Here is a 72,089-nt window from a genome sequence, read left to right on the forward strand (position 1 = left end):
AAATCAGTGTTGCTTTCGATCAATCTCAATTACTCCCTTGTACTAGGCCGCTTACCACTCTCGTTACTGTGTTGCCTCACACGAAAAAGCGCATTTGTTTTACGCCAACTCCAACCCAAACCCATCACAGGCCCCATCATCTGAAATATTTACCAGCCTATCAATCCGCCCTGATGAGATTCGGCTGCATATTCCGGGGAATACATATCGGCATGCTGGCAGGATGGTGTCTTGCTACCACTTCCCGCTCGTCAGCGTTGAAACGTTTTGTTTTGCCATTATTTGAACACTCACTCTAGAACCCCTATCCGTACGTACCTAGTCAAAGTGTAGCGACGAATAGTTGCCACTGTTGGTGTGGCAATGATGGACATAAATGAGAAATATGCTGGAGGGATAAATTCAACTTCAAATCAAACCCGAAACCTTTAGAATTTTCCTACATATTCATCGAAAAAAAAGGAAATATTGTCGCAGATGTAAACAATGCACGTTAGAAGCGATTCTTGGAAAATATTCCCACTAGCCAACCGTGATTTGCTGTTCATGATTTGCACCGTTCAGATAAGCTAGAAATGTAGAATTTGTAGTCGGGATAAGCACTTTTTGTTTTTCATAGCTCGTTGTCTCGTTGTTTTTTGTTCTCCCATCAGTGGAACGTCCGCAAAATTGTGACCGGCAACAAATAGCTAACTTATACGATACGTCTCCAAGTATCAGCTTACCATTTTGCGAGTATCTGGGTGTATGTGTGTATTATGTGTTTGTGCAGCAAAGAATCCCGTGACGTTTATCCCGCTAGCCTCCAGCCACCATTTCCCGTTCGATCAACAATGTCACGGGATGCTCACGAAACGCTCAAGGCATCATCGTCACCTCTTACGTTCACCCGAAACCCCCAACGAAGCCCACCTTTTTATTTAGCCCATATTCCGTTGACGTTCAATATTCATGAACCAACACGGGCGAAGAAGTAAACGAGACGGGAGAGTACGCCGGGCCCGAAACAGTGGACAGCAACAAATTGGTATGCTTTTTATTCGCGACCAGTCGGGAGCTTTCCGGTGAAGAATAGTGGCATGACACACGAACACAACAAACACAACATACCCATCCACCATCTAACCAGGCTTCAGCGAATTCTCCACAAGAATGTGAAGTTCATTGTGTCTCTGCACCGAAAATTCTTCTTCTCCATCCAAACCACCCCTCCTCCCCCCCCCCCCCTCCCTCAAAATCTCCACCGACACACTCATTTGCACACAAAAGCTTCCGGACCGGGAGCTGGTGGATGGTTCATTCATCGGCCAAGAATGTCAGGCGCAAAGTAAGAAAAATGCGTCAAAATATGCGCTGCCCCATGGGTGTGAAATGGAGTCATGAGAATTCATTATTTCTCCCCGTAGCACACAATGGTGGCAGCACGGTGGCATCGCGTGGTCCAGTTTATCCTAGCTGTCCCGACGAAGAGCTTTTGCACTCCTCGGTTCGTTGTCCCAAAAAACGAGTGGGTATATAATTTGGAGTGGCTTTTCTTTAGCTGTCATGATGGGGCTGTACGTTGAGCAGTGGTACTGGGCGGCTGGTAGGTTCATCGAGGTTCAGAAGAGTATACCGATCCAATCCAGTTTTTCTCTCGCTCTCTCTCTCTCTCTCTCTCTCTCTCTCTCTCTCTCTCGGTCTTTCCTGTTCATCAGGCTCATTTTAAGCAATGCCCATAAAGCCCTAGCTTAAGGGCGTTTGGAGCAAACGCGTTATTATTGATTGGGAAACAGGTTCTCACCTTGTACCTGGTTGGATATTCACCTTGATTACCTCGTTGGCTGCCTTTATCCGGGATCGTGTCGGTAAAACTACTACCGGCTTGGCAAATGGGTCCGAACCGAAACTGTTCAGAAATCAAAGCATCCTCATTATTTAAACAAACCGCTTCTCGGGACGCACGGACGAAAAGTTGATCGAAAGGATATCCTATCCGCCGTCTCCCACAGCACAGCGATCACCCAAAAATTGAACCAATCCCAAGTTGCTAGACCCTCATTTGCACGTGTTAGTGTGCGAGCATGTATCTGTCTATATGGTTAGTTCGTTTGCCTCCGTTTGCTCAACATAAACATATTTTACTACGTTTTTTTTTTTTCTCTTCATCTACTTCCTCTGTCGAACCATCAAAACGAACCCTCTTCGATGTCAATGGCGAACGAGGTCCCAAACAAATACGCGCACGGCGAGTGACAATTCGGTGTCAAGCTTCCCACGCCACACATGTACGAAACCGATCAAACAATATCGTCCGGCCCGGCCATGGACAGAAAAGAAGAAGTGAGCATTACTCCCCCATCACCTACCCCTCCTTCTTGTTCACCCCCTCCCCCCCCCCCTCAAGCCTATTCTGGGAAGGATAATGTTCACCCACTTGTTTGTCGATGTGTCCTGGTGTGTGTGTGTGTGTGTGTGTGTGTGTGTGTGTGTGTGTGTGTGTGTGTGTGTCGGTCCAAGTTCGTCCATCCTAACCCGATCGGTGCGTGGTTTCCCTTTAACAATGTATGAGGTTTGAGGCTAACGACTCATTTCGTCCTGCAGCACTCGCCAAACACCCACCTAGGGGGAAAGGGATGGAAGGGTACCACCACCACCACCGGGTTCTGGCGGAAATCCTAGGGGATAAAGTAAAATTTATTAACTTCAGTGTAAGTTTCCAGCGGGAGGCAAAGTTTGGGAGTTTGGGTTTTCCTCGTTATTGCCGGCCCTATCCAGTGCCACCGTGGCCGCTGTAATAGGAAGGGGCAGGGTAAGGGAGAACGCGTACGCGAGCACGAGAGGGGACGAAAAGTTTTACCACTGGAAGAGGGTTCTGTTCCGGTTGCTCTATTATTATTGCTGTTTGTATACGGACCCGGCCGATCTTGGCTCTCCTTCCTATCGCTTTGTTTTAGATTCGTTCACACTCTCACCCCCTCTCACTCTCCCCCCGCCCTCCCACTCATTGTCCCCATTTCCTGGGCTGGCTCGTTCCCTGGCGCACAGGGAAAAAGCTAACCACAGCCCGGTTGAGTGAGATTATGCGAGTCATGTGCTTGGTGTGCACAGGGCCCCAACAAGTAAAGCATACGATGTGCTTTTCTTTAACCCTGTACACCCGGAACCGATGGCACTGGGACGTGAGCACTGCGGCACTGGTGGGGGTAGTGCGGGACCGACAAACTTGCACCCATTTGTTAATTGATAAACAGCTGAACCCTTGCTAATTGATAAACAGTTTAAACCATAACGATTGTTTACCTGCATGATTTATTTCCCTCGCCGAGCAGTACTGACTGCACTGTGAGTGTGTGCCTACTGTTTGCTTTTGCATTCGAGAATGGTTGATATGTTGCCGCTTACACGCATCAATTACTGGCAGACAAAAGGGACATCGCTTGTCAGTGGACATCGATCCTGGTGTTTGCTTGTGATGAGTGACACCGGACACGGAGGGCTGCCTAACCTTTGCGTCATGGAAAAATTATGATTTAAGGGCGGGAAGAATTATTGCCTTTCGAAACAAACTGGTTTTGGGTGAGTTTTTCTTATTTCGTTTGTCTTTAAATTAAAACGATTTTACTTCGCTTTGTGTCTTCTGTTCTAGTATCTGGCTTAAAGCCTTGTTTAAACGAGTTCAAAAAATATTTTTGGAACAAATCAACATTTGGTGCTCCAAACATGTGAATGTTTAGGATAATCCCATAGTGTTGTATCTCGATGGAGGGTTTACTTCACTGAAGGTTGTAGAAATTCATGTAGATGTGGTCTTGTTTAATAACAGGAATAATAATTGAGCTGTGTACCAAATAGAGTTTGAAGTGTAAATCGGTAAATCAAAGAGTGATTTGAAGATGTTCAAAAATGTTACCTTCACAAAAAAAAATCCATTTGAAAAAGGAAAGTCAATGCTCTGGGCTGCGTCCAACACGGTGGACAACGGACTTTACACAAACCATGGGAGATTAAATATGTTGTAATATTCGAGTCCGCTGCCGTTTGCTTATAAGATGATCAATTCTATGCAAAACGATTAGACCTAAGCTTATAGATCATGCAAATGAACGAACAATTCTGTGAAATAATCAAGACTTCAAGGAAGCTTGGGGAATCATCCCAAAAACCTCCCGAGTTCTGTCGGGAAGAGATGGTATAAGACTATGGCCCAAATACCCTTTGGACCCTTTGGAAATGGAAAGTTAAACCCATTGCCCCCATTATTATTCAATCGGTCCGGTCCGGCCGGTGGTAGAAGCGACAACGGCGCTCTCAACAGCGCAGGACCCATTAGGACCGATCCCCCGTAGTTAGGGCTTACTATCCAACTACTAAGCCATTCGATACGGTGCTTGGACGCGTCAACTCATTCCGCGGGTGTCCTGTTCGGTTGCACGTCGTTTTAGGGAGGTGGTGTTCCACATCACCCAAATGCTAACGGGACACGGATTCTTCCAAGGCCATCTTGAGAAGCTGAAGCTGATAGAAGAGCCACACTGCCCGGAATGCACGGATGTCAGAGAGACACCTAAACATGTCTTGATATGCCCGAGGTTTGCTGCCGCCCGCCACCGCATGAACAGCGAAGTCGGCAATGGAGTGACCGTGGAAAACGTCACTGCATTAATGTGCTCCAGCCGCAGGAATTGGGTCGTCATTGTCGAAACGATAATATTGGAACCGTCTCATTAGCGGTAACTCCGGCTTTATACTGTAACGGTAGCTAGAACTTCTATGGAGGAGCGTGCAATCGCCACTGGCAGTTGATCACCATTAAGTAATAGAAGGGTCTCATTAGATCCTTCAGTTACCAGCGGTGATTGTATACCTATGACGCCAGACTACCCTAACCAAGTAGTCATAGCGCGGCGCCGAGACGCTTCCTTCATAAGGTACCTCACATTCGACTACACCTTCTTACATGTCTGATAACCTGGAAATGACCTTCCCTAGGCCTGGATAACCTGGAAATGTTCGGTGAAGGCTCATGGATGATTTAGTCAATAAAAACCTGGCAGTACCTGGGGGATGGTCCTCAGGCCAAGTGGGTCTTTGTTTTCAAATTTACTCCATGATAAAAATGCCATTCGATGTCTGACGTGATCTACTCGTTAAGACGGCAAAGAAGATTATGTTTTTAGATAAAATTTATAATTTTTTATTTACTCTTTCAATCTCATATCATCCTAATATCTGAAAACAAATTGAGAAAACATTAAAAAAACAATCATCATCATCAGTATATGTCTTCTGTTAAAAAAATTAAAAAAGATATAACAAGGATTAAATTTCATATTCTCAAGCCCTAATAACAGAATCGTGCAATGAGCAAAATAGCCACCTTATTGTAATTCATATACACATTCAATGATTTTTATTATCTTCTATTGCCCCGTGAGCTCAGATTGAAATTGGAAGCTACTTCAAGTAACTATTTTGTAGTAAGATTTCATTTTCCGATCATTTGTGCATGAATGAATACAACATTTATCATAATAATGGTACAGGATCAAGTTCAACTCTTTTATCTTCACTCACAGGATTGAACGATCTCGTATTACGATTCTTAAAGAGATGTATTCTCTTTATTTGCCCGAAAGGTGATTTGAATCATATTTTATGTTTATTCGGCTTGTGTTCTTCCTCCTTACGAATCCAGGCGTCAATTGCTAAGCTTACGATCTCTGCAAGATCATCGTTTCCTAGCCAAATCCGCCCTCATCGCTTCCCTTTTTCTGCTCTACTATCGTCAACCCATTTCTATGTCCCTTCTCGTTCTCTGCACCCTCGCCCTCCTATATTTGTTTGAACGTTGTACCAAAGCCTTTACTTTTCCAATCAAGAAGTTTAACCTTCGTATAACGGGAAATTGAAGTGTCATTTCACTTAATAATTGTCCTGAATTTTGTTTACATGTTGATTTATGTAAAGTATCTAACAGTTTGTAATATTAATTACTTTTTCAAAGGTCGGACATACGTCTTTTGAAATTATCTCAGATACTAAGAATAAGCAAATGATCACGAAATGCGCACTTTTATGCATTCAAACAGTTCGGACACATCGTTAAACGCCACACACGTAACATATATAGTATCACTATGGCCGAAATTATTTGGGTGTCAAATATTTAGGCGATTTTTTTTTAAATTAGAAGAATCAATCAAGCTGTCAGTTGAGGCATGTAACAACGAACAGACAGCGGACCTAAACTAACAACACCTAGCTTTATAGGATGAGCGAATGTCGCCGTCCATGGAGCAAGGATGCATGGTACCAAGATGAAATATTAAGAATTGTTTATAGAATGCACAGGAATTACATGGTAATATGGAAAACATGGAAATATAACACCGCACATGCTGGTGAGTCCTGGGTTCGATCGATATTTACAATGTTAGTTAGAAGCTGCAGCTCGGATCGTTGAAAAAGGACTCGACGTAACTGCACTCATCACCAGAGCAAAAGCAGAACTACAGACACTCACCAACCAACAACTACCCCCGATCATCCAATCCACCTGCCGGGGAATCCGTCCCTGGTATCTCCGTACCCCTGCCATAGACTGGGAACTTTAAAGCTCTCTCCTTGGAACCAAAAAGCAGCCACATCGCCAATAGTACCTTTACTCACTTAATACAGACTAAATACAAACATTTTCATCATATCTTTACAGACGGCTCCGTTCATCTGGACTCAGCCGGCTGTGAGATCCACTTCACCACAGACAACTGCGCCACCAAACTTCCTAATCACACCTCCATCTTTTCCGCCGAAGTAATAGCAATTCAACTAGCCGCCGACGAAGGACTACAAACTGACCGACCGAACGTAATCTTCAGTGACAGTGCCAGTGTTCTGGCCACCCTGGTACACGGCACCTCCAAAGACCCCCACATCCAGCTCCTAGACTCCATACCTGCATCCCCGACAGCCGTTTTCTGTTGGATTCCGGGTCATTCCGGAATCAACGGAAACGAGAAAGCCGACCATCTTGCCAACGATGGTCGGCTGCGTCACCTAGACCTAGACCTCAGCAACAAACTCCGTCCTATCAAGCACAACACCTCTTCATGGGGGTCATACCCGCCTTACACACTCCTACCTCCTAGAAAAATCCAGTCCCCCACTCTGTAGCTTCTGTGGTGTTTACATCACCGTCCGCCACATCCTCACCGATTGTCATGGATACACGACACAACGAGCCACCTGCCAACTAGAAACTGATTTCACGACAATCCTATCATCCGACAAACTTCAGCAGAACCACCTCATTAGATTTTTACTCATCAGTAATTTATACAAAGAAATTTATGTAATAGTTTAAACTTATCCATATATTCATATGCCATAATCGCAATAATTTTCCATAATATTTAAACCATATATAAGATAGTTTTTTATCAGATTAAATCATCCTTTTTAATACAGTAGAGAGGCGAATGTAGTCTCTAAGACTCAAAGCCTCTATAAGTAAACGAAAAAAATTACAATGTTAGTCGTTAAGCAATTTGATGTTCAACTAGCTAATTTAAAGATTCAAAATGTATTACTCTGATGATTAGATTTCATTTTATGAAGCATTCTTGCTACACTCAAACTAATGGATTAATGCAGAAAACCTTTTGGGAGAGAAATTGGAAACATCACGTTAGTTCAGAATTGCTGTTAAAATAAATTACCAGTAGAATCCGTCCAGAGTTAAAAGTAACCTTTTTCATGGCAAGCTTTTGATCAACATCCTCCTTAATCGGAATTAATCAAAAGCGATGAATCAATACAATTGTAATGCACTACCGTACCGGTCGGTCAAATGCAGACTTCACCAACTGCCACGCTTTAAAATGATTTGCTTAGCTGCAGCTTGATTTGCCGTTTTAAATTAAATAGAAATAAAATAAAGCATACATTTAACATCCTACAGTCGGTGCGCAGAAACACCCATCGACGAGGGCAAGAATTTCATTATGCCAAATGATTGAAAATCAACCATGTAATCCATCCGGCAGCATAAAGGCAGCAGACACACAATTTGCTACCGTCTGAAATTGAATCGCCAAGGGAAATAGATATTAGAAGCTGAGAAGTTTCGCATAGAAATGCAAATCACTGCAGCCGGCGCTCTTTCTTTTCATTTTGATTCTTTCGTTTCGTTCACCGTCAATGTTCTGCATCTAAATGGGGTTTTGCACTGCAGTAATCGGTTGAAATCGAGTGCCACGGGTGCAGAAGTAATATGCCGGGGTGGGAAGATTTCGTTTTTTTTCTTGGTCGCCTTTTTTCTTCATTGTGAGAATTTTTCTACAAACGGTAGACTCTTACGCAAACTCGACTCGACCGGGTGGTCTTGCCTCTTAGCCGATTTGTTTAGCTATGGCCAGATCCACTCAAGCTCAGCAAGATTTTTACGTTTCGAAGTTTACCAAGGCAAGTAGCTGAACTGAACGAGGTTCCGCTCATAAATTTACTTTCACCAGCACTGGATCTGCATGACATGGTACGACAACGATCCAAACCATCGAAACATTCAATTTCCGACAGAAGCAGCGACGTAAAGCTCTAACTGGTTTTGTTGTATCGGTGTTTACTTTTATGTCTGCAATGATCCTGCAGCTTACACATATCGGCAACATTCGTTTGCAACGTTCGAAGAGAGATTTTTGCGTAAAGAAAATGTTAAAAATATAATGATAATGGAAAAAATTAGAGCTTTTGAGCCATTGCAGTTTTAAATTTAACCTACATTCTGTCCTTGAAATTGCATTACAAACGATAAAGATGAATTTGTGAATGAAAAAATACCTCAACAGCGGCGACTTATTCTCCACGTACGTTGAAATGAATTCATAAATATGCCTATTGAAACGACGGAATTACCCCACTTGAGAGAAGCGCGGTTCGCTTCGATTCGAGCTTAAATGTCGACGGTTTGCTTCAGTAGAAATACCCACATTTATTCAAGTCTTCATAACTTTATTTACTAATATTTTTCCAATATGACGGCTCATTACTGAAAGCTAAAGATTTTATAATATTTTTTGTTTCCCATAATTGTTAACCATAAACATCTTAATCAATAACATTCGATCACGACAACAAGCATTGTCACGGAATGCCCTCGCCTGGTAGTTCTCGTTATCGGAACTGGAACAAGGCGCACGACGTCTAGAGGTTCCTGTTACCGGGATTGACGAGATTACCAAAGCTTCATCTAAATTATGAAAGGCGAAGCAATGATATGGATATTGAGAAAAATTCATTACGGACTACAATGCAAAATGATAAGTATTTTAACGACTCCATATGCCCAAAAACCCTATTTTGCGCCTTGATCAGATCACTGTTGGAGTACGAGTATCTGTATCCAATGAAGTTGGAGTAACAGTCCCCAACCGCCAGGACCCACGTTCATCGTATCGAGCAAATCCGGCGGTCCTTCAACAGACCAGACCTTGAACCAGCGCAATCCGATCGTTTAATTCCTCGTCTCATTCTTTTGATTACCACCACTCGTCATCTTCCTTTCGGTCTCGCCTATTTTCCTTTTTATCATCTCCTCCCCCCCCCCCCCGTGTTGTCAAAATGGTTAAAAGATCAAGTTTATTTAACATTTTCAAAGAATTATAGAATAGAATTGGATTGAGGATCGTATTGACGAACACAAAATACCTGCTTGCCGGAAACTCTGACCGTGATGGAGCCCGACACGGAAGCATAGTATCAGTTGATGGCGACGATCTTGAGGTGGAACAGGAGTTTGCTACCTTGGTACGATCGTAACTTTGGACAACAACGTAAGCCGCGGAATCCCTGTTGCGGACTCCACAAACTCCTGCGATCCAGAAGACTCCAACAACACACGAAATGCACGATTTACCGCACCTTCATACGTCCGGTGGTCGCCTCGAATGCCATGTACTAAGGACTAGTTAGAACGCAACATAACCACGCTAGCAATCCGAAAGATGACACCGGCCACGAGCAGCCACGCCAGCAAGCAGACAGAAGATGACACCGGCCACGCGAAAACACGCCACCGTGGTAACTGCATCGCGCACCTGACGATGCAGCAACTGGACACCCGCGCACGTGGAACTACATCGTGACCAACCGGCCCACCAGAAACTATAAGTAGGGACAGATCAGGGCAGTCGCAGTGATAGACGCAGTTGTAGTTGCAGTTGCAGTTGCAGTTGTAGATATAGTTGTAGTTGTAGTTGCAGTTATAGTTAGAGTAGTTACGATAAAGCTTAGAATTAAGGAAGTCTAACTTTAGCGTTAGACTTGACGGTAAATAAAAAACCTTTTTTTAGCCATTCGGCTAGAGAAATGATTTAACTGACTATCTTTGGCGGTCTGTGCAAGCAGGGCGTGTAGTGAAGGAGAATGAACCACGAGCTAGCTGAGCTGTTTGGCGGTGCTGTTATCCTGACGGTAGCAAAGACCGGCAGGATATGATGGCTGGGGCATGTTATGAGGATGCCGGACTCATGCCCCATCAAGAAGGTATTCGTCAGTGACCCCCAGTTCGACACGAGGCGTAGAGGAGCACAGCGATCTCATTGGCTGGATCAAGTGGAGTCAAACCTGCCGGAGATCGGATGCAGCTATGGATGGAGGACTGCAACCCTAGAACGAGTTTCCTGGAAACGGATTGGCAACCTTGTCATGTCTACGCAACGTGCTCAAACCTGAGCAGGCCTAAAAAAGGAAGAAAATGTAACTTTTTATCGCAAATTATACTGAAGTGGTTGGTCCAGTGGTATGAGCGAAAGCGGCGCCGATCTTTACACGGCAGGAATTTATAATGTTTGACTGTGACAAAGAAATATGATAAACAAAACGATGAGACATTGTACAAACGGTCATAAAATTGATTATTATGAAAATTACAATTGATTATGACAGTCCTGTGCCGTATTGTCAGATTATTATGAAATGTAATTTAAATTTTTGGAGCAATCGACTTAAATAAAGCTAACGTTTCCAGAATTATTGTTACATATTACTTTCTGTTACGTAATACAAAGTAAAACCCACCATCCACTCCCCCTTTTAAAACAAATCGTATCGCTAGAGGGCAAATTTGAATCTTGAATCCCGGTCTTGCTGTTTGAAGACCGGCGCCGCTGTCGCCTACATCACCGGGGCACCTCTTAAAAGCTTAAGGTAGGAAAAGTAAATAACTGTAATATTTATAAATCCTCGAAAAAGGTAAATTTTAAAGTTAACGTACTGTAACAAGACCGTCGGCCTGTAACAAGACTGTAGCGTAAAAATGAGCAGATCATCTTATTTTATATAATAATCACACTCTCTTAATGTGATAAATATTTATATTGCTTACATTTCACAACTAAGCATCCATTAGATCGCAATCACAACACACTCACAAACAACGACGACACATAACGTTTGAATGTTCTCAACACAAAACTTTTCCAACTTATTTTTACCGAGTTGAGGAAAAAACTTTTGATACCATCGCTCCAGCGCGCCCGATGCCATACTCCAGCAACAATTAAAGTGCCATATTTCATGCCTCACCACAAATTATACAAATCAAAAGCTCATCGACAAACGGTTGGCGAAACAGGCATCCATAATGCGTCCCCGAGCAGCCATATGCGAAAGATTGCCAATGTGGCCTCCCCGGGACTCAATCAGAACAACCATAACGATCTTTGCCTTCGGTTAACTTTCCAAGTAGTACGACTCCCTCGAGTGAAAGGAAGGCTTCGTGTGTGCGGCTGCGTACCTATGGGGTTGTGTGTGCGACCCCAAGCGATACAACAACTTCAACGGCTATTTCGGTAAATATTCGCCGCTAAGAGCGTGTGCATATTGCTCCATTCCGCATTCCGTACTGTGGCTAGGTGTGCTCCGGTATGCCAAGCCCGTCTGAAGCAAACTGTCACCGGCGTCACACGGGAAAGAGCAGAAGCACATAAATTCGTTATCAAATTTATATGCTAATGCCCGGTACCTCACAATTTCAAAGCAGAAGTTCCCGCTCATCAGGTCCGCGGGTGAGTATAATTGCATAAATGTGTAACACTGGTATTTTATGCTTAACGTTTCACCTTCACCAGTTACCAAGCCACAGCACCACGGCTAGCACGGTACAACACGGTACGCTTGTGTACAGTAACCGTTTTTCAGCCGAAAAGGTCTTCCAGATGTCTAGCAATTATGGTGCAATCTCAAGCAAACAATCGCACAACTCGCCGTGCCCATCCTCGGTCGCGTATCGTTTGCAAATGTGAACGATAAAACATGATGTCAACGTGAACCGGCTTAATAAATGCGAAGAATTCTCATTTCGAACCGGTGTTTTTGGGATGACATTCCAGCAGGCATCGACTCTAGAAATAGCACCAGAATTGGAGGAAAACGTCACGAAGTACCATGATTTCCACACTCTCGTCTCGCTTTTGAAAAGGATGAATTTCTACAGGCAAGCTTAACGTTAAATGCTGAAAGCTTATGAAAACTGTATGCACATGACGTTGTCTACGGCATAGTGTGTCATCATACTGTTTGATGCATATTATAAAGTTGTCTGTCTGCAGCTGCATCAAAGTCGTAATGTACGCGTAATGGTTCTCTTGTCGCTGATTGATTCATGCATTGATTACCGTCAGCTTGATGTTTCTTGCCATCACAAGCTACAGTACGCTTTAGGAAAAAAAAACACGTTCATCGAGTTTGCCCCTATTCCTGGGGTTAGAGCGCATTAGCGCAGACCTGATTAAACTTCAGCTTTATCGCATTGCAATTCACGCTCATTTGCCAATAATTAGCAAACGATAGTTGCCGGTAATTGTTAACTAATTGCCACCATTTGTCGGCGGTTGTTTAACACCTTCTCAATGCTGTCAATCAGCAAACTGTTTACGAAGGATGCATTAGAATGATGGACTCGTAAGTCGTATGTTGTCAGTTGTTAACTTTCCACCAGTACTGACTCACGCTACGAAAACTCATCGAGGCAATTATTGGCTCTGGGTACGGTGATTATATTCAGAGAGCATCAAAGCCTTCGCTCAGAAAAACGATCGTCTAGTACCCAACATATGCTATGCATATTTCTTGCAAACTGGCTGAAACTGCGGTATCTTTTCTTGCATAAATTGCTAATTGTTCAAAGTTCAATTTTCGGAAAATTTAATTCTAATTATTCTACGTTATTATTATTCATTAACAAAGGTTTCAACAATCTGCACACAACAGTGCGAGAAAACGTTCACATGGTGCGTTTCGACGAAAACCACACCCCACCATCCTGTCAATTATAAAAGGTGCAAATTCTGTACACACCTTCACAACACACCAAACCAAACATGTACTGCTTCGGCAAACAGTTTTGCGTGCCCGGGATGCTTCGGCACTTTTTCCAATCCCGAACCATCTCGTACATGTTTGATACAGAGACGGTCACCGCTCGCCGGCTCGAACATTCTCACGATCGGTGCTCTCGCTGTCGCGGTTTGCGAAATAGGCGCAAAACGGTCACTATTCGTTTGATCACCCGATAAACAAATTTTTGGGAATGAGTCACGGCCGTAACAAACTGCTCCGGCACCAGCGAGTGTGTTTGGGATCAGTTTTGGTTGGCGTGAAACGCACTCAGCCCATCCCACCGTAGGGTTGTCTTCATTGCCGTAAAACCGCATACTGATCAGGGGCCCGTCAGCGGCCACAACGAAACGTTCCAAGCGCTGACCAAAAATATACAAACAAACAAACAAAGCACCGATCAGGCATCACCCTTGGGGCCTGAACTGTAGCACCGAACGTTTGCCGAACCGTCCATTTTACGGCACATGACAGAACGGTTATCGGTGGGCTTTTCTCCCAGCGGTTATTGGCTTTCACCCGAAAGGATTGTTTTCGTTTTGGTTTTTTTTTTTTCAAAACTTTCAACCGGAATCTGCTCACTCTCTAGCTGGCACAGCGAAGCGACAGTGGAAGCGGAAAACATTGGCACGATATTTATCGGTTTTCACCATATGGTGTTTGGAGCGTGTAGAAAAGCCAGGAAAAAAAGAATTGTGATCGAACATTTCAACCCCCAACGATAATCCGAAAGCCTAAGGTAAACGGTCACCCCAATAGGGGCTACCCAACCACTCTGTACCATACCACCGAACAAACGCTCACAGCTTACAATCTCAATGATTTATTTATTTCGATTGGAATCATATTAACACCTTACACACCATTTGTGTCTCAATTGACATGTAACTTAACCTCCTTGTTTTTTTTATTAGCAGAATTGCTTCATTTGTTCATTTTGTAACGCGGTCAGGATGGGGCTACATTAAGTGAACATATATTTTTCTTATTGCTTTTTATGCACGATAACCGCAGAAACATTTATTTTATAATAACGAGCTGCTGCTGCTGTTTTATATACCATGATACACCAGGCGTCTCCATCGATGGTCGGGATAATCCACCAGGCGTCTCCATCGATGAGAAAGACCATGCGTATAATGTATGTATTTGTTGCCAAATCGTTCTTTATGAAAAAAGACAATAACTGTATATACAAAGATAAGTTTATAAATGCTATTACTAGTTTAAAAATTTATTTCTTCCTTATATCAAATAATGGCTTCAAACTGCTTGTCGGGGGCTTTACGCATGATCAATCATGTCATAGCTAAAAAAACAGAGCATCAGCTACAGAACGATGAGAATAGAGGACACATACTTCTCCAAAAAGTAGCTATTCTGCGACCCGTCCGGCTCAAAGCGTAAAGGTGTACAATGATTCGGATTATAGAACTGATCATGTCTCATCCATAAAACAGTTAAAAAAAAGAAGACTATAATTAATCAAAAGCCATAAAATAAGTACCAGTCATATTGTATGTTTTTGTTACACTCATCTACTTTATTCAGGATAATCAAAAACGATGATCGCGTCACGCCGAAATTAACAAAAAGAGAGATAGTTTGTCGATCGGACACCTATTTATACCTTACGACCTCCTTATCACATGTTGAATCCTTTTTTTTTCAAGTAATGGATAAGCAGCAGTGTTTTTATTTTATTGTACAGGCGAACATCAGCAACATCATCAACATTTTCCTAGAACATTTTTCTGAAAGAATAAAACAATTTTAAAACATAATAGAAAACAAGGTTGGTCATATGCTTGTGAAAACCAACAAAACAAATAAACAGAAACAATAAATAATTGCATTGAATCATCAAAATATGACTCAGCAGTTTAGTTATATTACACATGTACTTTCATATCAAAGCTCAATTCTATTCTCCTCCTAAGTAACGGTAACAAGCTAAAATCCTTACACCAATCACCGCCAAAAACCAACAACAAAGTAGCGAGCCCATTTAGCGAACGACAAAATTAATCTTTTCCTCAACTACTTCGGTGCGAGCGGAAGGATTTAACACACGAAACAGATTTATGTCAACTTCCAGCACGAATCTGACTACACATGGATGCACCTATCATTTTTAGACACGAGCTAAGCTTCCACAGGATATATCAGAATGAGCAAGTTTGAAGGAAGCACAGCCAACAGGAACGTAGCTGGGACAGCTACGTACCGCTGCTACGAGCGACAAGCTCGCGATTCGTGCGCTTAAGGATACGAATGTACGTACGAAATCACGGCAAAACTTTTCAATTAATCCATCTTCTTCAACCTGTCTCATATATCGCACGTGCATCGTGTTGCTGGAGCGTTTGTGCTTCAGTTGCTTAGGTAGTATGGCAGTATCTTCCCGTTTTGTTGCGCCAATTTATCTCCCAGGAAAGCGCATAAGAGTTTGCGGCACTTTCTTCCGCATACACGGGCAAACGCTGCCATTAAAAGTTTCGTCTCATCCAGCAAGTAGGATTAGTTTACCGAACACGGTTAGTTGGCAGTTAACTGGACGCGACAGTGAAACCATAAAGCCTCGCAGCGATTGCGCTAAACTCTTTCGGATGGATTCTTTCATTTCGATGGATTATCGTGCGGATTTCTTCCCTTAGAAGTATGGAGATTTAGATAATGGGTTTGATATTTAGCTCTTTTGCATACAGTGAGCAGTGCACACAGTTATCTGTGTAATATTGCACAGCTTGGATTAATATTATGTGCATACAACATTTTAGCAATGGCTGTCGAGAAAAAAAGCTACGGAGATGCATTGAAATTTTCTGAATTCCTGCAAGCAAGGTTCACAAGGAAGCTCTTCTTTTTTATCCAGAATAATGACGGTACAGTGAATTTATCTGCACAAGACTATAGCAGAAACCTTCGACGCCATGTTTGTTCTAAATCGATCGTTAAAAGGCAGGCATTTACTTAGAGCAGACTTCAGAAATAGAACATTTTGTGCTAGCGACCCTATCTTGCAAATGGTGGACGAATATAACAATTTAGGATTCGAAGCTGATTTTCGGATGACCTATTCTGTATATTGCCAATCGCAGGCTTCAAAACAAGACCCTTGACGATTAGTAGCTGTTCCGTTGTTGCGAGGGGAAGGACGGTGAACCCTGCAACCGGGCGAAACGGTTGTCCACATCCGACAGCGCGCAACTTGCCACACTGCTACTAAATCGGGATAGTAGCGTGTGGGAGTGTGTGGTTAATTCGGGATCGATCGGGTCATTGCGACTCCAAAGGCCAGAGGCGACGGAGAGAAGGTTGACCTTTTTTGATAATTTTTTCTTTTTATTGTTGCATTTTATCCCGGATACACTCTAATAAAGAGTTACTCTCAAAAGCCCGAAACGCACCTTAACATTCTTTACAGTCGTTTGATTTCAAAAAAGGGCCTTAAGTGCGTGTTTAAAGTGTATTTGTGTGCTTGAAGTGTAGAACAATGGGCCCGAAAACAGCACGTGGTTGCAAGGCATGTGGAGATAAAACAGAGGACGATACATATGTGCAGTGTGATGAGTGCGACGAGTGGTGGCACTTTTCGTGCGCCGGTGTAACCAAGCCTATCGAATCCATGCAGGACTGTCCGTGTTTTTGTAAAAGGCGCGTTTCTAAGCCGCCCAAGGAGTACTCATCACTACGAAAAGCCAACGAAGAGTCCCATCCATTGAAGCTCTTGCATCATAACCTCAAACTGGTTACTGCGGGGGAAGGCGTGGAATACAGGAATACAGCCACCAAGAGCGTTCGATTGGTTGCTGGGACGAACAAGGGCACGCCATCTCTTACAAGGGAACACGTGGGAGGACCATCGCCTAACCTCAATCAGGACACCGCGGGTGGTGACGTGGCACGTCAGCTCGCAGTGCTGAAACGACGTCAGGAGGTGGAGCGGAAGCGCCTGGAACTGGAAATGCATCTAAGATTTGTACAGGAAGAGGAAACTCTTCTTGGGTTGGGTCGGGATGATTTTTCTTCAAATTCACCTCAAGTTAACTCTTTTCAGCCGGGAAAGAGAGCGGTGAAATGCGGCGAAGAAGAAGAACCTGATTTAACTCCTCGATAGGCGGCTGCGCGGCAAAACGTGTCCAAGGAGCTCCCTATTTTCTCCGGTGATCCTGCTGAGTGGCCGATCTTCATATCGAATTATGAAAACTCCACGAGACGATGCGGCTACAGCAACTGGGAGAACATGCTGCGCCTACAGAAGTGTCTGAAGGGGACCCTTCAGACGCTGGAAGCTGTACGGAGTCGGTTGGTATTGCCGGAGGCCGTACCACAGGTGATTGAAAAGCTTCGGAGGCGACGACGAAAAGCGTATGGGCGACCGGTGCACCTGTTGAGAACCATGATCGATAGGGTGCATAGGATTCCGGCTCCGAGAATGGACAAGCTGGAAAGCATCATCGAGTATGGAGAGGCGGTGCAATGTATGGTGGATCACATGGTGGCAGCGGGTGAACGGGCGCTCATAACCAACTCACTTCAGCTGGAAGAGATGGTCAACAAGCTGCCGGTAGATCAACAGATGAGTTGGTCGCGACACATTCGGGAAATGGTATCGGTAGACCTGACCACTTTTAACGACTATATGGAAGATCTGGCGGAAGATGCTGCGAGGCTGACTGTAGTGGATTCTCCATCCGTGGGTGGTACCAGTAATTCTCCCTTTACGAAGGGGTATGTTCACGCACACGCAAAACCTCCGGCGGCCACAACTTCAACAACGGCGGAAAACAGTTGCTTGTTGTGCAACGGTAGGGGCCATGCGATGGGAACGTGTTTCAGGTTTCAGGAACTTCCGCTGACGGAGCGATGGCAAAGGGCACGAGAGCTTTCGGTGTGCTTCGGGTGCCTGGAGAAGCACAACTGGCGTTGGTGTAAAAATCGACAGCGATGTGGCATCAACGGTTGTGCATAGCGACATCATGCGCTTCTTCATGACCCAAACGAACCGGCAGGGCCATCTTCAGTTGTTCGGCGGGAACAACTGAAACATTATGTGACTGGCTGTGCCGCTGAAGACAAGGGAAGGGTTTCCTGGAAAGGCTTCAAAGCCGCTGTTCATCCTCATGTGAAAGACCTGTTGGAAAAGGGTTATGTTCACAAGGATACGGCTGCTGTACTCTCCGAGGCAGATCCGAAACGCGTCTGGGAGTGGTCACGAACCCGAAAAAAACCTGTAATGGTGCGCATCATCTGGGACGCGGCTACGAAGGTACAAGGAACCTCTCTAAATGACATGCTGTTAAAAGGATCTGACGCTGACGTGCGCTGATGTGCGCTGACGTCAAGGAGATGTTCCTGCAAATACGCATGCGAAAGGAGGATACCCATGTGCAACGATTCCTGTGGCGAGACAACCGAAGTGAAGCCATGGAGGTCTATCTGGTGGACGTCGTTACGTTTGGGTAAGCATGCTCTCCGGCCACCGCACAATTCGTTAAGAATCGGAACGCAAAAAAGCACGCGGAGAAGTATCCCCGGACGGTCAGGGGGATCTTGTCTAGCACGTACGTCAACGACTACCTCGACAGCTTCGGCACAAGGCAGGAGGCGAGCCGAGTTACTAAAGAGGTTCACAGAATCTTCCAGAATGGAGGGTTCTTACTGCGAAGCTGGACGTAAAATGAACCAAATGTACTGCAACAACTTGGCCACGAAAACGCCTCCTCGAATGCCAAGAGCTTGACGTCGGCCACGGACGAAGGAGAGCGCGTGCTGGGGCTACGGTGGAACCCGATGTCAGATGAGCTGGCATTCTACACTCAGACGTACACGGAAATCGCGAAGGTCTTCGACGCGGAACACACGCCAACTAAAAGAGAAGTGCTGAAATGCGTGATGTCGCTCTTTGATCCTTTGGGGCTCCCGAAAATTACACTATCCACGGTAGGATATTGATCCAGGATCTTCGGCGAGCGAGAACCGCATGGGACGATGCAAAAAAATCAAAATGGACTGCTTGATCCCTGCTGTCAACACAGCAGTTATTTTCTAATAAATATTTAAGACAATTGCCATCATCCATCCATTGTAAGAGACTGTCATACCGAGAACTGTGAAGCTGACATAGACGGGTTTGTATGCTCTAGATGTAAGACTCCTTCTTGGCTTAACAACCTTGCAGGCCACGCCGGTCATGTAATGGCTGTTACCTAGTGGTTGGATAGTTATTCCTCACTACATGAGAACGATCTCGGTCCTGCTATGTGAAGACTGGTGCTGTTGTCGCCTCTGCCACTGAGCCGTCCCTACTCTAGATGTAAGAGGATATTGTAAAATTCGAAACGGTAATACATATGGTTCTTTCGTTGCAATGATATTGCGGGTGGCTTACAAGGCCTCTCCCCTAACACCCTGCCTCGTCGGACGTGCAACCGCCCGTAAAATGGAATCCCCCCCCCCCCCCCCCCTTATTGAGTCGGAGTAGAGTATGAAGAGCCTATGTTGTCCTATCTGGCCATATCTACGCGAGGTGCTCAACCCTGATCAGGCCACGGGTGTGAGTTATACCATATTGTTTGCGATTAAACTTCAATAGCAGTTCCTCGACCATGATGATTTCAATTGCTCGAATCAATTGCTTATAAGCAGTTCATAAAGGTCATTATGAGAAAATTATAAAATTTGCTGAATTTTTAAAACCAAATCAAATTACGACGGCAATAATACAAAAAATTCAAAATATCATTATCCATCATTTGTGCCAAAAATTTAATATATTCTAGTAGTAATTACTATTCAATTATATTGGTTGTATGCAATTATCGTTAAATTGATCATATTAATTTGTATCCGTGCATAATACGCCATGCGATTAAAACCAATTTTCACCATTCGAATTCACCATCACCAATTCAACCTATGCGCCATTAATATTAGTGCGCATTTCAAAACCAGAACGAACCACTTAGTCAAACTTACACACACACATACCCACCCTTCAGTGCGCCATAAAAACCGAAAACAAAAACATTGCGATAAAAACTCGACAATTCGCACCGCAAAAGTGCGTGTATTACATGCCAAATTAAATTTGAATACGGCGCATCCATTAGATCGCGCCCAGTGCGGGTACGTCGGCAAAGGCATCCGCAGACCTACCCAAAATCACGCCATTAAGTACTAAACATGCACTTTATGGCATTCGCACAGTCCATCCGACATCATCAGGTTGATGGAATGCCGCCGGCAGTGTACAATAAATTTGAAATTCAATTACTCGCCCCCACCTCTCCCCTCCCACTCCCAGCATCCCCCCGTCCGGAGCATCCCAGAAAAGCTCCCCCCCCCCATCCCCACTCCCCCCATCCACAAACGATCGGCGCGATTCAAGGCGCCATGATTTATCCCACTTCACCCGGCCCCGAATGCGCGAACCGGAAACGAGCGCTTTACAGTTTCTAATAACGAGCCACCATTTATCCGGTTTTGGGACCGTGGCCGCTTTTGGTGGCGGAAGCGCACACAGCCCACTTTTACAACTCTATCACTTGCACACTTTTCTAAAGTCACCGCTTGGACGCCCTTGGTACGGAAAGCGTATCAGAAAATGGTACGCCACAAAAATGATTTCACCACTCGTAATCAGCCAGCGGAACGAAATAAGCATGCCACGATGATAAAGTACTGCATAAATCTTTAACGCGGCCTTTGTTTGCGAATGTCGCTCCGCTTGCTCCCGAAGGTTGGCGGTGGCCCTCCACCAAACCCGAACGCCACGCGTCAACGGCATTCTATTTGTGCACGAGGCGTGTGCGGTTAGCTCAATTGCCCAAATTGCTCGAGACAAATATTATCGACTTGGGCGCCAAGCACCAGCCGCAAACGCAACGTGTACGTCCGGTTTCCGGCAAGCTTGTTGTCGCGTGCTTTTCTTGGTACGCTCGGTCTAATAAATAGCGGTTTCCACCCACCCCGGCCTGCCAGCCGGTCCGGTCGGCTTTTGTAAATAGCGTTGAGCCACAGTAACATCAACAATAACAAGCACGACAGCCAGTATCACATTTCTTCGGGATAACGTAGCAAACCCTGCAGGAGCTGCCGAAATCGTGCCGGTATCGATGGGGTTTGGTGGCATCATTACTCAAGCTCCACCAGTAAATCCCCTCCAAAAACACGCAGCCAGCAATCAAAGACCGACCCCATTGGATGGGCAGTTTTGGCGGAAAGGCGAGAGGATGCTGGTGTAGTGCGCGGCATGCGTCTCCCAGCGCATTAAATACGGTCCCGCCGTTCAAACTAATGGTTTTCTATTCGACGCCACGCCTAACATTGTTAGTGGCCGCGCTCACGAAAGACAACCGAACGAAAGAGATGAGTTGAGGGAAAAAAGTGCGTGTGGGGAGAGGCGGGAAAGGAGGGGGCAATAAATAATTTAAATCGGAATTTATGCCAATACAACCTAGTAAATTCGAGCTACTCAGCCACCATCAACACCCGCCGGCGCCGACCACGAATCTGCACAAACGTCGCTTTTCGCACGACAAGGAATCAATTCGCTCCGAAAGTCCACCGCCCCCGCACAGCATCAAAGACAAAAAGACCACCTTCCGGCTCCTCGAAACCTCGCGCACACTACGTAGAGATTTATCCCGTCAGATTATGGCACGGAATTAAAAGAGAATTGGTCCTGTCCTTTGGCGAAAAATGTGTGCGCAAAACCCGGTGCGAGGACACGAGAAGGATTAGCTTTCGCAAGTAAAACATTGGACCGTACATTATTCTCGCCTGGTCGCCACAAACAGTGTAAATGCCATCATACCGGGCCAATGGAAGGATGAATGAATGGCTGCAAATGAATTGAGTTCCCGCGCTCTGTGGCTCAATGTACGTCCGTCCGTTGTTTGTTCACGGGTTTTTGGATGCAAAATTGTCCGGTTTTCAGTCTCTGGTCTCCGTCTCCGCCGATGGGCAAAGCTAAGCGACCGAATGTGCAACAAAACACCGTGTCACGTTTGCTGTGTTGTTCGAGGCTTTTGCTGTGCGTCCGGGATGGCACTTGGCGGTGAGAGTCCGCGTTGCAAACCGAGGACGGATGGCCGCAGTTACTGCTAATTTTCCAGCCATCCAGTTTTACGCGCTCGGGCATTATTGTTGACGACAGGAGCACCGGAAGCACCCGGGAATCCCGGGTGCTTCAGGTCGGCGGCACCGGACCAACCAATCTCCCTATCGTCAACGGTCGGCGGTCATTAATTATTCTTTAGTATTCACGGAGCGTAAAATTTAATCCCTTCGCAACATAAATTCTCCACCACCAAGTCAAACAGTCGCTCCATTTCATGGTAGCCCATTTCACCATGGCCAACCACACCGTACCACCTGTGCGGGGAAAGGGAACAGGAACGGCGGGGAAAGGTTCGACAAAAGTTTTACAGTTACCTTGTTTGTTGATATTCCCTAGGACTACACCTGCCACCTGGTTAGTGGCTTCACCCGAATCCTAGCTTTCAGTCAGTCCGTCAGACCCCGCTTCTCCCACCGAACGACGGAGCCACCCCGGGTGCATGTGAAATTATATTTTATCTGTTATTAAAATTATTACTACCCCACCGAGGACGACAGTGTTTCATTGCAATGCGAGGTAATAAATATAATATTTAAAGTACACATTAGACCCACACCAGCTGAGACGACGATGATCAGAGGTGACTGCATTAGCTCTGGCTCTGGATGAGTCGCACCGTAAGATGCCGTTTCGACACTTGCCGAAGCCGGGCCGCAAGCAGCACGGTCAAACACCGTTTAGACAGACTTTCGCTCATACTTTATCCTGAAGCACGATGGAAGAAGATAACAAAGTCTTATGATAATTTCGTTTTATTAACTAGGATGACTGGTACTGGTGTGAGAGGTGGTAAATTTTAGGAAAGGGTTAGGTGATGGCTGTCCTACTCTGTTCAAACAATTAGCAAAGTGATACGTATGATAAATGTCCTTTAATTGGTTTAAAACAGCAGTTTACTTGCAAACGTACATACATTAGACATAACTCTAAGTGGCAAATGGAAGTATTCAATATTCTTTCTTTCCCTAATTCAGGTTGTGCATCTATTGAGCAGAACAGCTGGAAACAATGACAGATCAAAATTGCGCTGAGGGTCCATAAGGCATCTCATCCGCTGTATGAACATTTGAACGCATCGAATCGAAAGTCCTTCTTCTTGGCTTAACACGCCTATGAAGACTAAATATAAACTACGAGGGCTGACAATAAAGTAAGGTCTCCAATTTTTTTTTTTCATAGAAAATGACATTTATTTACAAAAAGCGATACACAGTTGGAAAGGTCAAGGTCTTGGCTACTTTTCTACATAATCGCCATTTTTTCCAACACATTGCGCATCCGCACGATGAACTTGTCTATGCCGGCAGAATACTACTCTCCGTCCGCCTCGCGCAGCCAGGTGTTGACCTCTTTCTGAACCTCCGCGTCACTTTCAAACTTCTTCCCTCCGAGATGTTTTTTCAGGGCAGGGAACATGTGGTAGTCACTTGAGGCCACGTTGGGACTATAGGAAGGGTGATCATGAAAAATCATCGCCTTCCTCTTCAAAACGGGCCACAACTTTGGTCGCACATTCCACGCGCCGCTTCATGTGGTCTTCGGTCAGCTGTTTCGGCACCCATCGTGCAGAAACTTTGTGATACTGCAAGTTGTTCACAAGGATATGACGGATTGTTTCGCTGCTACACACTCCTCCAAGCTTCTCTTCCAAGTCCCTAATTGTCGCACGGCGGTTTTTGAGCATTTCTGCCTCCACTGCTTGAACAATCGCATCCGAGACCGACGGTCGGCCACTTCTCTCCTCGTCGTGAACATTAGTGCGCCCGGAATTGAACTCGCGGCTCCACTTGCGCACGTTTTTTATGTCCATACACTTTTCCCCGTAAACTTCAACTAGTTGACGATGGATTTCAATAGCAATTCGCACTTGGACGTTGACGCGAGAGGTACCTCCATCGTTGACGGCTGATCAGCCAAGACTGAGCAGTCGGGGAAGCCTCTCCCAGCAGCAAAGTGGTAGTGGGGGAACCAAGGAACACGGCGGTGTTGCCAGATTTCGCCTAGCGCGTGATCCGGCGAAGTTGCAGCGTTGGAGACCTTACTTTATTGTCAGCCCTCATACTAACTAATATATACGTTACAGCTACTGCAAGAGCTAGGACTAGTATTCCGTAAGTCAGGAATGTAAATTTAATTTTATTTTCAGCGAGAGCGATTTTCAGTGAGGTCTCTCTCATATGCAGCCGAGGTGTGTAGGGCAAGACGTATTTGTTGGTCGGAATCTCTGGATCTCTGCATTATACAAACCAGGTTGACTGATAAGTCCCCGGTCTGACACATAGATGGCGCCGCTAGTATTAAATGCATATAATTTTTATATAGCACCAACCTTCAAATGATTCGTGTCAAAATTTGACGTCTGTATGTCAATTTGTTTGTGAGACAGAGCGTCTTTTGTCAAGCAACTTTTGGTTGCTTGACGAACGAAAAAAGAACGAAGAAGAAAAAAGTGTTGTTCCACCAAAACAACGCACCGTGCCACAAGTCATTGAGAACGATGGCAAAAATTCATGAATTGGGCTTCGAATTGCTTCCCCACCCACCGTATTCTCCAGATCTGGCCCCCAGCGACTTTTTCTTGTTCTCAGACCTCAAAAGGATGCTCGCAGGGAAAAAAATTGGCTGCAATGAAGAGGTGGTCGCCGAAACTGAGGCCTATTTTGAGACAAAACCGAAGAAGTACTACCAAAATGGTACCAAACAATTGGAAGGTCGTTATAATCGTTGTATCGCTCTTGAAGGGAACTATGTTGAATAATAAAAACGAATTTTGACAAAAAAATGTGTTTTTCTTTGTTAGACCAGGGACTTATCAGCCAACCTGTTACACACTCCCACAGCGTATCTACACCGAGGAGCGAACTGAGACCGTTGTAATCTACGGAAGTCCACCAGAAACGTAGATCTAATTTTGTGAATTTTCGCGCCACGACTAATCAGACTAGAAAGCAGTAGAGTGAATCCGGACCGAAGTAGAATCACCTAGATAAGCTGGTTACCCCAGATGATGATTTGCTTCAGACAGTCACGAAAGCTCAACTTATCTTCAAGGAACACTCCAATGTCCCTGACACAATCGTCATCCAATTCTATAAATACATAAGGTTTTCAATCGCAACTTCTCAAGCTATCCATACTCGTCAAGCCATCTGCTTAGTATGCGATTAAAACGATCTAATTGAAATCGATCCTTCTCGAAGGACACGAAGTTACCCTCATTATTCGAATCCGGGCGCTCGTTCTCTGCTACGTTGAACGATCATTGTTGGTGCCACTCTCCGTGCTGATAAATTTTGGACCGCTTCTCGCCGCGCTGACGTCGTTGTAAGCTGCGGTGGGGTTGGTGGTCGACTCTAATGACGTTCTTCCCAAAAGTGTGCCGTGCGTACTCCTATTACAATATTCACGCACAGTTTGTTGCTCTGTTGGACCGTCAGTTGGAGGCTGGTTCGCGCGTTCTTCGCTCCGGGTCATTTTGCAGCGCAGAAGAAACAACGCGTACGGCCTCGGCGATCCTACTCCACTCTAGCGGACACGAAAGAAGATGAGCCAGGAGGATGTCCGAAGTGAATTATACATATTATATATCTCAGCGACAGGTATTTGCAGAGCTTCAGATCTTCTTCTTCTTCTTGGATTAACGACCTTCTAGGTCACGCCGAAAATTAAATGGCTTACTAGACTTGACGATAACCACGTAATCCACGTAACCACGGTTCGGTTGGGATTTGACCTCGGTCCATTTGTGTTAAGACCGGCGCCGTTGTCATCTGCACCTTTTTAGAGAGCATCAAATATTTCGATCTATAATTGATTTTAACAATAAAATCAGTGTGAACTCAATGCGCAAAGAACTCTCACAGAGAACTTCGATCCTACCAAGAATTCGAGAGGAAAATAACCTGAAAAATGATTAAAACTGTACGTGCAAAATGGCATTGGTGAAGCCGCTACAATGACTCCGCGAGCTGTATGATGATCTCGTAATTGATTTTAGCGAGACTAGTAACCGGACAACCGGCTTCCCATTAGTCGTTTTAGGTCGAGGAAGCGAGATAATGGACTCCTAATGAGCACTTCTACAGCAATAAGTATACTCTACCGTATGCAATCAGAATATGTAATAAAGAAGACTGTAAAAGTACACAAAATAGAATGTCAAATTTTATATATTCACTGTACATGTGTTGTTGACACCATTTGTTACTTGAGAGAGGCATGCTGAACATGTACTGAGTTGTTTTATATAGTCTGCTCCAAAAAGATAATAGTTTAAACGTCGTTGCAAGATTAATAGGGTTTAATGATTGACAGACTGACAATTTTAAGATTCAAAAAAGGAAATGCTCCTCAATCGTATGGTAGATAGTTGTGTACATCAATACGATAAAGCTCAAAACTGTTCAACCGGTAAAAAAATAGTTTCATGTGTAGGTCTGAACATAACATCCTTCTGAATGAAATCGAGAAACACATTTTATGTGAATACAAATTAATAATTCATTCAAATCATACGCAAAACTGACATAGTTTCATAGTCAGTTTTGATTTCAAAACTATGTCAAAAACAAAAGATAAATTCTCAGTACAATTATTTGTACGTTGTTTCGCCACATTCAAATAGCTCGAGTTGATTGTACCTCAAGTATTCCTTAAACGCTAAAAACCCCTACCAATGCTCCATATTACAAGCTCCATTATTGGTTTATACGTCGGCTCTACCTTTCATCCTAACTTCCATCCTCTGTCTCACGCAAATGATCGATCATCTTCAATCGCACTTCCGATAGAAGAGACTTCATCTGTTGATATTTGCCGGTAGAGTTGGGCAGATTTTCGAAATGTATCACATCGCTAACACCCTTCGAAAACGCTTCACCACTCGGCAGCGTGCTGTACGGTGTGAACGCACTCAAAATCGGTGTACCGAGTGACATTCGCTTCAGTCCCATGCTGGCTGGCTCATCGATGTACGGCACCTTGTTCATCGCTATTTCGCCGAGATCAAATGACTCCGGTTCTGGTGGTCGTATGGATTGTCCGGTTTCTGGCAGGCTAGCGGTCGATGGCGATGGTGGTGCGGGTGGTGTTGGCGGTAGCGGTGGGAGTTCTACAGTAGGTGGTGCAGGTGGAGCAGCTGGAGCAGGTGGCGCAGGTGGAGGCATTGAAGAAGATATTGTTGCTTCGGTCGAATGATTTGCTTCAGCCGCCAGCTTTTCCGCAAGCATCACGTCATCCATAAAGGAACAGTCTTCAGTCGCACCAGAACTGCTGGCCACTTGTTCCGCGATCTGCTCCGGATTTTCAGCCAGCTTTTCCGCGAGCAAAATGTCATTAACGAAGGAAGAGTCTTCCGTCGCTACGGAACTATTTGCCAACTGCTCCATAAGCTGATTTTGTTTGGCCTGCAAATCTGCCAAGGTCGGCGATGGTGGATCAGGTTGCGGCATCACTATCGGCGTGTCCTACAAAAGGAAGAAGTAAAATTAGTATTTTGAAAAGCAATTTTTCATCCATTCCAACGCTTACATTCAATGTGATCACTTCCACTGGAGTCTCAACCAATATAACACTTTGGTCTTCGACAGCCGTTACATGGTTCGTTTCCGTATCGGAAGACACTTCACCATCCTCCAGCTCTTCCGCTCTGGGAGTTTTCGGCAGTTCCGGACTACCCTCCATCGCATCCATGTCAACTATTTCCGTATTCGCTGTCGAATCAGCAATATTCTCCACGTCCGGTTCGACCGTCAGCTTCATTTTCTTACGCCGATAGCCTCCCACTAACGTTCCCTCCAACTGACGGATCATGTTATCCCGACTCAGTTCCTCCGAGTAGGGCGGCACACTGAAGTACTTCGAATCGTCAAACATCGACGGAGGCGGTGGCTCATTAAACCCGGGATACTCGATGATTTTTCGCACATCGTACTTCATGCGGGCATTGTCAACCTCGCCATCACTTTCATCCGAATGCTGGACGGCGTCACCGTTCGATCCGAACAGCTGCAGACCGGAATGTGTTATCTTCGCTTCCTCAAGCCACCCGGGTGGATAGCCAAATATGCGCATCTTGTACACGTGCAGCGGAAGATCGCGAGGCCCAAGACCGAGCGCATTACGCAGTTCCAGACTTAAATGGCCCGGCCGAATGTGACCGTACTTCTGCTCCAGATCGGCATGATATCGTTCGTTCTTTTTCTGGAACTCTTCTTTCTTCTGCCGAATGCGCACATAATTTCTTGGCTCCTTGCATTCCTTCAGAGCGTGACTGCCCGCACAGTTCCAGCATGTTTGCTTCGCTTTCGTTCGCTTTGCCAGTGAGTTGGAAGCTGACGGTGGTGTCTGTCCGTCGTACACTTTGTTCAGCGACTTTTTGTAACTCGGTATAGGATCATTGCTCTTTTTGTTCTTCATCGGTGTGGAGTCAATGACGAACAGAGAGTTAACTTCGTCGTCCACAATCTCCGTGGTGTCGGCCTCATTAACCTCCATCGAGCAGCCATCTTCTCCTAGGTCTATCTTTACTGGTTGCTTCGGTAGATTTTCCTCAAAAACTGCCAGTAACGCAGACGAGATAGCTTTTTTAAGCTTCTGGTACACTTCGTTGTTCTTGAAGTGAATCGTTACTAGCGGCACGGTACCCTTCCTTTGTGAATTCGTCACTTCGACATTTTCGTCATCGATACAAACTACCGACACGTTGCTTTCTACAAATTCTACATCGCTGTCGCTGGTGTCATGATTTTCTCGCGCTTTTACATTAGATTGTTGACTATTTGAATTCTCGTCCATGATGGAAATTTAATCACAACACCGCTTTTCACTGCAAACACCGCCAAGCTGCTTTCATCGGAAATCGGATTGCTTTTGTTTACCATAGTTTGACAGTTGCCTGTTCATCGGAACAAACATTCCTATCCGGCCCATACAAACGGTCGGAGTCCACGTTTTGTTATTTCGAACATGATTTCGAAATGCGAAAAGCCGACATTTTTAAATAGTCCGTTATTTTAAAAGATGGAAAGCAAAGCTCATAAAAAATTATAAAAAAAAATTTTTATTGTCAAGTGTATTCAATTTAAGCATGTTGAAAGCAAATAAATTAAATCAGCGAAAATAGCATGTTTCCTTACCATTTAACAATTTATTTATTTCTTACACATCATTTGAGCATGGCAAACCAACCAGAGAAAGTTGATATAAATTTTTCAGTTATTATTTTCTTTCTTTCTGTTCTTTGAAGAATGCCTTAATGCCACAATAATTTAAATAAACAATTGCAGTTGAATTCATTGTAATTGTGATTTATTTGCATCGTTTACTGCAATGTCTCTCGCATAGACACTCGTCATTTTTATTTCGCAGCAATTAAATTAGCTTTCTACACGTGTCGTAAGTGGGTAAGTAACAGTAGCTCCTTCTCCGCTACCCAATGTCTTTTTTAATGCGATTACACTACTATTGTTAGGGGAAATGAGAGGAATAGATATAACATAATCGATTACAACAGTATTCTAAGGGAAAGGGTCGCTTTCGTCTCAACATCACCCGGAAGGTGTGGTACATTTTTTTCCTTTTTTCTTTTGTGACACAGAATGGGCCTACAACAAATTACTACAATTACTGGAAGAAAACGCAAGACCCTAACCAATCCGAGGTTCAAAATAAAGGGTTTATGTTTGAAGCATGAAATCACAGTTGGTGTAATTTGTAAGAAGTAGAGATGGAAACCGACGGGGCTAGTTATCATACAATTTGCAGCCCGGATGGATGCAGTATCCCGTGGTGGTGCTGCTGCTGATCGAAATGATCCTGCTCCATCTGCTCCTTGAGTATCTCCAGCTCGCGTATGCCGGAAACAGTCACCTCGTACTTGTGCATCATCAGCGAGCGGTAAAAGTGTAGCGCAAACGCGACAAAGATCACTAACACGGGAATGAGCACGATACAAGCCGACCAGGCAGCCGTCGTGTTGAGGTCGTAAAACTTCACCCAACACAGGATGGCGATCTCGAGCAGAAATAGTATCAGCCCTAGCAGTGTCGAGAAGGCCCACGCCGTCTCGATGTACCAGTGTAGGCGCTCGTGGGGAGATTCGTGGACCAGTGATATGCTGTGCAGGTTGCAGACTGTTTCGATGTTTGGCAAGATGCAGGTGCTGATCATAAGCGCTAGCATGTGAACCGCTACTAGCAGCGTGGTGCATACGGCGAATGCTATTAGCATTGCCGATGGCACTTTGGTATTTTCATCCAGCTGTACCTCAACCATTGCGACCTAAAATCGACAAAAAAAAAACAAAAAAATGTTAATATTGATGAAGTACAACGTAGATGCAGGACCAGTGTACAAATCCCAACCGGGACCTTTCTCCCTTAGTGAGGATTGACTATCCAACAATGTGGTATCTGCAAATCTAGAAAGCCATTCGATGGCCGACTTGACCCAAGGGGTCGTTAAACCAAGAAGAAGCAAGACTTGTTGATAGTTGGATAGTTTGTCTGGACCACGAGCATACGATCCTGATATGTCCTGCCGTAAGTAAAGTAAAAGTAAAAAGTAGCCTTGACAATAGAGGCCCAGAGACTAAGACATCCTCTTCTAGCTTTGGAGCAGGAGCAGGAAAGGGAAAGCTTTGGGCAGGAGTTAAATAGTGGATGGATTACTTGACTTTGTTGACAATCACGTATGGGTCCGCATGGGATTAGAACCCCAGTCCTGCCGTTCGAAGAACGGTATCACTGTCACACCCTATCACAGAGTCACCCATGGATAGAAGACTACAATACGCATGAACGTTACGTTGTGTTTAACAGGACACAACATCTGGGTACGGTATTAGGTAAGACAAATGAATGATCAGCAAGCTATTTATGGAAGACGAATTTGGCGAAAGATATCTGATCCTGTTCGAAACCATCGACTCGGATCCTAGCAGGAAAGGGCCTAAAAATTGAAGTTGAAGTTCCACGATGATTATATACGATATAAGGAAGTAAGGTCGAAAAATAAGACCGCAGTAAAGCTACAAGCCAAGACACATGAGAGAACAGAAAACTGATATAGGATTAGGGGACCTGAGAGGGATCGTGTAAATAAAGTTATTCTACATTTGCCAAAGCTAATTGTTGTTAAGCAAATTAAGTAAAAAACGTTGAAGAGGATACAATGAGAAAATTTTTCAAGTCGTCTAAATTAAATTGAACAAAAATACCAAAGGACAAGAGGGCGCTTAACAATTATAAGTATCTTGAGGTAAATCAGGAAATAGAGGAAAACAAACGAGAAAGAGTGTAATTTTTTTTTACGAGGTAGCCCTAATGCAACGGTCCCCGCTGATTCTTAGTGAGAGCAAACACTGAGAAAGCAAACAAGCTAGACGATACGGAAACTATTGAGTTCCTAAGTTGGAACATTTATGAAATAACAGAGGAAGATGAACACAATTAAAAGCGAATTTAATGCCGGTGTAAATAGCATCGACTAGTGGGACAAATGAAAACAAAATTAATAAAACATCTTTGCATTCCTCACTATTTCACACGATGTAACTGGCCTGATGAAAACGCTAAATAAAAATCCACATTCCACACACGAAATGATATCGTTCGGTTCCAAACAAGATACACAAAAAGCCATTACACATATTTTCACACGAACATGCGAAAATAGAGTTTATGATTCGACCGTGCCATAGAAAACCTTCGAATGATGTTACACATCCACTACGCGAAACTCGTTAATCATAATCATCCTGTCCGCAAGTAGAAGCTGCAAACAATTTCTTATAGTTTCGAGCGAATGGAATGTTTTCCCGCCAACGATACATATGTACGCTCGGGGTTCGTTAAACGGTTGTCGTGTTCTGTTTGACCACACAGGCGCAAAACATTTCTTTTTGTGTTGTGATGCTGTGCATTCTAGTGTTCCCAGAGAACAGTGTGGATACACCTCCCAAGCGGTCACGAAGTTTATGATCGTTTTGTGATTTGTGTTGGGTTCCGCGGGTATGGCGGATTCAGCACACAAACCGAAAAGAGTGCGTAACGACGTGTGTAACCGAGGGTGAAGAAAACTACATGCGTTAAGTCTTGTCGTGTGTACGTTTGTTGGCAATGCAAATTGGTAACTCGGCGCTAAATCCTACTAGGGTACAAGGGGTAGGGTGTGGGGCTCGCAAAGATCAAAACAACCTGGGCCAGCGGAGTGGTTTGAATCAAAATTCGTATGGCTAGGATTAAACTATTTTTAAAATAAACGGAACCGTAACCTGGCGGCGGTGTGTGAATTTTTCGGTCCCCACCTCAGCGACTGACACACTGTGGCAGACGAGCAGGCCGGTCAGCGCCGGCCGGTGTCCCTCTTCTGCAGGCAATCAGGAAAGAATCTACTTTGGCGATCGCGATCTTCACCTTCCTTAATGCCGTTGAACGACACTGACACTGACCCCTAAGAATTTGGCGTGGACCCGTTGAATGAGCCCGTTGCAAACATTGAACGCGCGTTTTGATGGCAACAACCGCTTCAGAGTTCCTACTAGCGAATGTTTTATTTTACTTACCATCGCAAATCCGGACAGCAGGGCGGACGTTTTACTGGAAGCTTTTAGTTTCGCTCGGCTCAGCTGTAGCTTGCGCCAGGACAGATAGTTTGGTGTGTGCAGATCATCCCCCGTCTGTGACATTGTGCTCAGGTTGGATCGTCGCTGGAAAAATTAAATTTAAAAAACAAACACGCGATAAGAATTCGATGCTGGAGCAAACAACCACAAACAGAACGAAAAACGTAAGACCACCACACCACCAGCACGTTTTGCTTACAATCGCTTCCTGTGCTAAGAATGAGGCAGCACCCCCTTGAAAACTGGTCGCCGGACCAAGCCCCGACAGCAGTCCCGTGTTAGCGCTGCAGCTGTTCGGATGTGCACTTCCGGGCCAAAAGTCGCCAGCGCCGGATGCACCAACTCCACCACCGAACGCGGACGACGACGAGTGGGAACGGCTCGTGCGTACCTTCGGTACCGGCTGTGGACTGATCCGGAGTGCCGTCGATGTCGCCGTTACCGGATGGTTAAAATTGCGGTAGAGTGGCGAGTTCAGGCACAGGTTCGATTGTGAGCAGCTCGGATGTAAATGCATTGTTTAGCCCGGTGCCAAGGTGCGCGCGCGAGATGAGATCGCCGTGTCGGTTCGGTTGCGGTCGATCGTGAGAGCAGTGGGCGAGTGCACGATTTTCTCACCAGATTACCCTCACATGTACTCTCGTACACGGAGGGGAATTTTGAGCGCTTGCTTGCTTTTAGCAGTTAAAAGTGTGGTGTGCAATTGCACGTGCACGGCTCGAAAGGGAAAACCTTCCACGTGTAATATCGAGCAGGATCGAGGTCGTATGCAACTTTTACCAGTTCATTATAATTTCTGTTCCTAATATCTTTATCTTTTTCACTATATTAATCACGTGTTTCGTTGGAAAAAAAATCCATTTTAACGAAATTCTTTGCTAGAATAAATCTTTCTTCAGTCGCATATTTAAAACCAATGTCACGCTGCCCATTACACAGCTCAGTTACACCAGATGTGCAGGTGATCTTTCACTCAGCGAATCGCTCTCGCGTTCTCATGTAGAGAACAGCCAGCAACACACAAAGAAAAATGGCTCACAAACCTTTTTTCCCACCATGTGTGAAAAACGATGATCACGATGTGTATGTGTGTTTTTGCTGTACAGTAACTTGAGGAGCTCGTTGCGGTTGTAGAGAGGCGCCTAGCAAAAATATTCGCCCACCTTACAAGCAAAAACAAAACTAAAAGGCACGCCAACTAACGGGCGACACTTCGTTGACAAAAATATCGTCAAACATTTCTTTGCTGCACGGTGCCGTACATTACCATTACCATCACTTAACGATCGCCACACACCATCGTAGCGTACGTCGACAGTGTGTATGTGTATTTTATTGCGATTTTCTTTTCGTGCGAAGAGTCAAAGGAAAATCGGACATAAACAGCTAGAACCAGCTCCAGCAGCAGACATTCGGTTGTCAATTCAGGCGTGTCCCGATTCACACATTCCTTGCCAGCGATAAGCGCAGCGAAGAGATGATTGAATGAACAGCTGTGCTCCGGGACGTTGCACAGTGGATTCTTTGCCAAGAAAATCCTACCATGCTCTCCAACTTGCAGATAAAGATTTGTGAGGTTTTTTTCTTCTTTGGTACTTTGAAACCGCTTCGTACTTTGATACATTTGGGGCAGCAGCATCTACACGATAAGGCATAATCATATTACTCATGAAAGGTCATAAGTATAGAGGGTTATGCCAACAGATAAGGCACAGAACGAGTACGATTGCTGGTGATAGGAATGGTTTGCACATTGACGATTGGATTGTCGATACGATTTTTATCACTTAGCATAATCAGCTTAGTTTGGTATCAGATTTCCTTAAAAAATCTTACACCCAAAAAATATTGTTCCCGTCTTTCAAATCATCTTATACAACACAATGCACTTTTTTTCACGATTGCAGTCGTCGTACGTCAGTATCACATGTTTTACACATGTTGCACATCAACCACACACGTCGTTCGTGGTATTTTAAATTCGTTTACACGCGATACATGTAATGGTGTTACAATCGAACATTATGCTCCAAATCAAAAGCGATCACAAGTCACAAATCACACAATCGGCTGGGCAACAAACAACCACGCTCAACTCAAGATGCGTGCGATAATATATGTATTAATATTCCATCGTCCCTGTGGACGGTTCAAGGTTTTGCCGTCTATTAAAACCATACTACGGTCGGCCCGTACTCGACTGAACCTGGCGCGCTTATTTGGCAAAGAGCACGCACGGCCGAAGAGCGCGCAACGGCGCACGAGAGCAAACGAACCAGCGACACGCTACTAACATACTAAACTTCAATCACCAGCGTGTAACCTAATCCAAAGAACAGACTATCATGTGTCCACCGTTGTTGTCCCTTTATGCTGCCCGGGTGTGCCGTGTGCGGGGTGGGACGAAAGCCGAACACAGCATTCTCACACATCCAAAAGGGAAGTAAATTGATGATATCCGACACATGGATGTGTGTATGTGCGAGAGGGTCTACTTATTCGCGGGCAAGCTCACGTGTTTGTTGATGATAGGAGGGGGTGCCCTTTACTTAAAAATGCCCCACTACGCGGACTTTGTTTGGTAGGATGTTGCAGCATCGATAGCATACCCGATATACACACAGCAACCATACGTACCTGCATGCTGCGCTGTATCACCGGAGTGCAATTGCAACCAGTGTATCCATTTGCAACAGGTAGTGGACGCTCACAGTTTATGCTCTAGGCGTACACACGCTTGGTACGCGTGTCAAACAAGCGGGAAGAGTGTAATTGTTTCGAGTCAACTTTCACCCATTGTACTGCCTTTTTGCTGAAATTCGTCTTGTGCGTTATGACACGCCGCACGAGAGAAAACAAACCCATTCCCGCCAAAGTGTAGTGAAGAGCGCGTAAAAGAGAGTTATTTTTGTTTGTTTAGGATAACAAACCCATCCTTCATCATCTCGCGGTCATGGACATGAGGTCGAGAGCCACCTGCTCTCTCGGGTGTGTGCATAGGCAGCATACAGCGTTTCGATCCACATATAGGAATTTTAAAATTGCTTAGAGGAATTTTTCCAATGGATAGTGGAATATTACAAGCTCGTGGTGGAATTTTACATTCATTGAAAGGATATTTGCAAGATTGAGAAATTTTGCAAAGAGCATTTGTGCGTTAAACCCGTTCAAATGTGAATAATACGGCGTGCAGATGACAACAAATTATTGAACGGCATTTTTTATTCAACTATTTTAACATGGGAGCTCCAAACACGCCGACAGAAAATCCACAGCTGATTACAGTTTGCCACAGTTGAGTTGGAAATTTTCCCTAACTGAATGCAAAGTTTCCAAAGAAGCTTGCAGTAATCCACAAAAATCATTTAAAAAATCTTTCTGAGTGATCTTAAAGTTCCATTGCATGGATCGAAACCCTGTAATACTTGAAAGGAAAAAGCTTTCAATCAAAAGGATTTATCTGCTTTTTTGCCTTCCTACTGTGAGACGGATACAGATACTTTTAACGCTAACGATCTAAGCCTATTTATTTCATCGATGTAAATTTGTTAGACCCTCAACCTAAACTGTTTGGTCTTGAGCCAATAAGTATCGAAACATTTACATCCGAACTTTCACCGCACAAATAAATAAACCTGGCTTCCGCACAACGACGCAAGAAATTCACCCTTTAAAAAAAAATTAGGCCACATTAAAACACATCCGTAGAACGCCGGGTAGAAAGATCGTCGCGTTATGCCACCCAACCGCCGTTGAACGGTTAAACTCTGGTAAATATTTACATTTCGATGAATGATCACGATCACGAAGCGACCGTAAAAATGACCCATACACGGTAGCAAAACTACTACTTCTACGACGGTGAAGGGGTGGCGGCTATTAGCAAATGCGTCATCCCGCGCCCGAAACGATGGCTAGAGAAAGGAACGAAACAGGTTCAAACCGTGGAGCCAACACTCGCACACTTACCTTGTTGTGTGTACTGCAAATACTGGTACGGTTGTTCCAACTGGCCGCTGCACCGTGGCCACCGTGCGGCGTAAGACTGTGGGTACTGTTGTTGCCGATGCTTCCACTGTGGCTGTTTCCGTTGCTGCCAAGGTGAAGGTGCGCGTGATTCAGGCCCGTCCCACCGTTGCCCACGTTCGGATGGTGATGGACGACCGTACCGTTGTAGCTGTTTCCGTTTCCGTTCGGCTGATGGCTTAGGCCCGTCTGATGCAGCTGACCGGTGCTGTAGGTTTTTGGTGTGACCGTTGTTCCGAGGGTGGTAGCCAATACTGTATCGATTCCGGCCGTGCTAGTGCTCCACACCGACACCGTACCATTGCTGTGGAAGGTTAACAACAGGCTCCATGGCTTAGATTCACAGCACAGCAAAGACAAAGGAAGAGCGATTTCGTATGACAAAGCTAAGCGTGTACGGAATTTCGTGTTCAGGAATGTAATGAAGATTGCTAACAAACTAATTCTTAAGCACTCTAATTCACAACATCAAAAAACGTAAACCGAAAACACACACACAAAACGAATCAATTTAAGCTAGGTCAAATGTTTATCTTTTTCTGACGTGTGGGCTGGATGTCGAGCGGCAACATCTTCCACGAAAAGGTTGGATCATAGTTCTTTTCACAGCGGGTTAAAGAGTTTGACAGCTCGGGTAAGGTGAGGATTGGATAACAAATTATAAAATATTATGATTAAGTGAACGTCCCAATTATATGATCATATTTTTATTTACAGTTGATAATGACGGTAAGATCATATTTTTAAAACGTCCATTGGCTTAAATGTACTTATCCGCCAACAAGTACAACGTAAAAATTATATAAAATGCAGCTCGAACAGTTTGCAAAACTGCTCGATGTGCTCGAAAGCTTGATTCCGATCCGGTCCGTGGTTGTGAATTCAACACACCATCTCTAGTGCACTAAGGTTTGAATAGCGGTGTGCACTGGACAAAAGATTCAAATTTTAAAAGAAAAATTACTCTTTATTATTTTATTTTATTCCTCGTAATGATGTAAGTGTATATTGTCATTTCAACACAACAATCATTTTAAAAAAAATTGAAAGAACTGTAAATAAAAGTAAAAATCGAAAATTTCGACACCGACGGTTAGTTGCATTTGATAACTCCCAATAGAGGTCGCAGCAACTGCATGACACCAACAATCAAATGATTTTTAAATTTTTCATTCAAAATTTTCTAGCTTTGTTTTGTTGGAAAAATGGTTCTAAAGTTTAGTCCAATAGCGCATGTAACAGAAAGTTTTCATTTTTCTGAGTGACTTAAGAATGTTTTCACTTTAATTTTAATTTACAAAAGTTTGTCTTGTCTCTGCATCGGGAAAAACCGTTGGAAGTCTTTTAATTATTTCGAACCACAATTAAGGCATACATTTTTTTAACTTCAATCCGCATAATTATGTTGTCTAATTGCTGTTTTTTGTATTCCTCTTCTATAGAACAACCGATGATAGGAAAGCACAATCGACCATTTTTCCAGCCTATCAAACACATTTAAAAATTGACTTGTGCGCTCCCACACACGCACTGAAAACTGAGGTTGGTCGTTCCCTTCAGCACCCAGTCATTAAGCCACGTATTTCATTATCTCTTCAGGGTGTGCAGGGTGGACGCGGCGATAGAAAACGAAAGCGCTTCAAGCTACGGACAGGTTTTTACGACCCAGGTCGTTAAGACCAGATGTGAGCGAACCGTGCTATGGTACAAAGAAAAACCCGGTTCAATCTGGCTGCAGCAAAGGGTCTCGGCTACCGGTGGGGGTTATACCTTTTTCACCCATCCTCGTTAGCATCAGTCCTACCCGCGGAGTGATGTGCATCGGAAGAAGCGACTCGGTCACCGGTGCAATGTGCCGGGACCGGTGAGACGGGCGATAATAATCAGCGACATCGGAATCGCACAACACACCTCGGCTAGTAGTTGTAATAGAGAAATGAATAAAACATGTTCTTACCGGCGAAGGCACAGAGCACAGACACGGCACACGGCGAGAAAATGAAAAGAACCCCTTTTCTGTAATAAGTTCAAATGGCAACAGGTGTGCTGTAATAGGTCCTACCGTGCGGTTAGCGAGTAGCGCGATTATGTAAATCTGTACCGGAATTCATCACTCTAATTTGTCTAGGTATCCATCATTGCGTGTGAGGCAGGGATACCAGGATTTGAATACGAGTCTAGATTGAAGATAGATTTAGCGTATGGATGAAGTAATCAGGTCATGACACGAGATGTACCTATCATAAGCGGAACTCAGCAAATATTGTAACTAGCTTGTATTGAGGCAAAATTATTCAACAAAATATTCACCACACCAGTCATTGATGTATAATTACAATGAGACACGATAAAAAAAGCAAAGACTTCTCCTGCCGAGAATAAAGACTCCTTATAAGTATAGACATTATAGGAATTCCTAAAGCGTTCCAAACGATGACAACAACGTGCCCGGATCAAATTCCACAACGTAGCACAGGTATCGCACCGACGAACAGTGAGGTGTTTAATGGGCCCAATCGTTTGTTAAGATTAATATCGCACGAAAATGGTGTCGAAGGGCTGCCAATCAGCACAATCAACTAAGCCACACAAAAAACATGTTTTGATGCAGCACAAAAAAGCACAACAAATAAGTTCATTTGTGGTGCGTGATTCAAGAACATAAGCCAGGTTAATTCAAATAGCAGCAGTAGTAGGGACCCCGCTTTTTGGATTGGAATGGATGGGTTCTCTTATCGCGCCAACAGTAGGATCCATCGTCTACGAACAATGTCCCGCACTAATAGTGGTTCGGTATTGTTATGCATTGGGAAGGGGAAAAAAAAGGCAGCGCTGCGTCTTTGATGAGCCAAGGTTGATAGTTGCAGTACTCCCATACAAAGTGATAAGCCGTATTACCTTCGGCGTCGTTAGCAAAGCACAGTGCAGCACTAGGACAGTAATTTTGTTTGGAAAACAAAAAAAGGAAAGCTTCCACGTGATAAACCAAAAACAAAACAACCGAGGGTTCTTGGGTCTGTTGTATTATCAAATCAATTCAAAACACGTTTTGCAACGAACCATCGTACCATCGTTGTTGGAGTGGGTCGTCGAATATGAAAAATGGGTTTATAAACTGGTTTATCATCGTACCCGTCCCGGGGTGTATAGCGCAACACAACAAAAGCCAGAAACGATCTTCCCCAAAAACCGCAACCTCATCTCGGATGCTCCAAACCACACTAATCAACACACTTTAAATGCATTTAAATCGCTGCGTAGCCTGCGTCGTCCTGCGGTCACGTGTTTTGAAGAGCACTTTTGAGAAATCCGAGCAGAAACCGCCTCCGTAATCACTGTCGTAGCGGTGAACATTTCTTTACACATTCCGATCGGCAGAATCGCTGGCCCCGGCTAGCGTTTGCGGTGTATTGTTCGCTGCAACAATTCGATGAATCGTGCCCAGAACGTGCACACGTCGTCGGCTCTATCTTCCACGGCACAGGTGCTTGTTTGTTACGCTTGCTGTAAAATTCCCCCGGCGTGTCCGGCGTGTCAAACAACCATCAAACAACGGGTGAGGAAGGGGCGGGGGGAAGCGGCAATTAAATCCAATTGATTACCCCCGTGCTGCGGTATTTAGTTATTCCTCGATATCCGTTATTTATGGGACGATGATTTCGAGGAAGCGGCACGGCCGACACTACCTGGAACCCAGAACCGGGATAGCGTGCCATCTGTCACGAGATCCGGAAGCAGCACCTCGTTCGACGGAACCTGCACCAACGACACGAGTGGATCACGATCAGGAAGTACCACATTAGCGCCATGTGACAAGGCGGGCTTTCCCGCACTACGAGAAGATGGGAGAATAATTCGGAAAATACTTATCGTGTCATGCGATGTGAGCCTTGCGAGGGAAGAGTGTGAAGGGATGCGATTATCGCTTATTTCACTCGTTTAGCACACAGTGCCCTTTTTTGTGCTACCACTAATGACAAATGGACACGAGCGTACCGACCGGGGACTAAGTCGACACGTGACACGACAGTCAAAGCCAAACAAAATCTGTTGATTCGTAGTACTTCATCACACGGTAGTGCACACGTAAGGGTCACGCCTACACACGCTCCAGCAGTGCTGACGTTTGTCCGTTGGTTTCAAAATTAATGCACCAGCACTACGCAGTTCCGTACGAAAAAGGTGTCCCAATCTCGTTTGCGACGACAATTGGAAACCACAAGTTCGCACGTCAATAACGGGTTACTGGGGTACATACTGCACGCTACACATGATCGAATCTGCATAACGATTCCATCGCTTCTGATCCAGGACGAGAACCAGAAGAACTAGACCCGCTGCTTTGCAGCAAGCTGTGGGGGCGACCTACCCTGCTAACCTTGAGGCGAGCGGCCTTACAGTCATCCAGGGACGGAAGGTTCGTTTACGGCCGTAAGCAAATAAGGGTTGGAGGGCGATCGATCAATAATTCTACTCAATTGAATGATTTAGTTCTAATTGACGTAAATAACGCGAGATTGAATGTGGATTTCTTATAGTTGTACCGTGGTGTGGTACATTTGGTGTTCTTTTGTAGGAGTGTTAATATTCGATTGGTCTCTCATCAGGTTACTGTCGTCAATATCTTTGCGAACGATCGCTAGTGAAACGAGAATCATTTGTTTATTTAACATTTTTTTTAAATGCAAATGATTTATCTTATATTTGTTTATATATCAACTTCAAAATTATTCCTGTACTTTCTTCTTTTTCGTCTTATTCTTCTTCTTCGGTTTAACAACCGGGAAATCTTTAACTGATATTTCTGGTTTCCATGACTTAGTTTGCCCGGAGATAGTACATAAGTTGGTGCCCCTATGTAAATTTCTGAGTTCTGGAGAGCCGGAGGGGGAACTGGAACCTGTCCGGTTGCAGTTCCCCCTAGTGAGGACTGACTATACAACCACATGATATCAATAAGTCTAGTAGGCCATTCTATGGCCGGTATGACCTACTAGGCTGTTAAGCCGAGAAGAAACAAAGAATAAAAGCTAGAATTTTGGGATATATTAGGAGTAAATATTGAGTTACTCTGCTGGTGGATACATAAGATCTTTAAGTAATGAGTAGTAACGGATCTAAGGGTGGGCAGATTAGCCACCTAGAGCCTCCACAGTTGCCTCCTATAAGGGGACTTGTAGCAGGGGCCGTATGTATGTTGGTACAATTACGTCGTAGTATGGAATCGTATTTGGGGTCCCTGATGTTCGTGTTTGGGCTTCGTTGAAAGCCCTTCGGTTACACGATGTACAAGTGTCTAGGGGCCTCGGAGTAGCTTATGTCCATTCACAGGACCTCATATGTACCTTATTCGGGGTACAATTTGGATTGTTATGGTGTTTGGCCTCGATATACATATTTTCGCCAACATCCTCCAAACAGCTTGATTGGCCACTGGTAATACAGGTGTAGGCGAATGAAGGCAGCACCTTATTTTTTAAGCATTTGTCATTCGTCAAGGACAAGGGGATTACTGAAACGTCTCATAAAAGTATTTCTTTGATTCGAAAATTGCACCATCTCGATACGTGAAGGGTACAGACCACAACCAGAGCTGCAAGCATTACAATACATAGGATTTGGATGTGGACTTACGCTATGAACATGACTTCTCTCATGGATTACGGGAAGATCGATGACGAAACGACTGAGACTCCCAGGATACGGTGTCCAGGATACGGAGAAGGAAATATCTCCCAACTAATGAGAAAGGGGTTTTTTTATATGTAAATTGTAAGCAGTACATCCACGCCGTTCCATTGAAATGATAAAAAAATGCACCAGCTTTCATCTGCCGTTTAGTTTGGTCAACTTCACCCATGGAGGGTGAAGTAACGCCTTCAGCGGACATGAGCGGTTGGGGCCTCTATCACTTATAATATGCTTACCGGACGCTGTATCTATCTCCGGGACAACAAAGATAAGTAAGCCAGTATAACTTACTGAGGTTTTTATAGAGTAAAAAAAGTGCTGAAATACGCTCCAGGTATCGAGTTTCAAGACTTCCAGAAATAAACGCCATTACATAGAAGGCAAAGAATCGATTTACTTAATATATTTCCTCGCTGATGAGTAACAATTACGCATAACCAACAGTAAACCTCATCATTCCAACATAAAATTAAGTAAACCGTCTGGAACTGCATGCAAACTGACTAATTTATGATGCCATGGCTGTAGATGTATCACAACGGGTGAAACATGCACTGACAAGACATCGACATGACAACGGGACCATTTCCAGGAAATGAGTCACATGATTCGCTTCTCCTATCTCATTTATTTTCAAAATGATATCCAAAGCGTTTTGTTTGTACACCGCACAACCAAACTGCAATATGCTTTGGGCAATAAAATAAATATTAAATTATCTCCAAAAACAAATTCTTTCTCCCATCCGCAACGGCCAAAAACACACCAACCAAGCGAGAATTTAAACCATCTCAATTTGCTGCAAAACATAACGGAAAACTTTCACTACATCACCTGCGGCATTCATCCCGATCCCGGCGTTCGCCAAACGCCCACTACAAAGTGGAAGTTTCGAAATGGCAAAAGAGAGGGATGAGTCAAAAAAAAAAGCGGCACAAAATACGGCAACATTACCGCCAACATTTGCCAATCATTCTTGCGACTTCCCGCCCTTGGCTTCGGGACTTCGCAGTTGTCATGTCGGCAGTGTCGAAGCACCATCGCGATATCATCGACCCATTGTCAGCAGCGAGTGATGCTTCCTTCCGGTATGGTACGATTACAGGCACGATTCAGCTTACCCGGTCCTTAAATGGCATCAGACCATTGCACTACACTACCGCGTGCTGCAGCTCCTTGGAGACTCATAAACTTTATTAAATTTCACGCGTTTCACGTGCCTTTGGTTCTCCCCCTCTTTGTTTGGCTCGGGACCATCGATGGAGTGGGGTGATGGCAGAGGTCAAAGGGCTGGCCAAGGGGTAGCGTTGGCGAATGACACTAAGCCACGATGGTTGATTCAATTGTCACCCGTGGTGGAGTCGGCCACTGTCGAAGGCCCCATCTTGTAACTGACCTTGGCGCATTGCGGGTGTTTTGGACGATGTCACTGCGCGTCGATCGTGATGAGCCTGCCGTGAAGCATCATCCTTGTTTGCAAAGGTCGGGAAGGTTTATTTTACACACCGGAAGCTGTCCTAGCTGTCAGCGGGATACGCTTGAAGGCTTTCTATTATTAGCCAGGATGGAGTTATGAGCTCGACATTGGATTATTCTACGCCTAACTGAGACGTTTGTTTACGAGCAATTTAAATAATTGCCGGCCATAAAAAATTGCAACAATATGTAGGTAAGGTAAGATAAGAAGGAACATGTTTAAGGGTAAAATTTGCCGATTATATACAAAACATGCATTCAAATATTCAATCACTAACGGGTAATCATGAGCTTTTTACTATTTTTTAATGCAAAGATAAGTGCATACTTATCAAGCACTAAGTAGTGTTACATTGACACACATAACGTTGAGTGAAAGTTTTGAACCTAGACTTCACCGCAATTAATCGCCCCTTCCCTCAGGCGCTAATCGACGATGCGTCCACTGACGATGTGTCGATCCCCAATCAAGTGAAGTTACATGGAAGTTCTATTTCGGTACCAAGATAAAGAGCGCCAGTCATTGTGCAAACCGGTTCGGTTGGTGTACTTTCCGTTCCTTCCATTCGCCATTCTTTTCGACGTGTTGAACAGCGGATCACCGAAAGCGGCCCGGAAGAAAGGAACTTACAGGGCTTTGCACAAAACGACAAGAAAAAAAAAGACGACTTGACGAAACCGGCTAATGCTACATATTTATTATTACTGCCGTAGGTTTCGAGCCAACAAATGGACCCACGCACGGCTGAGGGCCCCGATCAGTATGTGATGTGCGGGAGAAACTATTTAAAGCATGTACAGTAAATAGTGGGCTTCCCAACTGTTATTTCGCTTGTGCTCTTTCTATCTCCCCGTCTGTCTGTGGGCTACAACGCCACTGGATCTACCAGCCGTCCGCTCATGGGTCCAAGGTTCAAGCCTCCATCCAAAGTGAGGGAACTTCACCATGATTTGTGACTGCGCAGATACGTACACGGTTGAATGGTGTACAGAGATATACAGACATACTTACATGTGTATAGTTTTTAAAGGCACCTCTGTGGAGTTGGATTTTTATTCTGTATATACAGTACTGGACAAAATAATTCATACGCTTTAACTATTCTTTCTACAAGCTCAATATTTCCTTCAATGTAATAGTCACAACAATGCTATCTTTAGGAAAGTTGTTGCCCTATTATCAGGGAATAATGTTTTAGAAGTGAAGTTTTTAGAATTATGTATGACTTTCTAAATATATGCTATCATTCAGGAAAGGATGAGAATCGGCATGGACAAAATAAATCATACACCAGATTTCTTTTTCACAAGTTCACAAGTTATGCTTATATCAAATATCTCCTTTTATTTTTGAACCCTTAATATTTGGTATGATCACTCTTTGCCTTCAGCACCATTTCCAATCGACGAGGCATACTTTCAACGAGATTCTGTAGCTATTCTGGATCAATTTTCTCCCACGCTGTTTTCAAAACATCAAAATAGTCGTCTTGGTTGGAGATCGATGTTTTGTCCACTTTATTGTACAAATAACACCACAAATTCTCTATCGGATTCAAGTCGGGAATTTGTGGTGGCCATTCGGGCACCTTAATTCGGTTAAATTTGAAGAACGCAGTTGTTTTTTTTTTTGGCAGTTTGTTTGGGGTCGTTGTCTTGTTGAAAAATGTAATTTGTTTCACTAGGCCAGTTTTCTATAGTGAAACCACCAAATTTTCAATCAACAAGTTAATATATACATCTGCGGTTATGATCCTCTTGATATTCACCAAACTTTCGACTCCAGACCACGCATACGATCCCCAAACCTTAATGTTCCCCCCCTTCATGCTTTACCGTCTTCTGAATGTATAGTTCCTTAAGTGCATCACCGGATCTGCGCCATACCCTGGACCGACGCTTTGTGCAAAAAGCTCAAATTTGCTCTCATCGCTCCACAAAACGCTTTTCCAAAAGTCTATGAACATCCCGGCGTACTTTTTGGCAAATTCCCATCGCTTCCGTTTGTTTTGCATGCTTATGAAAGGGCGCTTCGATGCCAAACAACTTTTCCAACCACTCGGCGCCGGCCTATGGTACGGGGATCGACATCCAGATTCATCGTTTCCTTAATTTCCCTGGAAGACAACTTAGGGTTTTGCTTCGCCATCCGAATTATTCTCGCATCATCACGACGGGTCGTTGACGCGATGACGTCCTTGTCCAGATAAGTTGCGCACAATTCGAAAGGTTTCGTGTTTTTTTTCAGATATGATCCTTTTCAGAAATTTGTTTTCCTGACATTTTACACATTTCACATGACGCAATATTTTGATCCACTTGCTTTCCAGTAAAAGAACTGTCAAATAAGCCACATGGCTGCTAGTTTTACAGTGCTGCCTGAACGTTAGTTAATTATCACGTCAAGAAAAAATATTTTTTAAGTCTATGTTTTATTTTGTCCATGCTTAAAAACCAACTGTTGGCTTCTTCTTGTATGCATATAAAGCTATTTGAATTATTTTTCTCTGCAATACTTAAAATTGTTATAAAAATACTAAAATCTTCCGAATAAATCATGGTTTAGATCTGAAAAATAGAGAAAATACTTCTCAAAGGGCATTTTTACTTTGCGCGTATGATTTATTTTGTCCAGTACTGTAAATACCAACCACTTTGCCTTCTGTACTAGAATTCAAAAGATAGATATCCGAATCATTCATTTAGCGGACGGTTGATAGTGATTAAAAATTAACTACCCTGATAGATGAAAGTACCTATTACTACCATATGGTCAGCTAAGCTAAGGGTTCATTGAAGGGAGCTCCACAATTTCCATTCAAATTACCCTTAGAGTTGGAATCTGTAGGAGGGTCTGGAAAGGAACTCGGTTCGACTGCTGACAGTGACAATTAATTTGGCCACGTACTGATTGCGGCTACCATTCAGTGCGGTAAACAGTGTTATGCAAACGCGCTTTACTGCTGTCGGCTAAACGTCACACGTATGATATACGATCGAGGCGAGGAGCAAAGCAAGCGATGACTTTATTGCTTTGCTTCCACCATACGGAACGCAGGTTATCTATTGTTTCTACCTTGCACCATGTTCACATTACGCGCAGCTCACCCTCATGTAGAGTTTGTTCAATTATCAATTGAATGGGAACCTAAATGGACCGTATGAAAGCTAATAATGTTCTGCATGTTAACAGCATAATTATCGAAGCAAAATCCATCGAAGAGTTATCTAAAAAACTTCCCTTTAAATTAAAACAAAAAAACATGTTTATAACAATGTAATAATTACTTGCATTAAATCACAAAATCACCTAAAAGTACGCCCATAGTACATTCACTCAACCATGGCTTCCATTTCACATGTCCCAATTTCTTGGCACTCCGCACTCTCTTTCCCAATTCCGTCATGCACATGAAAGCAAATCTTCCAAGCATGGGTCCATGTGCTTTTGATTGATTTACAGGGCATAAACTCACTCCCCCTGCTCGCCCCAAGACCCCTTTCGGACGCAATTTCGGTTCACTTAACAAATTAATACATCTGCAAGGGTTTTTGACGCACCACAGCCGATGAATATTCACAACGGACCCTCGCGCGCGTTGTTCGTACCCTCGATCCTGGTCATTCTGCTCCCTCCTAAGCCACACAAACGCATTTTTATGATTCACAAAATACCCTACCCTACCAACAACAGCCCTCCCGCAGTACCCGCTAGTATCCAGCAAGAAGCGTACGCGGGACACACTCGTCTTCGTTTGACTTTTACACAGCTGTGTAGCTTTTTTTACGTGTAGTACGCGGATGGTGCTTTGCTGGTGCACCCGATAGCGATGGCGTTGTGGTGGCCAGCGTAAAAAGGGCGCAATTTAATCCGGTTAAGTGATTTTTGTGTCCACACACACACACACACGCACACGCTCCATGGAAAGTTGAAAAGGCGATTCAATAGGAAGTTGCTGTCGAATCTCGAACGCCCTTATGCAAGTTATCTTACGTCGACCGATGATCGAAGGCGCTGTCTCGTTTGAAAACGAGACGTAATAAAAGGGCTTTCGAGGGCAGCGAGCAACAGCTTGAAGGAAAAGTGCTGATCGTCCAATCGTGCGTTTAAAGTTTGCTTTTTTGTTAATTTAATTTTGCCAATACATTGACCTCCATATTCTATGGTACTGTCTAAGAAAAATCGATCTCAATCTGTTTAAAATATTGCCGGGAGCATTGTGGAAGCTCATGAGCTTACAGAAAGTGCAAGGAAAAAAATATTATTTCCTATAAGGTTTATGCGACTCAAAGGTTTGTGTGAAAAAAGTTTCATCCCTTAATTAAAAATAAATCTCAATTTCACTCGATGAATCCGTTCCGGACCGACAAGCAGCGTGTCGTCAAGTGTTTTCGAAACGGCCGTTTTGTGGGGGTTATCGGGTTTTAATTTTTTCACTGAACATTCCAAAATTTAATGTACAATAAATTAGGGAAAATGCCAAATTATGAATAAGCCATGCGGGTGTACCTTTATCGTGCGGATCCGTAAAGAAATGCCAAAGCGAAAAGTAACACAACACAAGGCACCCAATCGTGTTCGCATTACCCGCCAGAAGACGATGTGTCTTTTACGCACCATTTAGATTTGCTCCGAAATTCCCGCATCGCGACGATGGAACAGCAGAAACTCCGCCGCACAAAACAATGGATTAATGATCCCCCGCGAATACTGATGAACGGCCACACTAATACACTCCCTTAAGACTGCCACTGGTAATGGCAGAAAAGCAAAAATGGTAAGAACAAACTCTGGTGACCGGTAGGAAAAAACGGGCAAAAGTAAAAATAGCGAGCCGACAGAAAAAAAAGCAGTTAATTGCTGTTTAATGATTCAAAAGGCGCACCGGTGGAATTTTTTTTACGCAACTGACATTCCCGGGACTTTGTTTTTTTCTTGCCATAGGTCTTTTCCATTCCTTCGTTTCATGAAGTTCAACCATTTGTTGTGTCGCTCTGCTTACCATTCGATTAAGTTCTTTACTTATCAGCTCAGATTATCATTTACTATGCTTTTCTTCTGTTCTCCCTAAAGTTTTCACTTCATACTACTCTCAAGTGTAGCTCACGGTGAAGTAAAAGTCACTCACAATTAACCTGTTCGAAGTTCGATCCTATAAGGAACGATACCGGCATCAGATCGATGTTACTAATTGAAAAAATCTATAACCTACTACGGGGATTTACTTTGAAAAGCTCAAAAAGGACCACCCGAGTGGAGGAGGTTCAAGGATTAATTGTTTCGGTGATATTTTAATATTCCTCGCCTAATGACGCCCATCTTGCGGTGAATACCCCGCAATCAGAAGTGTCCGAGGCGGCTTCTTTAGAATTTGCTCATTAACTCCGTTCACGCCTTACTGTAACGCCCTGGAGATGCATTCAACGTTTGGGTCGCCGGGGGATCTTCTCATAAATCTACTACGAATCGGGACGTGATTTACCGCAGCACTGGGTGCGCTACCCTCCAATCTCACTTCTCGTTGTCACTCTGGGTGTCTTTCTTCTTTTCCTTCCCGGATGCAAGATATGCACATCGGTAACAATATGGGCTGTGGTGTGTGTGTGTGTGTGTTGCAACTTATTTTGCGGCATGCCTTCACCCGTGTGCTGCTGCTCATCTAATTATAAACCATGTGCCTGGTGTACTTTGAATCTCTGCCCCCGATCCTCGGGCCCGAACTTTAACTCCATATCACATTAAACGAGACAAAAAACTCCTACCTGATTGAATCAATTACAGCTCACAGGCTGTTACCGCGTGTAGCACCGGTGCGCGTCTACGTAGCCACGTGAAAATGTAACAAAGCATGTACGGTGTATGGGAAATCATTGGCGCAATCCTTATCAACTGCGTCGCATCTCGCTGGCTCATTGTTGAATGGAGCGAGTGCCGATGAAAGTTACGTTCAAGTTAGCTTTTGCACATCTTCCCCTTCCGTGGCCGCCCTTGGTCTAGCTTCGCGTTGAGTAATGCTTCGTACGAAACGATTATCAAGGGCGAACTTTTGTCTGGCGGTGGCAATGGTAACGATGCAATCTAACGATCGGCATTTGAATTATTATCTTATAATTTCATTGCCCTTTTTCGTGTTGTGAATGACAAATGAGCTACATTCGTTATGTCTCATGACATAATTGATAACTGATTGGCACAGTGCTATTAAAACACATATTACACCCTTAAAAACTGATTATTCCACCAAATTTTTACTGATATTACTATTAAGCCTTTAGAAAAAAAACATAATTACTAATTAATTCGTAAGATATCGTAATCCTCATAATCATCATTGTTCAAATACAATATCTTTCTGAAAGAAAATTATTTAATACGCTCATCAGTTCTTAATGAATAAAACAAATTAAGAGCTAGAGTCCAATAGTCTAGTCTACAGGAATTAATTTTTGCTTAGAAACGAATGTCATTTGCTTAGTCAAACAGCCATTCGCTCAAACTTGGTCGATATCTATGTGAAAGGATTTTTGTTTTCAAATTTATATTTTATTTATATTTTAGGATGACCTTTATATTTTTGACCTTCGCCCTCTCCTGAGTAACCCGGTAGAGTATCAAATGAGATTTAAAGCCCAGTTCTATCGTGTGAATAACTGTGGAAATTTTATTTTGAAAACTTTTCAGCAACTTAAAGCCATTTCGACAAGCAATTTATGTGCAAAACAGTACGTAAGTTATACATTCTTTTCATTTTTAGTTTCGAGAAAATGACGCAGGGAGTCGATAAAAGCTCATGATGATACCCACACAATGTTAACCAAATTTTAATTTGTAAAACATCCGTCCTTTCTAACTTTTTGATTAATTTTTATATCTTAATGGTAAGCGGTCCAGTGGTATAGGCGACTTCAGCGTCGGTTTTTAATCTGCAGGACCGAGGTTCAAATACCATCCCGATCGTCCCCTCGTATTTGAGGACTAAATATCCCACTACGTGGTTTCAGAAAGTTCACCAAGCCATTCAAAGACCGACGGTCGTTAAGCCAAGAAGAGAGGTAACCTTTAGCTCCAATAAAATCTTATGTTTCCAGATCTTTTTTGTTATCTATGTTTAATGCATTTAAATTTTCAAAATCCAAACTCATAACTGTCCTGTTAGCTGGCTTCGTACAACCGGCTGCATATTATTTCTAACGTAATAACAGGAAAATTACGTCAAAACATGATACACTCACACTTATAATGTTTACTGGTATTACATTTATACAACAGTAACTTTATCAATACACAAAATAATTATGAATTTTTGAACATGCAACGAAATTCCTTTAGAATCTGTTTTGTGATAGTTTTCGGCTGCACTTTTTGACGTTTTTGGCAATAGTAATAAATCCTTATGTTCTTAAGCTGTTACTAATAACTGATAGGAAGGATACTTAACCCACACAACGCGAATATTCCACATAAGTACACGCTTAACATGTTCGAATGTAAGTAATAGCTTTTAGTATGCTTACCCAGGTCGCTTCTTTCTGCTAGGATCCAACATGTTGCCTCTGGAGTGGTTAATCGATGGTTCGGTTACACACACGAAAATAAATATCCTCGCCGCCCGTGACAGATGTTCCGTTTCTGTTCACAGCAACACCACTAATCATTACACATTTATCTCACACTGTCACGCACATTTGCTTCCCAGCCAAGACGCGTCTCGCAATACACTGAAGAATACTTGAACCTCTGCACAAGCGACACTACATTTGGGTATTTTTGTATCTTGTTAATGTTAGGCAAAGTTAACCGATCGGTAAATGATCCACAATTGAATAACACTGTTTTCACTCGTCAGATATGTTGATGCTTCTGCTTATTTCTATGCCTGCTTTGGCTTGGTTGCTCGGATGATGTAGCTGGCGCGTGTTATCAGTGGAAAGATATTTCCATTTATTTATCACCTCTCGCTTTTACAAGCCACCACAATATCACCTGCGTGTTTTACTTCCCTTTTACACAGTAAATCTTTTGCTGCCACGGTTGCAGCATTTCTGGTAACTAATCAACCTACGCCGGTATGGCTTCAAGCTGAATCTGAAAATATGCGTTTCTGTTGACAAGCGGGCTCAGTCAGTGCAAATATGTTGGCTGCACTATCTTTCCGGGCATCTTCTCACACATCGACACGCATACGCATACCCAGGGCACAAGCAAACAAAACAAAAACACTCGAACACTGCGCGGGCGTCGCGTTCAACACTGCTCGCACTCGCACAAGTGGCGCTCACGACGGTTGCTTCACGAATGAATTCTCTGCTGCCTTCTGAAGAGATCGTCGGTCGGGGTGGGACGCGCTGTTAGCAGTTTACACGATGCCGCTTACAGAAACACACGGCAGGCGAGGTGATCGGTCTACGCGGGCCTGCACACCTACACGCAAGCAAGCTAGCAAGCAAGCAATCAAGCATGCAGCTACCTAGGCCAACTGATCTTAGCTCATGCTGTAGCAGTTACATTTGGTGCGCTGCTAAAGGCCAAAAAAGAGTTCTTATCGCACTCAAAAGCAGATCCATAGCTTTGAACAACGATCAGTTGACGAAGTGATCAGTAAGAAGCATGGCTCTTATCCGTAACCTGATTTTATTTGCCTAAATAAGGTTAAAATCGGTTTACCAGCTGCACAAATTCGATCGCATGTGAGTCAACATCAAGCAGAAATATTTTCCAAAACAAAACAAACTCTGTAGACAAGTAGTGAAAGTAAGAATGCACTGCTGTTCCTACATTCAGCCGCAACTGTCCTTCATTTTTAAACTAAAACTGTTACTTAACCACAATCAGGAATTGAAAATTCTAACCAAACGCTACCTATTTGTGCCTAAAGTTATTGCGAATCGAACAACCCCAGCCCCGATCCCACAACTGCGCCTCTACTGGCGTCACTTGAACCGTGAAAGGTCACAAACCTGTTGAAGAAAACGGAAGCCTTCTTGCGTCTTCGTCGAGACCTATAATAGATCGCGATCGCCGACACGCATCAAACGACGATCGATGAACACGAGCACGATCGAATCGTCAGCGACGGTAGGGTTCATGCAACAACAGCTGTGCGAGGTGTTCATTTGCAAACGTGCATCAATTATCGGTTCGTTTTGGCTGTAACGGCATGGAAAAAGAATGCCGGCACACTGGTGTCGTAGGCAAATGTTTACAAATGCCAATGTATTTTGAGTAAAAAAATCCACTTTATCATTCAGTGAAACGCCGTACATTTTTTTGAGTTTGGTGCTAGGTTTATTGTTTTTCATCCTGCTGCGAATGTACTGCCGGCTGGAACAATTCAACGGTTTGTTCGTAAATATCATTGTGTATGTTTATGTAAGGATGGTTTTCAAACTTTGAGAATTATTATAAATAGTTCAATTAAAAATAGATTCCGTTAGCTGTTTAGAAGATACTGTTTTAAATAAGATTTTTTTTAAAGAAATCAAGGAAGTACAATATCCATCAATTTTGCAATTACAGGCAAATCAATCAACCTTCAAAAAAACCATTGCACTCAATTCAATAAAACCGTTTACGGTTGGCTTTAAATTAGAAAGGACCATGAGTTTGAATCGCTAGAAAAAAAATAATAATAAATGCAGAGCCAATTACAAACTCAAATGCAAGCCAGGTGAGAATTAACAACATTATAACTATGACTATGCATCAATCATTTTGGACATGAATTTGAATGCTTAATGCGTATAGTTGTAGAAGCTATGTTTCAGTCATCTTCTAATTGAAACGTGGCAAAAATGAATCTCATACTTCACACAATCAACACCAAGGCTAGTAAATTTGAGTTTATTATTCGCCTTTCTCAGTGCCTGTAAGAAACTAGCAGTACTTTAACAATGAAAGCAGAAGTCGAATAGCAGTTCGGTAAGCACGTTTTTCTACTTAGCTATTAATGCAAGTGGGTTTAGAATGGTGTTTCAAAGATACTGGCAAAAAATGTTCAAAGTGCGTTTGCTGGCTGCAGTATGTACGGTGCAACATAGCTCGTGTGGGAAAGGTCACATACCGAGAGCATGCATGCTAATGAGTAAGAACATTCGTCCATAAGTTCACCTGGCCCTAGGTTATTCACCACCGCGGTTTTGAAGGTCGTCTCAGAAGCGCATGTGCATATGCGTGTTGAAATGAACCCACGACTTTAACGATCAACTATGGAGCATTTATATGAGCAGTAATTACTAGAAGATTTATATAATCATCTCATGCATCATCGTGTTCGACTTCACCACAGGTTGACAGATAATATCGAAACCTTAGTTATGCGTTCAGGGATGTTGGCTCAAATTGGCTTATAATTTTACAATTATTGAGGCAGAAAGTATGAATATTGTGTAGGTTTTGTTTAGCTTTGATTGCAAGTAGATTACTCCTTTTGTTGACAGTCATATGTTACAAATGCGCACTACACAATTCATCCAGTATTTCTATCATCATATCTAATCATTGTCATTTAAGTAGCGCTCTAGTCGCTCTATCTGTCACAACGCTGCAAGATGGCTGATACTTAAGATAAACATGTTTATCTTACTTGTAATGATTGCTTTTCCACAAGCTTAATGCACCAGAAATGCTTCATTCCACAGTAAACAGCTCCGGTCCGTGGGCACCAACACCCTCACGGCTGACCGCAATTTAACGCCACCGTCTTGCTGGTGTGATTTTAATTTAATTAATATAGGCCACAAATAAAACACGACGTGTCATCAATTGACCCGGGTGACATTTTCAATTGGTTCAACATTGCTTTCTCAATGGTTTACTCTCCAGTTCGTAGTTTTCTGCCGGTAGGGACGGCGTGTAATTGAATCATCACCGCCGATTGTCCCACCCAAATGAGTTGCAATTAAAAGTTAAATGTTCATCCCATCATAGACTGTCACAAAGAGCAACGAATTGCTTCTGGCTCATTTGCGGACCATTTGAAATGTGAAAGCTTTGCATAATGTTTTGAAAACTTGTCACTTTTTTATCGACTAACATTTATTGGGCGTACAACTATACCTGTAACCAAGCATGCCCTATATAAAAAAAAATTGTGAAATATCCTACAAGAGCGGCTGGTATTGCAGTGATCGAAATGCTTTTACGCTTTTTATCCGATCGCCGAATTCAAATTCGAGCTTTGAGCCACACAGAATTATCCTTAAGGCACCCAGCAAGAACAGTCACTTGAACCGTTCTTAACACAAACTATTCTTCTTCTGCTTGGGTTGCTCAGGATTGAGCATGTCGCGTCGACATGGCTAGGGATCTTGGTCTTGGTCTAGGGATGCAGTCCTCCATCCACGGCGTTCTCTGACAGGTTAGACTCCACTTGGTCCAGCCAACGAGCTCGCTGTGCTTCTCTTCGCCTCGTGCCGAACCGGTCGCTGACGAGCACCTTCTTGGTGGGGCATGAGTCCGGCATCCTCCGAAGGACTACCGGACGTATCAGGACGTATTTGTGTGTTGTTGGAGTCTTCTGAATCGCAGAAGTTTGAGGAGTCCGTAGTAGGCACGATTCCCATGACCAATGCGCCTTCGGATTTCGCTGCTTACGTTGCTGTTGTCCGAAGTTATTAATATTTACAAACTATTAAAACCCATTAACTTATAGTAGATTGTATGTAAAATACTATGCATTTCTACTGCTCAATATAGCCTTGGAAGGTGTAATACGAATCGCGGGGCTAGACAATGATATCCGTGGCACGATTCTCTACCGGTCTTTTCAATTTCTTGGCTTCGCCGATGACATTGTTGGCAAGACGACAGCGAAGGTGTGTGAGGCGTACACCCGACCGAAACATGAAGCACCAAGAATTGGATTGATGATCAATGCGACGACGACGAAATACCTGCTTGCCGGAGGCTCTGATTGCGATAGAGCCCGAGTTGGCAGCGGGTTAGTCGACGGCGACAACCTTGAGGTAGTAGAGGAGTTCTGCTAAATTGGGACTGTCGTAACTTCGGATAACGATGTCAGCAGCGAAATCCGTAGACGCATTGGTCAGGGGAATCGTGCCTACTACGGCCTTCACCGTCTGCATAGATACAGAAGACCGCACGAAATGTGAGATATATCGCACACTGATTCGCCCTGTGGTCCTATATTGCCACGAGTCTTGGACCATTCGAGCGGAGGATGCAAACGCTCTTGGCGTGTTTGAACGTCGCATCCTCCGGACCATCTTTAGCGGTGTGTTTGAGCATGGAGTGTGGAGAAGAAGGATGAACCACGTGCTTGCTGAGCTATACGGAGAACCGGACATCCTGACGGTAGCAAAGACCGAAAGGATACAATGGCTGTGGCATGTTTTGAGGATGCCGGACTTATGCCCCGCCAAGAAGGTATTCGTCAGCGATCCCCAGTTGGGCACGAGGCGTTGGCTGGATCAGGAAAAGGGTGACCTGTCAGAAATCGGGTGCCTACACGGTTGGGAAGCTGCAGCCAGGGATCGAGTTTCCTGGAAATCTATTGTGGACCGGGCCATGTCACGACGACGTGCTCTTTAAAAGAGCAGGTCAACATGAGTTAGTATGTAAAATACAGTATTAGAATTCAGGGACAGAAGTGCGGAGAATATGCCTAAGGACATCGACAGAAACCGCCACCTATACGTGGATTTCTGTGATGAGACATACGCACGCATTGTCTCCAAACTGAATGCAGTGCGCAAACATCAATCTAATACAAGGGAAGAGATAATTAAACGTGTTGCTGACGGGAAAAAACTAGACGCCAGCATTTACCGTTGGTGAACCGATCACGCGAAGGAATCAGATCAGATCTACTTGTATCAGACGTATATACTTGTACGATTATCCCCTTTAGTGTACGATTACGTGTTAAATGATGCTACCATTGAACGCAAAAGCTGTGTCAGGGACGTGGGAGTGCTCCTTGACGAGAAGTTGGGTTTCCACAACCAGCATGAGCACGGCGTCACTAAGGGCATCCCTCCTGGACAACCGGATCGTCCTGTACGTCGAGCCTGTACGTCCCGCCGAGATCGCTCCACGCAAGATCGATGCTCGACGTAGAGGATCGCCGTATCCGATTTGGCGCCTCTGATCCGTTTTTATGTATGTGCCGTGAATTCGATGTCGTCTGTGATCATCACCAACCGGATATAGCGCGGGCCGTGTTTTTAAATTGTATACAATTATACAAATTCTTTTTCCTGTATCGACCAGGAATAGTTCCTACCAGTGAATGCGATTATATGCTGATTACCCGTTGGGAAGACGGGTGTCACGAGTTTCGCTAAAATCGGGCGAGTTAACTTTTTTCTGGATTAGTCAGGAAAAGTATTTAAGTTTCTCTAGCGGATGGACCTTGGAAGCACTAGAGTTCGGTCCCGACAACCGCATGGAAGGCAAAGGGGAAACTTTTTCCGAAACTCAAATCAGGCATCTTCAGTTTCGCTCTGGTCGCACGGATTGTCCTTTTTTCGTGGACATGCCACGAGAAGTGCTTAACGTAGACCAGAGGGTTCAACCAGCGACGATTTCCCCCAAATTCATCCGACTGATAGTGCATAATTAATCAATAAAGACAACTACAATTTATCTTTCTATCTCATCAGTTTTTCACACCACTTTCAAAATGCTTCTTTCACATTTTCTTGTAAGACGACCTGGTTGTATTACTTAGCGGTTGATGTTATAGACAAAGTACGTTATAAAAGAATGCCACCGGAGTAATGAAGATGACAATTATGAGAAACAGAGATCGCAACTTTTCAAGACAATCACCTTAATATTTGAAATGCTATTTTTTGTGATATTGATAGGACTTTCACAACACGTATAAATAAAACAAACGCTAAAAGTTATGGTGTGACAAATACTTAAACTTATATTGCGTGAACCGACGCGACCGCTTGCCTCGAGAACCGTATAACCAATCGTCCCGTTAGCCGCCAGGAGCTTCCCTTCATTGCCCCTGGCGATCGCACGTTCCCCGATCCTACCGAACCGCTCTCACGTACACATCGACACGCTGGCAGGATTATCAGCGGTGAGTTACTGCAATAGTGAAACAGATCGGCAGGTCGGGTCATAACACTATTATATTATTTAATTATTATTTAAAACAAAATAATTGTTGGATTTATTTTGTATGTTCTGCTCCATCCTGCATATACAGAAAATATCTGACAAGTAAAGCTGTGACCAGTCTGCCTCCAGCTTCCGTAGTGAGAGGACGTATTCCGCTCGGAAGCGTCTTTGTCTTTTTCGCATACGGCAGATAGTGGTTGTTGTTCTCGAGTGCGAATGCGTAGTCAACGCGATTACCCGTACGCACTTATCGGTGTCTCCGCCTTTCTCCTGTATTCGTACGGAGAGTGTACCGTTACTTCCATCGAGCGAGTAGCGATCGACGTGTGTTCTTGTGGTGTGAGTGTGTGTATCGTTGCTGCTGATCGTTGCAAGCGACAAGCAAGCGTATCGACGCAGCATTATCGCATCGATCGGCGCTTGTAGCAGTCCTACTGTGTGTGTGTGTCTGTGAGTGAGTTTGTCTATTTGAGCATCGTGTGTCACGGTAAGTGTTATCCTTCCCTATACGCACCGTTGTCCCCGGCTCTACCATGGCGGTAGAGCAGGATGTCTCTGATTCGGATCGGGAGAATGATTCTTGCAGGGAGGTAAAACGAAAGCCTGGGCGCCCTAAGGCTGCGCCAGCGGCAAAAAAAATAGCGATCGACGAAAGGCCTTCGACATCGAAGACCGCATGTAGTGGTGCCACTTTGGCAAAGAATACCCAGGTGGCAAAAAGTGCCCCGCTGGTAGCATCCAACGAGCCGCTATCGGAACACCGAGCGCGTGCTTACCCGCCGTCGTGGGAGGGTAAGCCGGTTGTCTATTTTATGCCACGAACAAAACAGCTCGATGTGAGGACGATCGCGGCATCGCTGTTTAAGAAGTACCCGGCCGTTGCCGATGTGTTTCGGATGCGTCCAAATAAGATCAGGGTTACCGCAAAGGACCGGGCTCAAGCCAACGTCATTGCGGCTGATCCAGAGTTTACGGAGCACTACCGGGTTTATATCCCCGGTAGTCTGGTTGAAGTGTCCGGCGTGATCCAGGACTTCGAATATCCTGAAGAGGATATAGTTAAATATGGCGTGGGCGCTTTTCAAGCCCCAGGTACGCCAAAAGCAAAAGTGCTCGAGGCAAAAAAGCTTTTTAAGCTTGACGCCTCAGCGAAGGAGGGGAAAAAATATGTTCCGACCTCATCAATCAGGATCACGTTTGAGGGTACGGTTCTTCCGCAGGCCCTCATTATTGAAGGTCTCCGGATACCGATCGACCGGCCATACGTGCCAAGGGTGGCCACCTGTTCGAAGTGCAGTCGGATCGGACATGCCGATCCGTTTTGCACTCGCAAAATATGCTGCGGAAAATGCAGAGGGGCGCATGCCACCGAGGAGTGCAAAGCCCCTTCTCAAAAATGCTCGCATTGTCGGGAAGACTGGCATGAGGTAGCCTTGTGCCCGGTGTACCGTAAACTGCAAAGGGAACAGACAAAAACGGTAGCTGAGAGGGCACGCGGCTCATATAGCGACGCCCTTAAAGGTGCGAACGCGTCGAACCCTTTTGCAGTTTTGGATACAGCTGCAAATGGCGAGTCCAACCCAACTGCATCCGAACAGGTGCCATTGAGATCAGCTAAGACCAGAGTATCATACAAAAAGATACAACGGAAGGTCCTAAAAAAAAAAAGTAAACCTTTGGCACAACAGCGTCTTGCTAAAGCAACATCCTCAGTCCCAACTCGAGACGCTGATCCTTCTGCTCCCGCTCCTCAATCTGCCAGGAAGGAGCCCAAGAAGAAGCGATCCCCCCGGACCGAAGCCCCTCTGGAAAGCTTGGCTTTTCCAATTGGGGGTTGTCCGAAAACCCCTACCCCGTCCCTTTCCGAGATCCTAGAGTCCCTCCTCATGACCCTGAACCTCCCGCAGCACCTGCACATGATCGCTACTTGGGCCCTTCCTTTCCTGAAGGGGATGATCAAACAGTGGCTGGCCCAATGGCCATGCTTAAGCATGATGGTCCGATTGGACGATTAATTCCTCCGATTCCCACCATCATACAGTGGAACTGTAGGAGTTTGCTTGGTAAGCTAGACTCCTTTAAAGCATTAGTGGGTGAGCACAACTGTGATGTGTTCGCCCTCTGTGAAACTTGGCTATCGGAAGACATTAATCTTACCTTCCCCGGATATAATATAATCCGTGAAGATCGCATTACAAGGGGTGGAGGGGTACTGATTGGTGTTCGAAAGAGTCACACTTTCACCAGAATACCCACCCCTAGACAAGATATTATTGAAACTGTCGCAGTCAAGGCAAAACTTGGCGATCTTCACGTGACAATTACCTCAATTTATATCCTCCCGATAGTCAACAATGAAAAGGAAAAAATTGAAAAGTTCAAAGAGGATCTTGGAAATTTAGCAGTGGTCTTGCCTGGACCACTTTTGATCCTGGGAGATTTCAACTCTCACGGAGTCGACTGGGGCTGCGATAAGGATGACATTCGCGCTCCTATTATCCGAGACATCTGCGACAGATTTGGGTTTTCAATTCTCAACTCAGGAGAGGCAACTAGGATGCAGACACCTAAGAGTAGGGCGAGTGCACTGGACCTGTCTCTATGTCCATCAGCGATGGCCCTGGATTTTAGTTGGAAGGTGATCCAGGACCCTATCGGCAGTGATCACTTGCCGATAGAAATTTCCTACATCAAGGGAGGATGTCCAGGAGGTGGAATCCCCGTTAAATGTGACTTAACGAGGAACATCGACTGGACAAGATACGGTGAATTAGTAGCCGCTTCGCTTTCTCTTGACTTGGAAGATTTGTCTCCAGTTCAGGAGTACGAAAAACTTGTTTCAATTATAAACAAGTGCGCTCTTGAGGCCCAAACAAGGCGCTCCCACCAAGCAAGGACATTCAAAAAACCTCCCACTCCTTGGTGGGACAAGGATTGCCAAGCGGCTTTTAACAAGAAGCGGGAGGCGTTTAAAGCATTCCGGGACACGGGCTCAAGGTCTTTATATGAAAAATATAAAGGACTGGAGAGATCGTGCAAAAACCTGTTGAAGGCGAAGAAAAAGGGCTATTGGCGTAGATACGTCAATAACCTAGACCCTTCCGCTTCACTTAATTCACTTTGGAGGATGGCTAGAAGGATGCGAAACAGCAATAACACTAACGAGAGCGAAAGCTTTTCTGGCGAGTGGTTGAATGATTTTGCCCACAAGCTTTGCCCCGATTTCGTTCCTGCGCAAAACTTTGCACAAAATGCGCCTGGCAGTGACCCTATCATGGACTCACCGTTCACTATGGTTGAGCTATCGCTTGCTCTTCTATCAAGCAAAAATTCTTCCCCAGGCCTGGATCAGATCAACAGCAAACTGCTGCAAAATCTTCCCGACATGGGCAAAAAACGTCTGTTAAGAATCTTCAACAATATGTTGGAGTTCAACAGCGTCCCGCAAGAATGGAGAGAAGTGAAAGTTGTCACTATTTTGAAGCCTGGCAAACCGCCATCAAGACACGATTCATATCGGCCGATATCGCTACTTTCGTGTCTGAGGAAACTCCTTGAAAGGATGATTCTCTTACGGTTAGAAGAATGGTTGGAAAAAAACAACCTTCTATCAGATACCCAGTTTGGTTTTCGTAAAGCCAGGGGTACTAATGACTGCTTAGCGCTTTTGGTGACAGAAATAGAGCTTGCCCGTGCACGCAAGCAGAACATGGGGTCTATCTTCCTTGACATACAGGGGGCATTTGACTCAGTTTCTCCATACAAACTGAGTCAAAAGTTAGAAAATGCGGGCCTGGGACCAAAGTTGAATAACTTATTATTCAACCTTTTGTCGGAAAAAGTTATGAATTTCAACAATGGTCACGTGCAGCTAAAACGAACCAGCTTCCATGGACTAGCACAAGGGTCCTGCTTGAGTCCCCTGTTGTATAACTTTTATGTTAGTGAGATAGACTCTTGTCTAGCGCCAAACTGCAGTCTTAGACAATTGGCAGACGACGGCGTTATATCTTTTGCAAGCAGAGACGCCGACGAAATACAACTGGCTTTACAAACCACTCTGGATAATCTTTCCGAGTGGTCTGAAAACCTTGGTATCAAGTTCTCTGCTACGAAAACTGAGATGGTAGTCTTTTCTCCTTTTAGCGACACGGAAAAAAACAGGGAGAAAAGGCTATATGATCCGAAAATTGATGTCTTTTTATATGGTGAAAAGATATCAACTACCGACAATTTTCGATACCTTGGTGTATGGTTTAATTCAAGGCTAAACTGGAGTACTCATTTCACCCATCTGGTACAAAAATGCAGTAAGAGAATCAACTTTCTAAGGACAGTCACAGGATTCTGGTGGGGCGCACATCCATCAGACGTCCTGAGACTGTATAAGACAACGGTACTATCCGTATTGGAATATGGAAGCATATGCTTCCATTGGGCATCCAATACGTTGATACTCAAGCTCGAAAGGCTACAGTACCGCTGTCTTAGACTCGCACTAGGGAGCATGAAATCTACACACAACATGTCCCTAGAAGTGATGACCGGAGTGATGCCGCTCAAACTACGTTTTGAAATGCTGTCGCTTCGCCTTCTAGTCCGTTGTTCAGTATCAAATCCCTTGATAATAGAAAATTTTGAAGCGCTTATAGAGACAGGTTCTAAGAGCAAAATCCTCAAGATTTATGAAGATTTTGTTGCCCTACAAGTGCATCCTAGCGCTCCACAGGCATTAAATCGTGCTGCCCTTCCTGAGAACTACAGTTCCATTTTAAAAACAGATACCTCGATGCGCGAGGAAATTAAGACCATACCTAATGATCTTCGCCCGAGGGTAGTTCCGGGTATTTTCATGAATAAGTATGGTCATTTAGACCAAATAAGCCAGTACTACACTGATGGATCATCCTCTGAGGAGGGCACTGGCTTCGGTGTTTTTAGCGAGTTCACCGAGGCATTTTTCAAATTGAGGCAGCCATGTAGTGTTTACACCGCAGAGCTAGCCGCAATTTTGTACGCACTATCCATGATAGCAGCGAGACCTTCGGACCAGTACTTCATCTTCACTGATAGCCTTAGTGCTATTGAAGCTCTGAGATCTCCGAAGGCTGTTAAGAGTCAGGATTTCCTCACCATAAAAATCATTGAACTGCTTGGCTCAATGTTCGATAAGGCGTATAAGATCTCGCTAATTTGGGTCCCTTCTCATTGTGGAATCCCCGGCAATGAAAAGGCAGACTCACTGGCCAAAACAGGCGTCCAAGAAGGCGCTTTTTACGACCGACCGATCTCGGCCCAGGAGTTCCTTCGTTTCCCACAGCAACTTTTCCTGTCTCGCTGGCAGAGCATGTGGGAGGCGGATGAACTCGGGCGTTTTCTTTTCTCGATCTCTCCGCAAGTGTCCCTGCGGCCTTGGTTCGATGGGCTCTCTGTAGACCGGGCATTCATACGAATGATGTCTCGACTGATGTCGAATCATTTTGCGTTGAATGCTCATCTACAGCGTATAACTCTGGCTCAGACAAAAGTGTGTGGCTGCGGTGACGGATTCCACGATGTGGATCACCTTCTGTGGTCCTGCGTGGAATTTGAAACCGCAAGACCCTCCTTGTTGAGCGCAGTCGAGAATATCGGCAGACGACCGGGTACAGAAATTAGAGAAGTGTTGGCTACCAGGGACCTCCTCTACATGAGGACCATCTTCCGATTCGCCAGAGACAACGGTCTTGTCCTATGATTCCACATCCCAAGTATCCTTCCAATCCTTATTCGTATTCCCCCATTCCTTTTTTGTTAAATGTTTTGTTGTCTACGTCTTAAGTGTATTTTTTGTAGTGCCACGGGTGATCCGATGACTGGGCAACAGCATTCGAGGGCGATTCCAACACTGCCGTAAAAGGGAGGCAGGCGTTGTTCAAAGTGCAGTGTTCTCCACTCCAGTCCAGTTTTGGCACATTGAGTTTGACAATGTTGGCGTCGGGTTCGGGGTGTTCGGCGGGTTCAGTCTCGGGAGTAGTGAAGTCGCTTTCGCTGCTGCGGGATAGAGCTTGTCGATCATCCTTTGATTGGACGTTGACTAGAGTGAGCTTGGAATGTCATGGCTGGAATGCACTGGAGAACACTGTATGCAGACAAATAAATGTTCGTGCTGTCTTAACAATGTTTATTTGTTTGTTACAGTCGAGACCAAACATCAAATGTCAACAATAGAACAGCCACATCACCACTATAGCCGGAATTCGGATGAAACCAACCACCATCATCACAATAGTCACAGCGATAGTCCCGGACCATCAAAATTCACAACATCCACCACTACATCATCATCATCATCATCATCATCATCATCATCATCACCATCACCACAACCATCCACAACCGAGTATGCCCGGGATAAGGCAAAGAATAAGGAGGAAATGCCTTATCAATATAATTGTATTTTTTTTTTTTTTCAACACAAGCGGTGTGAACAATACGGCACTGGACCGTCATAATTAATTATAAATAAATAAATAAATAAAGCTGTGACCAAAGGTAATAGTTTTCTCCTGCGTTTATTATCCATCCTGTGTACTGCACTGTCTTTCCATTTTTAGTACACATTTTTCTGCATCGTATGAACATGGATACGCTGAAGAGATTCCTTGCAAGAAGCTCAAACAAGCGCTCAACTTTTAAACTTCCCGCATAACTTTGCTTTCTCCTGATGCGGCAAAATCCGTGTTTAGTGAAATATTTTTTTTGTCCCTCTGTACTTTACCGCACGCCGGACATTGCGGACAGGCGGTGTAACAAATGCTCAGTTTCCGGATGAGTTTCACTTCCTTCGCACGAACCTGCCGGAACAGCATGATCAAACAGATGAAACGGAGCCGCAACAAGTAACAAGAATTGGTTCAGCTCCGGTTGGGTACAACGGGACACCGGTGGTGATGGAACCGAACGTGGGAGGACGCTCCTTACTTCCCATTATCATCAGCATTAGCGAGTCTCTTTCATAGTGCAGCTATCGGACGAATGCAACTGGTGGGCATACGATGACGGTGTGCTCTGTCTACTGTACGACAATCTCTTGTGCCACCAGTTCCGAATCCCTCACGGGCATGGGAGGGTGGAAGATGAACATGGCAACGCGAACAAGCGAACTTACTGCTACCGAGCAATCCAAGCGTATGCTGCGGGCGAGAAGCGGTAGCGGCACCAGTGACATTAGCCCGGAACTAGTAAACAGTGGTAGTGGTAGGAATGCACTTTCACTCACCCGCCGTGGTTTGGGGGTTTTCCCGGGCACGAAAGTCGCTGGATTTATTCGGTAAATATGCTGTTCTGGGCGAACGTGACAGTGCCGGCCTCCACGCACACACTCTGGCGTTGTCCTGCAGGTTCCCGCTGCATCAACGTAGGAAAGTCATTTTTCTTCCATCCAACGAGTTCCGCAGCGACGGTTATTTGCTATTCAGTTGATGTTTTCAGCTTACCAGTAGGTCCCAGCGGAGCCACCGAACAGACTAGTCAAGTTGCTACATCTCTGGAGCAGACGATTGCTTACGAACTGGTCCTGTTGCGCTTTACTGAGTGGTTTTTTTCTTCTTCTGCTTTGACTTCTCCCTAAGTTCCGTTTTGTGGCACCAGAGCAAAGCAACTGGTGCCTCTTATCGCGAAAAGTGGACGTTTTTAAGTTAGTTTCATCCTTTAAGAAGAGGAATAAATACTGGATTCAATAGAGAGTGTGTTGGCTTACTGGTTTTCTGTTTCAATCAACTGGTAGTAAATAATTGTGGCCTGCATGGTTTGAATATAAGATTAGTATTCATTTCATACCTCGGAAGCTACTGTTTCTAATCTTAAAATTAAATGATCAGTTTCCTTTTATATTTTATCTCAATAATTTCCCAGTTCAATAGCATTGGAAAAACTGGTAAAACTATTATTTTTTATGTGTTTCAGACTTTATCTTCTAGTTTGGAATGGAAAAGTTTATCAAAACTACACAAATGTCTCCTTAAAAAACGTAGTACAAATTAACAAAAACATCTTTTGTGTTTTGTGTTTTTCCTTCTTTCTACGGCTTATGCATAAATACAATGCAAATGGATTCGTCTCTATTATTTTCAACTGTTGCATCTTTCTCTCCTGCTGTTTTGGATGCGCATATAATCTTCAGCTAATCCAACGACTTTCACGTTCGGTGGGCACCGTTCCAATAAATGGAAGTGCAAATTGCAACACACTAAAAAATGACCGCTTTTCATTGCACTCTCTACACACAAACATAACCGTTGACCATTCCACCTTTCTGCTGTCCTTTCTAAACATTTGGCACACCCCCCCCCCCCCCCTCCCCGGTTCAGCGTATCCTTTTCGGACAATGAATGTGCCCCCACTTTAATATGCATCCAGCAACCGCTAACCAGTGCTCCAGTGCCAATCTGAACGATGCCAAATATGCTCCAACAACACATATAACGGTGCAAACACACACACATAGTACATACAGCCACAAACACAGTTATGCTGAAGGTGCGGAAAATCTAATTTAAATTCATAACGAATTTTCAACCTCACCACGAGTCTTCCCTTAGAAAATTTCGACTATTTCTCGACTGCGGAACCATTCACATGGTCGGAACATGGTGGAGCGGTTGTGGTAGAATATTTGGCCTGATGTTTGCAACATCTACAAACACCAAGGGTGAAGTATGAAACTAAAGACAAGATAGACGCGAGGAGGGTGAATATAAAAACCAAATCGAATGGATGGAAGAAAGCACTGAAACGGAGCACATTAATGTACCAGCAAACTAGCTAAGCGAGGCTTGGCGCGGTAAAAAAAAGCGTGCGCCTGCCAGACGAAGCAGCGACTCTGAGCAGCGCAACAAGCCAGTCGACGGATTTGCATTGCAATAGCACATGCAAGCGCTGCGAACTGGCAGCGAGCAAAAAAAAAAAATTTCACCCGAGTAAAGCTTCAACGGTTTGTTTGCATCCGGACCCACGGCCAGTTGTGATGCTGCGCGCCGTTTCGAACGCTTGCAAAACGATTGCATACCGGCAGGCGCTTTCGTGGTGAAGACGGCGTAGGTGAAAGAAATTCGCTCCGCCAAACAAACGCACAACACATTTCCGCTTCAAATTGTCTTTTCCGGTCGTGCGGTTCCGTTCTGCTTGGGACCGATGTTGCTACGCGTATCGTACGTTAGGAGCTTGTTAACCTACCCAACAGCTGAAGCGCTGAGGTAGCAAAACAAGGCGAAGAAAACGAAAGGCAAAGCAAAGAAAATGGAATTAGAAAAGCGCTTCAAATTGGACTTCACCACAGTGTGTATGGGTGTTTTATGGTTGTGTTTTTCAGCTAGAATACTTTATGTGAGGTAGTATATGAGTTGACTGGTATAGTGTTTGATTAGGTAGCGCAATAAAAAAGAAAAAAATATTTTATCTTTACTTTTTCTTATGAAAAACACTGTATGCATTTAAATAAAAACTGTATGTAAACAAACCTCCCTAATCGTGAAAATTTAATGTTCTCTTCAACCGTTGAATCATTTCGAGTTCTCTTTATGTTCTCGTTTAACTCCTTCATATTGTGTATAAATTGTTAGTCGCAGATAGTTTCATGTAGAATGTAGAAGAGTAAGAAAAAAATATCATAAAATCGACTTTGATTTGATGTCATCCCGAAGAGAACATACTCAGGAACGCGTTTTCAAAACAAAAATGGTATATTTAAAAATTACATACCAACATGTGCAAAGGTTCAGTCGTCGCAATTGATCAATTAATTTTGTTTTTTTAAGCCGCGTTTCGTTGACTCCTTTCCAGTGTTCTTATATTTGCAAATATTAAAAGAATATTAGGATGGTCCTCTCTCATGCGAGAAAAAAAATATTGGAAAGCAATTTACAATAAATTTAGATTGCAGTAATTTCTGAACGAACACACTAATTCCGAGTTTGCCCGCGATAAGGCAAAGAATAAGGAGGAAATGCCTTATCAATATGATTATTAAATTTATTCAACACAAGCGGTGTTGACAATACGGCACTGGACCGTCATAATTAATTATAAATAAATAAATAAATAAATAAACACACGAACATAAAATTGTTACTAATTTTGCAGAAGATAAACTAATTTATTTACAGGGGCGATCTGATGGCAAAGCCAACATTATCGCCAGTCTTCACGTAGCAGGACCTGAGTCCTAATCCCATCCGGACCGTTTGCTCATATTGAGCATCGACTGTCCAGCTACGTGGTACCATAAAATCTTGTAAGCCATTGAGCTCGAGGCTACGAGAGCTGAGGAAAAGCTGATAAACTTATCAAATGTCATAAACAGCTTCTCATCAACTTTTCCGTGCCTGCGTGTACATTTCTTAAATACTTTCGCAAAAACAGTGTAAAAAAAACTTCACTTAAACAAGACGGTTTTGAGCAAACGCTGAAATTTTATCAACATTGTTCTCTTCCCATTCTCGCAGATTTCTCATGAGGATTTTTTTATTTCAAAAATTCAAAACAGTTAAAAAAACTCCGTTTTGAGAAATTTTTCATATTATTCTCAGTTTTCGTGGCCTTTTAGGGGTCTAATAGAAAAAGGTTAAGACAAGAAGCGAAGAGTAGATACTTACAGGATAACTTTGCTCGAAAAGAACGTTTAAAACCACCCGCGGCTTAGCACCGTTTTCTGCAAATTCAATATTCCTGACTTTCTGGTAGAAGCATCAACGTCATTACTACATCTCAATTGGTACTACCACATCTGATCAGGTCATGTAGGTGAATTAAAAAGACTCTTCCAATTAAATATTTGCATATACCATATTGTAAAAAAATACCACGTTATTGCATAATTAAAGCATTCTTAAATACACATTTTGCTTACTATTCCATTGTCTATTATCTCACTCAACAAAAATATTTACAGTATACAGTTTATTCAACTCAAAACAACAATCTCATTGCTATAGATGCCCTTTAACTTGTCTGTTCTAATTAGTAGGAATGAAGCCTTATCTACAGCATCGGCGTACTGTTGCGGCTTAACGTGCTACAAATGGGCATTTGATGGATGGACACACCAGCACGCATGTTGCATCGATAGCAAAACTATTGAGAAGCATTAGCACTTCATTTACTGAATCCGTGGAGCACTTCGCTTTAAAGCCCAACCCGCCGCATTCCGCGCATACCACCGCAAAACACCAGCATCCCGCACCAGGCGTCTCCATCGTACGGTTCAGATAGGTCACCGTTTCACAAGCAACAGGATATCTCAGCAGCTGGCAAACGCTTTTCCAGCCCGCTTCGAGAAGGAACGAAAAACGTGCTTAAACAATCTCTCACCTTCGGTTCGAGGAACTCTCCCGTGTTGGGTGTTTTTCTCATCTATTTTTCTGGAAACGGAGTAGCTGTTCTCAGGCGAACCGTTTTTTCTCTATTCCAGGTCGCCGTAGCTTTCGCCGCGGAGTACGCTTTGGACTTTAGACTTGAGAAAGACAAAGAGATGAGGTTTGTTTAATTTCTATATTCAAAAGAAACACTTATCGGTTTCATACATTTCGATACAATTTTGTAAACTAAAAATTATACTACAATTTGTTAATGGTAGACAATAAAATCCCTACAGATAATAAAATTTTTATAATACGACATCAACACTCGTGATGCGCCCATAGTGCCCCGTCCGTGGTGAAATCTTGCCACTCAAAATTTGCTCTCCGTGCGGGAGCAACTCACTGTCCCCGTTTCTGCTCTCCTGCATTCGCTCTCGGAGCACACGGCGGCCAGGCAAGCGACCCAGAGCACGCACACGTGCGCGCACATACACAACATCACACGTGCGCACAGCCCCAGCCAGCACCAGGTACCAGGGGGTTGTCTGTGGGAGGCCCGAACAAACGCAGGGCCAAAAGCGCGCCCGATCGGCTTTGGCTCAGTGCCGTCGGAAACTGTGGCGCGTACGGACCGCGCGTCCGCATCGGTTATCGCGTGCTCGGAACACACTTGCAAACTGCAGGACTGCAGCTTTGCTTTGCGCATCATCCAGACGGGTCGCCTCCAGTGTCGCACACTCGGCGAAGGGGAAGCCCAAAAAGGGGGCGGGACGGGAAGGAGCCCAAGGAGCGGCAACCGGGACGACCGAAAAGGCTCGCCGGGGGTGACGAGGTGAAACAGGGGGTGTACATGGTTAGTAGTGTCTACACAATGTGGGGCTTTCAGCGTGGTCTGCAGCAGGTGACAGATGAGTGCGTTTTTGTGGTCGAAAAAGCATACCATTTGTGCTCACATGCACATGCAAACTGCCAAAGATACTTCAAAGCGCTTTGTGTGTGACCTCCGTTGTCCTGTACGGTTAATGAGAGGCACCTGTACCTGTCCTGGAGATAAGATCTGTTACGGTGTGTGTGTGTGTGTGAGTGTATGTGTGCTGTGCGTGTGTGCGTGTGTGTGTGTGTGCCTGTGTTTGTTTAGTCAGTGAAAGTCGGAAGGTTTTATGGATATGGCTTTTTAAATGACCCTTTTACCTTCTTGTGTCTCCGCAACCAACGCAGTGGAATTTCTTCCAGGCGGACATTCAATGGAATAGCTGCCGGATTCGTTAACCTTGCGTGGTCCATTTTCATGAAAAGCTGGGTTATTCTATGGGGATTGTAACTTTTCCTTCCACAACGCTGGAAAGATCGGTACAAAGACTTTATCTGCATAGAATTTCGCTACACATAATGCTGATGCTGGAGTTCAAACTAACTTAAACCTTGCTTCTTTTCTGATTAAGTTCTACTGGCAAGTTGTCCAAGCAGATTAAATTATTCTAGAACATAAATGGATTTTCCGAGCAAAGAGCTCGGCGTATCTGAGTATTTTCTACTAACGGAAACTCCACTAAAACTCCAATGGCGAATACGGGAACATCATAGATTGGTTTGCTTCTAGAATGAAAGTTTTTTTTTCGTTGCGTGAGTGTGCCTGTGTGTGTGTGTGCGTGTATGGCCAGGACGGAATTATTTGTGGCAGTAGGGAACACAAAAACGAACGTCCCAGCATCCAAAAAAAAAACCCCACAGTAAGGGGACAAATGGGAGGGTAGAGAGAGAGAAGCGCGTGAGACGTAGTGGGAGAGCATACCTGTGTTCGCGATCGCTCGGAGAAAAACCGGATACGCTCGGGGAGGATGAAAAAGGTCATAGGAAACCGCCAGTAGTGCGTGGGTGGTTTGGAAAATCGAGCCGTCGAATGATTATTGATATTAATTAGCATATGAGATTAGCAAATGCCCTTAATGGATGGGTGTGATAAGAGCAACCATTTTGCAGTTTCCATTCCCGGTGACAGTGTAGTTGGTGAAAATCGAAAGGAAAAAGGCTGTAGTATGTGAAAATGTATTGATAAAAGCGTACGCAAAATCGCTAGTGCTGCAAAATGCTAATCCAATGGTTGATTTTGAGCTCAATTACTTCCAAGATCACAAACACTGAGCGAGAAAGCGTAATTGAGAAAGTGACGGTGAAACCTTGCCACGAGGATATATCTCAAGTGCTTGATGAAATGGTAATTAAAATCAATTTCTGTCAAAAACTTTCTCAAATTGGGTTGCGCTACTCCTGCTCGCAACTCGTCAAGAGTCTGCTTCGGCGGTGGCACTTGAATCTGGCGCGTGCTCTTCT

General features: G+C 44.1%; 2 protein-coding genes across 3 annotated transcripts; both read right to left on the reverse strand.

The window, feature by feature from the left end:
• Positions 1-27,234: 27,234 nt before the first annotated feature.
• On the reverse strand, positions 27,235-29,299 carry LOC126561812 (zinc finger CCHC domain-containing protein 8 homolog). Its single transcript, XM_050218138.1, has 2 exons — positions 28,034-29,299; positions 27,235-27,969 (listed from the first exon to the last, which is right to left on the reverse strand). Exons 1-2 carry the CDS (start codon positions 29,297-29,299, stop codon positions 27,235-27,237), a joined length of 2,001 nt encoding a protein of 666 aa, XP_050074095.1.
• A 954-nt stretch (positions 29,300-30,253) lies between these two features.
• On the reverse strand, positions 30,254-51,937 carry LOC126562517 (calcium release-activated calcium channel protein 1). 2 transcript variants are annotated; one of them, XM_050219053.1, is made up of 4 exons: positions 51,837-51,937; positions 37,098-37,458; positions 33,069-33,212; positions 30,254-30,784 (listed from the first exon to the last, which is right to left on the reverse strand). In XM_050219053.1, the coding sequence occupies exons 1-4, from the start codon at positions 51,866-51,868 to the stop codon at positions 30,254-30,256; spliced, it is 1,068 nt and encodes a 355-aa protein (XP_050075010.1). In that variant the 5' UTR covers positions 51,869-51,937. The 2 variants fall into 2 exon arrangements, with proteins under 2 accessions (XP_050075010.1, XP_050075011.1); XM_050219054.1 differs by lacking the exons at positions 37,098-37,458; positions 51,837-51,937 and adding an exon at positions 33,328-33,647.
• Between the last annotated feature and the right edge of the window lie 20,152 nt (positions 51,938-72,089).

Source organism: Anopheles maculipalpis, chromosome 3RL (genome assembly GCF_943734695.1).
Source record: "Anopheles maculipalpis chromosome 3RL, idAnoMacuDA_375_x, whole genome shotgun sequence".
Taxonomy (NCBI): Eukaryota; Metazoa; Arthropoda; class Insecta; order Diptera; family Culicidae; genus Anopheles; species Anopheles maculipalpis.

Excerpts from the sequence above, each read along its gene's own strand:
- LOC126561812 (XM_050218138.1), bottom strand. The coding sequence starts at position 29,299 with ATGGACGAGAATTCAAATAGTCAACAATCTAATGTAAAAGCGCGAGAA. Across the intron at positions 27,970-28,033 it reads TGGAAGTGATCACATTGAAT|GACACGCCGATAGTGATGCC; the intron begins GTAAGCGTTGGA and ends TTCCTTTTGTAG.
- LOC126562517 (XM_050219053.1), bottom strand. The coding sequence starts at position 51,868 with ATGTTGGATCCTAGCAGAAAGAAGCGACCTGG. Across the intron at positions 37,459-51,836 it reads AGCAGAAAGAAGCGACCTGG|CAATGGTACGGTGTCGGTGT; the intron begins GTAAGCATACTA and ends AACCTTCCACAG. Across the intron at positions 30,785-33,068 it reads TGCTGTCCGGATTTGCGATG|GTCGCAATGGTTGAGGTACA; the intron begins GTAAGTAAAATA and ends TGTCGATTTTAG.